This window comes from Lissotriton vulgaris, chromosome 3_1, assembly GCF_964263255.1.
Source record: "Lissotriton vulgaris chromosome 3_1, aLisVul1.2, whole genome shotgun sequence".
Taxonomy (NCBI): domain Eukaryota; kingdom Metazoa; phylum Chordata; class Amphibia; order Caudata; family Salamandridae; genus Lissotriton; species Lissotriton vulgaris.
In genome coordinates this window covers 1,045,827,245-1,045,899,333 of record NC_141689.1, presented here as the reverse complement: position 1 = coordinate 1,045,899,333, position 72,089 = coordinate 1,045,827,245, and the positions used below count along the sequence as shown (strand labels likewise).

Genomic DNA, 72,089 nt, shown 5'->3' with positions numbered 1-72,089 from the left:
CTGGTGGAAAACCGGTACTGTCTTTGCAAATCTGGGATGTCTGGTCACCCTTCTTTCATAGGAGCTTCCCAAACCGACTCGGTGGGGGGGGGGGATCACAACATGTAAATGAATAATACACGAGACTCCTATACAGAAAGCGTAAATACGTATACTTAGGAGAGATGGAGTCGCAATAAAAGCAGAGCTTCGGCTCGGAAAAGTTCAACTCGAGGAAAACAGATGCAAGAAACAGGCAAGTGAGGTGGGGAGTCAGTGACGCGGTGTCCCCTCTACATCCTCCATGCCCCTACTTCTTAAACTGTGCTTCAAACCCTTTTTTTCATACATTACCCCAAGACCCCAGCGAGCTTTATTTCGCACTTACACTCCCAGGTTCAGCGTCTTTCCGGCGGGTGGAGGCGCATCCTGAAAGCCCAAAGCTTGAAGCTGCAGCCACAGGTACCGGCTGTGCCATGGCTGGGCTCCGCTCCAACTCATCCTGAGTTCTGGGGTCAAAGCCCATGCGGAGCTGCGGGTCCAGTGCAGCGCAGGCCCATCACGGGGAAAGCAACAAGGGAGTCAGAGGGGAGGTTAGTGTTAGGAACTGGCACTACTTCCAGCTGGGAATCAAAGTCCCGCCTTGCGGGTCATGCAAGCTCAGTGATAGTAGGGCGACGCTGTCTTTGTTTCGCCGGATTCCTGCTGTCACTCCACGACAACGAATACAAGCTGCAGCCGCCCCTCCTATCACTTTTCCTGAACTTCCGAAAGGGCCGCCATTGGCATTCAAACCGCCCAAATATCGCGGCCAATAGCAGCGCTCCAAATCCAGTGACGTCAAAATAAAGCGCACGCAAAAAGGCTTCTCCCCACCAATCTGAAGGTGTCCTCAAAAGGTGGCAGGGCCAATCCTCGACGTCTAGACCTGTCGCCGTAGACGGTCAATAGTAGTGGCATAGAGAAGCTAGAATGCTAATTTGCAACAGTGAGAGGAGGATAAGTTAGTCGGCCATGAAGGCTGTATTAGTCCCCGATAGGACTGGGAGCTTTGGAATTTTATGAAAAAACCGTAGGTTTCTGTTATTCGTGTTTCAGGTTTAGTTTTTATAAAGGAGCAATAACAAAGTCAAATTACCTTTGGCAAAGCCAAATGCCACCGTTGTGCGAGCAAATCCCTTTGTCAGAGTTTTAGCCATGTTGCACAGTATGGCTGCTGTGCACAACAGCTGAATGTTTTTTCTCCTTTAATTAATATTATTATTATTTTGAATTTGTAAAGCGCGGCTATCACCCAACGGGCATCTTGGCGCAGGTAGATTATCAAAGAGAAGAGGAGTAAATCATCTATTAGGAATGCGTTGTCTTTTCTTGCATTTAACTCTTTCTTGGGGTAGGGGACACGTTTTAAAGTCCTTCTTGAAACTCAGCAGATTTGTGTTGGTTCTAAAGGAGAGAGAACGTTTATTCCAGAGACGTGCACTTTGTACCTGGAAGGTTCTACCTCCTGCTCTTGTTTTCTTAAAGGAGGGGGTACACAGGAGGGCAGCCTGAGAAGATCTTAGTTGTTAAAGAGCTATGTCACACCTAGAGCTATTTTATTTTATTACGGATGGGGGGGGGGGGGGGGGGATCTCGAAGGGAGGAATGGTGTGCAAAACAAGGGTGTAGCTACCTCTTGACCTTTCATCCATTAAAAAAACCAGTAGGCGCGGCCTGCGTCATACCAAATAAAAAATAAAACACATCTATGCTATAAATACAGCAGCCGGGCTGCTGTGCAACATGGCTAAAACATTGACGAAGCCAATGGGTCATGTAGGTGAGACCTTTCGGCTTTGTCATTGTGTTTTTTGTGGCGGGAGGGGAGGGTGGAAGCAATGATGGGGATTCTATATCAGGAACGGAGGAGTCAGATTATGCTTCTCTTTCTTTACTAAAGCATCACAGCAGCTAATGAAAACTTTAAACTACGTAACTCAGGAGGCTTTTCCACTCCTTATCTTCACCAATCACAGGTCAGCCCATAAGGTATATATCACAGTGACACCAAAGTCCATCCTCTTTCTTTGCTGCTGCAGCAGCGAGTAAAGTGTACTTATATTTTACGATTTATTTACTGTTCATGTGTTACTTATATGCGCTTAGGCTCTTCGCTTGTCAGCATTTTCCACACAGGAGCCATGCTTACACGTGTAAACTAGGCTTGTTGGCTCTCATACATATGTGTGGAGGGGGAGCGGGACAGACGCGCATCACACTTTCAGGGCACGCCCTATTCTCAGTTCTACCCAGTTCTCGCATGCATGGGCAGCCGATCGGAGCTAATTACAGTCCGGCTACACTGAACAGGCTATTTCCCAATCCGTGGAATGCCTGGTGGGACGAATAAATGGTCATGGGCACTGCTCTTGAAGAGTTTGAGTGGCTCCCTCCACACTCATACCTTTATTAGTCTGGGTACAGTTCTACATGTTATTTTACCTGGCTTGAAGCTTTAGGGTTGTGACAGTTAAGGCCCACATCATCCCTGGGCATACTCTCCCACTGAACTTCCTTTACCCTTCCATTACCACAATGGCATACTTTTCTGAGGAGGGAGATGCCTACAAGGAATATGTTGAATATGAAGAGGTGTCTTACATGCAACATTTGGAAGAGAATATTTTCAATCAATCAATCAGGGGTTTATAAAGCGCGCTACTCACCCGTGAGGGTCTCAAGGTGCTCGGAGGGGGGAGGCGGGGCAGCGGCTCCAAATCAGTCGAAAAGCCAGGTCTTGAGGTCTTTCCTGAACGTGTGCAGAGTCGGAGAGCATCTAATGTTCAAAGGGAGCTCGTTCCAGGTTTTGGCTGCGATGTAGGAGAAAGCTCTCCAGCCGGTTCTGTTTCTGCGGATGCAGGGGACTTCTGCCAGGGCGAGGTTGGCAGAGCGTAGGTTCCTCTTGGGTACGTGGAAGGATAATCTCTTGTTGAGGGATTTGTAGGCATGGGTGAGGAGTTTGAAGGTGACCCTCTTCTCAATGGCGAGGGATTGTAGGCCTCGTAGGTGTTGGGTCATGTGCTCGTGGCGTGGTGTCCCGAGGACGAGTCTGGCTGCGATGTTCTGGATGGTTTGGAGTTTGTGAAGAAGAGTTTTGTTGATTCCGGCGTAGAGCCATAGTCCAGTATGCTGGTTATGAGTGCGTGGGTGACGGTCCTTCTGCAGTCGGTGGGGGGTCCATTTGAAGGTGTTACGGAGGATGCAAAGCAGTTGAAACTAGTAAAAACGACATTGATCTGGCGGTTCATGGAGTGGGAGGAGTCAAGGATGATGCTGAGGTTCCGAGCATGGCCTGTAGGGGTGGGTGGACTCCAGAGGCCGGAGGGCCACCAGATGTTGTCCCAGGCGGAGGTGCAGGGTCCAAGGATGAGGACCTCGGTTTTCTCTGTGTTTAGCTTCAGGCAGGTGTCCTTCATCCAGGCTGCCACGTTCTTCATTCCTTCCTGGAAGCCCAGTCTAGTATCTTCGGGATTCTTTGTGAGTGAGAGGATGAGCTGGGTGTCGTCGGCATAGGATAAGATGCTGAGCCCATGCTGTCTGAAGATGGCTGACGATGGCGGCGAGGAGGTCAATTTAGACGTTGAAGAGAGTGAGGCTGAGTGATGATCCCTGGGGTACTCCGCAGCTGATTTCCGTGGGTTTGGAGAGGAAGGGAGGGAGTCGGATCCTCTGGGTTCTGCCGGAGAGGAAAGATTGGATCCAGTCGAGGGCGGCTCCTTGTATTTCTGTGTCGTGAAGTCTGGCTGCGAGCGTGCGATGTGAGACAGTGTCGAATGCTGCGGAGAGGTCTAGATGGATGAGGGCCACGGTGTGTCCCTGGTCAAGTAGCATGCGGATGTCATCAGTGGCAGCGAGGAGGGCGGTCTCTGTGGTGTGGTTGCTGCGGAATCCAGACTGGGAGGTGTCCAGGATGGAGTTCTCTTCTATGAAGGCGGTCAGCTAGGCATTTACGAGTCTCTCTGTGACTTTGGCCGCAAAGGGGAGGAGAGAGATGGGCCGGTAGTTTTTCAGGTCCATTGGGTCGGCCGTTGGTTTCTTGAGGAGGGGTTTTACCTTCACCCGTTTCCAGTTGTCTGGGCAGATGCCTGATCTGAGGGAAGCTTTGATGGTGCATATCATAGTTCGGGTGCGATGACGGCGGCGCACCTGTGGAATATGTGCAGTGGGCAAGGGTCAGTTGGGGCTCCTGAGTGGGTTTTCTTCATGGCTGCGGTGATGAGTTTGATGGTAGCGGGATCTCAGGATATGATGGTAGGCCTATCGGCGGCGGTGGGTAGGGGGGTGGTGTTCGTCGTTGGTTCACTGAAGTTGTCATAGGCGGCCTTGATCTTCAGAGGGAAGTAGGAGCTTAGCTTGTCGCAGAGTTCCTGGGAGGGTGTTACATCCGTGGCTTAGCAGGTAGGTTTAGCGAACTGCTGTATGACGTTGAGTAGTTCCTTGGGGTAGGTCACGTTAGTCTGGACTTTTTCTCTTATGTAGGTCCGTTTGGTGTCTCTTATGTGCTGGTGGAATTCCTTCAGGTCACTCTTGTGGTTGTTCCGTGATTCTGTGGTTTTCAGGTGTCGCCAGATTTTCTCTAGGCGTCTGCAGGAGTGTCTGGCTTCTTGGAGTTCTGTGGTGAACCAGATGCTTTCAGAGAGTGTTTTTTAGCGGAGGGGCAGAGGGGTGCGAGCTTGTTGGCGCAGTAGGAGACCCATCGGTGAAATTCCCTCACTGCGGAGTTGGTGTCGTTCATGGCGATGGGGGGGGGTTGACGGAGGGTGGTGTTGAGGTGCTCCTCTGTGACCTTGCTCCAGTTCCGTTGTTGCGGGCGAAGGGCGAGTTTGGGTGCGGTGGTGGTGTTGAAGGGGAAGTGGACAAAGTGGTGGTTAGTCCGGGGGGCTGGGTGGTGTGGCTGAAGTGGATGTCTGTTTCTCCCGCAAAGATGGGGTCGAGGGTGTGACTCGCTCTGTGGGTGAGCACGTTTCCAAAAAAAACCACTTATTGAGGCTCCTTGTCTCTGTTCACGTAATGCTTGATGCATACATGTCTAATTGCCTTTCATAATAATACCAGTTGAGATATTGTTTGTTTATTCTCATGTACCTACCCTAATCTCAACATGGTGTAAGGGTTATACTCCTGTAGTTTTTTACAAGATTGTGAGCAGCTGCTGAGCTGCGAGAGTTGGTGCCTTTTTGGCCCTTACTTTCGGACAAATTCTGTGGTCCATATTCTTTGTGTCATATTCCTGACATCAAGGATGTCTAAGGAGACTCTCTCCTATTCGGAAGAATATATCAAAAACTTAATGGGCGCCCCCTCTCTCCTTTCGGGCCATCCATCACCACCACTACCACCCCCAACATCCTGTGTGTTGTTAGAGAAACACGAGAAACTAAAGAAAAAGCAGATAAGAACTGAACTCCATGCCCGCATGCTCACAGCCTACTTGAAATCTGACGTCATCCCCCTGGGCCTCCAAATCAGAAACACACCGGCCAGCTTCACACAAGACCCCAAATTCCGCACCGGCTTCAGTCATCTAGCCACAACTTGCTCACGGCACTGGATGGTGCTTGGAATCAACACAGCCATTGAACACAGCCGTAAAGAAATCGAGGAAATAGCTGAGCTAAAAAAATTGATTTTGGTGGACTCTTCCATCACGGATGCCAAAAATCTCCTAGAGAAGAGCAACACGACTATCTCCACCTTCAATACCTTCAAATTAAATAAAAAGGTCACCAAAATCCAGAGGGAAATCAAATTCTACAAAGTAGAACAAACTTACCCATACCTTCGTAATGAATTTTATAACACACCCTACATCCCACCAAGGGCTCGCAACTGGGGAAGATATCGTAGCAACCAACAAATTACATTCTCGGACTCCTCTAACACCTCAATTGAGGACACTGACGTAGACAAAGGACCAAGCACATCTCGAGCCACAAACAGACCACAGCCATTACTACCACCAGGTTTTTTAGGACGAGGCCGCGGACGCGGCCAACCACAAACCCGACCACCCAGAAACCAACAATACCAACCTCAATTCGCAGGGGAAAGACAAACCTGCAACAGGTTCTACCAATGGGGTCCACAACAATAACCACCCAAAGTGACACTAATTCCAGCTCCATTACCCCTGCTACGCCTACTTTGGATCTCCAGTCCATACCCATATTCAACCTATCGAATCACATCCTTACCCATGATGAGACCCAACTCCTTTCTAGAGGCTTAAGCTTTGTGCCTACGGAACAAACTCATTTTCTGGAACTCCAATCAAGTCTACTGATGTTCTTCCGCCGAATTCGACTCAAACAATTCTTCGCTGATAAACCAGAGTCCATCCAACCTTCGGGACCATGGTTCCATCCAGCCTCAACCTTTAACCCCCTTTCATCCACCATGCCCCCGGAAATATTGGCCTTTGAACGCTTGGTCATGCAGGATGTTGCTGACCTCAAATCTCAATTTGAATATGTGCCCTGTAACCTACCACTTGCTGAAAAACAAGCCTTACTAACACTGAAGAACAAGCCCAAACTCATAATCAAACCTGCGGACAAGGGCGGCGGCATGGATGTCATGGGAATTGACAAATACGACCATGAAATTAAACGACAACTAGCCAATCTGAATCACTACCGCCCCCTCACCAAGGACCCCCTACCTGACATTAGGACCAAAATACAACAAACCACGGGACAAGCCAGATCCTTGAATATCATATCACAGAAGGAGTATAATTTCCTCAATAACCAACACCCACGGACCCCTGTACTATACATACTCCCCAAGATCCACAAAGACAGCACTGACCCCCTGGTCGCCCATCGTTTCTGGGTGCGGGTCCATTCTTGAACCGCTGGGCAAGTATATTGATGCCATCAATAAAGAGTTTGTCCCCACCACTGACACATTTATCCGGGATACCACAGATCTCATTGTCACCATTGAAGACAGACCTTTCAATACCAACATGGATCTGATGGTTGGACTGGACATAGAATCATTATACAAAACATCCCGTACAGCGAAGGCCTTGAAGTCATCAAATCACTCCTTGAAGTCAGACCCCAACCCGCCCGAGTCCTGACCGAATTCATCATGGACCTCTTACGTATCTCCCTTGAGAATAATTATTTCCTCTACCGTGACACCTTCTACCCCCAAGTCAAGGGAGTTTCTATGGGTGCGTACTTTGCCCTAAACTTTGCTATTCTGTTCGTCCACAACATGGAGAAGACACATATTCTTACCGACCACAACCCCTTCCTAAGCAACATCAATCTCTGGCGTCGCTATATCGATGACATCTTTCTCCTCTGGAATGGCACCACAGAAACCCTGAATCCCTTCATCGACTGGCTAAATCAATCACAGAACCACCTCAAATTTACCAGCGAGTCTAAAAACAAACACTTACCATTTCTGGATGTTCTCATACATGCCGAGGATGATAAAATCAGAACCTAACTACAACATTACATCGGAAATCCACCGATAGGAATACCATTCTTCACTATCAAAGCTTTCACCCCAAAAACCTCAAAAATAATCTACCGTACGGACAGGTCCTTCGAATAAGGCGCAACAGCGCCAGAAAAGAAGACTTTATGGCTAACGCATCGATTTTCAGCAACCAACTCAGGGATCGTGGTTATCCCCGTAAGCTGCTTAAACATGCTGTTAAAAGAGCCTGGTACACCCCACGCAACACATTACTAACGAAAAGAGTGAAACCTCAGATGGAAAAACTTGTATGTGTTTCCACGTTTGGTCCCCACACAAACAAATACAAAAAAATCATTTTAACAAATTGGCACCTCCTCACAGAGCTTGACTCGCCGACTGGAAAGCCTTTGTTTGCTATGCGTAAAAACAAGAACATTGGCCAAAGGATAATCAGAGCAGATTTGGGGCGTACCCCAATTCAACCGAGTGATATACGTACCCATTGGAATTTACCACCCATCAGAGGACACAGAAAGTGTGGGAATTGTTCCGTCTGCTGCATGACGATTGAAGGCCACGAGTTCACACACGGAGGCATCAAATGGATGCATAACGAATTTACAAACTGTAAAACAAAAAACACTATTTATGCCATCAAATGCCCTTGCCCCCCAATATATATTGGGAAAACGACTCAACAGGTGAACCAACGAATTGCGCAACATAGATCGCGCATTAAGAATCGTGTCCTGACCGCCCCGATGGTAGAGCATTTCATCACAAAGGATCATTCAGAAAGAGACTGCCTATGAACTGTATTGTCCGGTATCAAATCGCCTCCCCGTGGAGGAAATATGGAGAACATATTGGCGAAAAAGGAAGCATACTTGATTCTAAAATTTCATTGCAGTACCAGAGGTTTGAATGACCAGACTGAGCTCAATCAGGCATTTACCTGAACATTGGCCTATGACTCCCGGAATGGCCCCCTTAAAATATAACAGTTCGTGCAATCCATGTGGGAACTACATGTCCCATAATCCTACAGAACATCCAATAGGAAGGAAGCACTGAGAAAAGCAGCGTCAGCACAAGCACCGCGTGTTGGGTGCTTGTGGAGAGACGTCGCATCTGGTACATGCCGAAAGGAATCCCGGCAAGAAGTGAGTAAAGCGTAATGCGCCTCGCTACATGACAGTTTGACAAGAAAAGGAGCTGAAACGCAAGCGCACACCAAGATTGTTTTATGGAACAACAAAAAATGCCTAAAATTAGTCTAATGTAGAACAAAGAATTTTACCTAAACCTCAATTATGAATTCAAACAATGAATGTTGACTGAAGGATAAACAACTTTATTAGTTTATCCCGACATTGATTTATGTAATTTACTTTTTACTCAATCATCAAATTGTTTTTTATCTGTGCAGAAAAAAAGATTGTCATCAACTTCATGTATTGCCATATACTTTGACACAATAAAAAACAAATCATAAATATTAACAGTGAAAAACACAGTAGTGAACATGTAATTATACATACAACAACAATGTGCTCGTGATTGTACTAAAACATGGAATAATTAATCAAAAACTCAGAAAGAATCACAATAGTCAGTACAAAACATGAGGTGTGTGGAACTTATCAGAATAGCACCCCAATTCCTGAAGCAAAATAAATCTGATCAAATCAGGAAGAAATGCCAATTCCTGAATGAATATCACTGGCATTAAATGTCTTTAAGAGGAGAAATGCCGACACGTTTCGAATCCCTCTGACTGATTCACAGGATTCTCATCAGGGCGGTGTGAGTCGGGTCCATGGGAACTATTTACAAAAGAAGGGAAATGTGTTTTAACAAAGGGGGGTCCTCAATCCAATCAAGTATTTAAATTAATCGCATCAATAAGATGCAGCATACCTTGTATTGTTGGTGCCCAAGGGTACGCTTGCTGAGTGATATCGTCAATGTCGCGATTTGTCAACTGCAATAAAGCGGATCTCGGATCAGATAAAATCCCAAAAAGGGAAGCGGGGATTTAAAACTCGCAACAGTAAATGTGGAAAAGGAGGCTTTACCTTTAATTTTCGTGCTCCGGTGGCGTGTTTGCCGGTGTTTGTGTGAATTGTTTCATTTCCAATCAAATGGACATTTCTGCAAGATCATTATTTGTGTGATTAAGAATTTTGTATGCTCCCCAAACGGTTTAAGCTAGTCAACAGAAAAATCGGAGACTTACTCGTGTGGGGACCGGCGGAACGTGGAAAATGATGCCGCTGCAATTTCAAAGAATTTCAATTCTGTGTAGATCAAAACAGGGAAGGAGAGAATCACTCGGCTGAACTGGGTTTTTAGAGTGGGTGAAAGGAGCTCAATTCGGATTCTCGGGCTTACCGTAAAGATACGCGGTAGAAACCATTCGTCAGTTTCACTGCCATACGGAACCAGGAGGAATTAGGTGTCCGCAGAAGTGCCGGATAGTTGATAAGTGTGTCAGGTGATCTCTATGTGGCCAATCAAACCCTACGAGACCACATTTTCATTATGGTGTATTCTGGGATTTGTAGGCGTATGAGTGAACCTGTAGCTCTCACGCCCTGTTAATTTCACTTAAACAGTTAATGCCTTTGTTAACACTGTCAAACTTCAAAATAAGGTATGCCTCTTTTCTCAGTAACATACTTTCCACATTAGGCTGATGTTTGGAATCAATCCAGACCAATGTTGTCCATTTAAAATCATTTTCACTGTGATTGTTGTTGACAAAATGTTCAACCATTGGTGCGGACAGAACTTTTTTCTTTATTCGCGAACAATGTTGGGTGATCCTTACATTGATGGATTGACTTGTCTTACCAATGTACACTCTATTGCACGGACAAACCACGGCATAGACCACATTTTTGGTCTTGCAATTTGTGAATGCATCATGTTTCCAATTAATCCCATCATGGGTAAAGACATTGCCCTCCAGTGTTGTTGAACAGGACACGCAATTGCCACATTTGTGGTGCCCACAAATAGGTTTTAAATTCCACTGTGCTATGAGATCACTTTTTTGTTGGGGAATGTAGCTATCTGCTTTTATTAGCTGTTGCCCTATATTGGTATTTTTCCGCATGGCGAAAATTGGGTTTTGTAGGGGATGCTCTAACGTCTCCAATAAATGGCAGTTTTTTAAGATGATGCGTTTGAATTGATTAGTGTGTTGACTGAAAGTTGTTACGCAAACCAATTTGTCTAGTTCGCTTTTTTCTTTTACCTGGAGAAGAGTCTCTCTCGGAGTGAATCTGGCTCTGTTTTTGGAATGTTTTAGTAACTTTTTAGGGTAACCCCGTTTCGCCATTTCACTGCAAAATGTTGTGGCATGTGACTCAAAATCTGACACATTTGTGCAATTGCGTCTGATCCTTAACAGTTGCCCATGAGGCAAATTGTCTTTCAAGCATTGTGGATGTGAGCTTGTATAATGGAGGATGGTATTCCTATCCGTTTCTTTTTTGTGTAAGGTGGTTGTCAGCTTAGCTTCACTGGTGCCTACTGTGACGTCAAGGAAGGTAATTTTGTGTTTACTGGATTCCAGCGTAAATTTAATGTCTGGATGCCGAGAGTTCAGCCATATATGGAACTGGTCGAGTTCAGTCTGGCTCCCCTGCCACAGGAGCCAGACGTCGTCGATATATCTCAGCCATTGATTTATATGACCTGAGAATGGGTTGCCATCGTATATAAATCTTTCCTCATATTGTGCCATGTACAGCACTGCCAGCTCTGGCGCATAAGGGCAGCCCATGGCCGTCCCTTTGATTTGAATGAAGAAATCATTTTCAAACTTAAAGTAATTGCTCTTTAAAGTGATTTCCGCCAATGACACAATAAATGCAGTAGGTACCCTGTAGGGTCTGTCCCGTTGCTCAAGATATAATTCTATAACCTCCAATGCCTCATCTTGAGGGATTTGGGTATAGAGCGAGGCGACATCAAGTGTCACCATCAATTGGGTTTGTTCGTCAAATGCGAGCCCCTCAGTTTTGGAAATGAAATCCGTTGTATCTCTGAAATATGATTTCACCTGTAGTATGTAAGGTTTTAGGAAGAAATCAATATATTTAGAAACTGGCTCCAACACGGAGTCGCACCCCGACACAATCGGTCTGCCTGGCGGTACCTTTTCGTTTTTATGTATTTTTGGCAGGAAACAAAGAACTGGCGTTCTTGGTGATTTCTTGTTAAGATATTCAAACTCCTTTGGACCTAAATAGCCTTCATCCAGTCCTGTCTTAGAAATTCTTGCAATTTTGTCTTGAATTGCATGTATGGTGTCCTCTTTGGATGGCCTACACCAATCTCGATTGGTCACATGTGATTGACCTTCAGCGACGTACATGGAACGGGGCCATAACACTACAGCCCCGCCCTTGTCAGCCTGTTTTATTACAATTGATGTGTCTGATTTAAGATCACGAATCGCTGTGGTTTGGCCTTTACTGATGTTATTTTTCACAAAACTTTTAGTCTTTTCAAGTTTGGTAAGAGATGATAAGACCGCTTGCTCAAACGCAATGATCTGTTTAGGAATGTTTTGTGTGGGAGTGAACCTTGATTTAACTCTAAGTCCAGTGATTTCCTGACTTGACGTCACTTCGGCACCTGCAAAGAAAGTCTTCAACCTGATTTTACGACAAAAATCTAGTGCCTCCAATTTAAGTTTCGTAAAATCGGTTCTTTTATTGGGGACAAACTTGAGGCCCAGGCTCAAAAGCATTTCTTCATCTCTTGTTAGTTGTTTGTTAGAAAGGTTAACTATAGTGGACATCTCTAGTTCTTGTAAAATTTGTTGCGAGTTCGCATCTCCCATGGCTGCTTGAAACGGACTCTCGATTGCCCGCCTCTGGCTAAAAAAGAAGATGCCGCTGGAGCACCTTGTCTTTTGGAATTATTTTGCCTGGAATCTGTCGAAGAGTCAGACGAAGTAGTATCGGAGAATGTGACGAACCTGTTCCTTGATCTACCCTGATATGTAGTTAAAGCCCCCCTTGACTCCCCTGAAGTGTAAAAATCTTCTTTGAGAAAAGGATACACTTGTTCTAATCTGAATGATTTGGAGTCTCTGTCAAATTGAGCTGATTTCACATTAAGGGTGTTATGTTTGAAAAGCGCAATTTCTGTTTCTATTTTATCTAGGAGTACTTTTGCTTCAGTGGTAGTTTGATTATCATTAATAGTTTTGATCAGGTCCTCTATTTCTCTCTCTTCCTGGCTGCAGATGCGTTGTGCTGTCTCTATGGTATGCACCATTAAATCTCTGCTGCACTTCGTATTTATTTGACTAAAACCTTTTTTATAGTCTGTGTCCTCTACAAAGATGACCGGAATGTTTTTGACCTGAAGGCCCCATGGGATAGTCCCTGCTTTTAGATGTTTAAGTAAAAAATGGCCGTGCAGTTCAGTTCGAATATGTTTTTTCTGGAGCCGAATTAATTTGTCTGCCTCATTTTGCTGTTTAGCTGAGGTAGTAAGGGTAATGGAAGAAAATGGAGAGGACTCAATGAGATTTTGGATATGGCTTTCCGTGAAGGACAGCGTGTCTTTTTCTGCCATACTATGCAGTAGAAGAGTCTCCTGCAGAAAAATTAATCTTGTTGAAGGACAGCAAGGAGGACACGTTTATGTCAATCCCTACCCACTCGGGTTGGTACCCGCACGTAAATTGGGAAAAAGGGGGGGGTTGGGCCCTGTGGGAATGAGGATAGGTAGGGCCACAGTATATTGTAGAACAAATAATTTTACCTAAACCTCAATTATGAATTCAAACAACGAATGTTGACTGAAGGATAAACAACTTTATTAGTTTATCCTGACCTTGATTTATGTCATTTACTTTTTACTCAATCATCAAATTGTTTGTTGTTGAACAGGTCACGCACTTGCCACATTTGTGGTGCCCACATATAGGTTTTAAATTCCACTGTGCTATGAGATCACTTTTTTGTTGGGGAATCTGCTTTTATTAGCTGTTGCCCTATACTGGTATTTACTGGTATTTTTCCGCATGGCGAAAATTGATTTGATCAGATTTATTTTGCTTCAGGAATTGGGGTGTTATTCTGATAAGTTCCACACACCTCATGTTTTGTACTGACTATTGTGATTCTTTCTGAGTTTTTGATTAATTATTCCATGTTTTAGTACAATCACGAGCACATTGTTGTTGTATGTATAATTACATGTTCACTACTGTGTTTTTCACTGTTAATATTTATGATTTGTTTTTTATTGTGTCAAAGTATATGGCAATACATGAAGTTGATGACGATCTTTTTTTCTGCACAGATAAAAAATAATTTGATGATTGAGTAAAAAGTAAATGACATAAATCAATGTCGGGATAAACTAATAAAGTTGTTTATCCTTCAGTCAACATTCATTGTTTGAATTCATAATTGAGGTTTAGGTAAAATTCTTTGTTCTACAATATACTGTGGCCCTACCTATCCTCATTCCCACAGAGCCCAACCCCCCCCCTTTTTCCCAATTTACGTGCGGGTACCAACCCGAGTGGGTAGGGATTGACATAAACGTGTCCTCCTTGCTGTCCTTCAACAAGATTAATTCTTCTGCAGGAGACTCTTCTCCTGCATAGTATGGCAGAAAAAGACACGCTGTCCTTCACGGAAAGCCATATCCAAAATCTCATTGAGTCCTCTCCTTTTTCTTCCATTACCCTTAGTACCTCAGCTAAACAGCAAAATCAGGCAGACAAATTAATTCGGCTCCAGAAAAAACATATTCGAACTGAACTGCACGGCCACTTTTTACTTAAACATCTAAAAGCAGGGACTATCCCTTGGGGCCTTCAGGTCAAAAACATTCCGGTCATCTTTGTAGAGGGGACAGACTATAAAAAAGGTTTTAGTCAAATAAATACGAAGTGCAGCAGAGATTTAATGGTGCATACCATAGAGACAGCACAACGCATCTGCAGCCAGGAAGAGAGAGAAATAGAGGACCTGATCAAAACTATTAATGATAATCAAACTACCACTGAAGCAAAGTGCTCCTAGATAAAATAGAAAAAGAAATTGCGCTTTTCAAAGATACCACCCTTAATGTGAAATCAGCTCAATTTGACAGAGACTCCAAATCATTCAGATTAGAACAAGTGTATCCTTTTCTCAAAGAAGATTTTTACACTTCAGGGGAGTCAAGGGGGGCTTTAACTACATATCAGGGTAGATCAAGGAACAGGTTTGTCGCATTCTCCGATACTACTTCGTCTGACTCTTCGACAGATTCCAGGCAAAATAATTCCAAAAGACGAGGTGCTCCAGCGGCATCTTCTTTTTTAGCCAGAGGCGGGCAATCAAGAGTCCGTTTCAAGCAGCCATGGGAGATGCGAACTCCCAACAAATTTTACAAGAACTAGAGATGTCCACTATAGTTAACCTTTCTAACAAACAACTATCAAGAGATGAAGAAATGCTTTTGAGCCTGGGCCTCAAGTTTGTCCCCAATAAAAGAACCGATTTCACAAAACTTAAATTGGAGGCACTAGATTTTTGTCGTAAATTCAGGTTGAAGACTTTCTTTGCAGGTGCCGAAGTGACGTCAAGTCAGGAAATCACTGGACTTAGAGTTAAATCAAGGTTCACTCCCACACAAAACATTCCTAAACAGATCATTGCCTTTGAGCAAGCGGTCTTATCATCTCTTACCAAACTTGAAAAGACTAAAGGTTTTGTGAAAAATAACACCAGTAAAGGCCAAACCACAGCGATTCGTGATCTTAAATCAGACACATCAATTGTAATAAAACAGGCTGACAAGGGCGGGGCTGTAGTGTTATGGCCCCGTTCCATGTACGTCGCTGAAGGTCAATCACATGTGACCAATCGAGATTGGTATAGGCCATCCAAAGAGGACACCATACATGCAATTCAAGACAAAATTGCAAGAATTTCTAAGACAGGACTGGATGAAGGCTATTTAGGTCCAAAGGAGTTTGAATATCTTAACAAGAAATCACCAAGAACGCCAGTTCTTTGTTTCCTGCCAAAAATACATAAAAACGAAAAGGTACCGCCAGGCAGACCGATTGTGTCGGGGTGCGACTCCGTGTTGGAGCCAGTTTCTAAATATATTGATTTCTTCCTAAAACCTTACATACTACAGGTGAAATAATATCTCAGAGATACAACGGATTTCATTTCCAAAACTGAGGGGCTCGCATTTGACGAACAAACCCAATTGATGGTGACACTTGACGTCGCCTCGCTCTATACCCAAATCCCTCAAGATGAGGCATTGGAGGTTATAGAATTATATCTTGAGCAACGGGACAGACCCCACGGGGTACCTACTGCATTTATTGTGTCATTGGCGGAAATCACTTTAAAGAGCAATTACTTTAAGTTTGAAAATGATTTCTTCATTCAAATCAAAGGGACGGCCATGGGCTGCCCTTATGTGCCGGAGCTGGCAGTGCTGTACATGGCACAATATGAGGAAAGATTTATATACGATGGCAACCCATTCTCAGGTCATATAAATCAATGGCTGAGATATATCGACGACGTCTGGCTCCTGTGGCAGGGGAGCCAGACTGAACTCGACCAGTTCCATATATGGCTGAACTCTCGGCATCCAGACATTAAATTTACGCTGGAATCCAGTAAACACAAAATGACCTTCCTTGACGTCACAGTAGGCACCAGTGAAGCTAAGCTGACAACCACCTTACACAAAAAAGAAACGGATAGGAATACCATCCTCCATTATACAAGCTCACATCCACAATGCTTGAAAGACAATTTGCCTTATGGGCAACTGTTAAGGATCAGACGCAATTGCACAAATGTGTCAGATTTTGAGTCACATGCCACAACATTAGCAGTGAAATGGCGAAACGGGGTTACCCTAAAAAGTAACTAAAACATTCTAAAAACTGGGCCAGATTCACTCCGAGAGAGACTCTTCTCCAGGTAAAAGAAAAAAGCGAACTAGACAAATTGGTTTGCGTAACAACTTTCAGTCAACACACTAATCAATTCAAACGCATCATCTTAAAAAACTGCCATTTATTGGAGACGTTAGAGCATCTCCTACAAAAACCAATTTTCGCCATGCGGAAAAATACCAATATAGGGCAACAGCTAATAAAAGCAGATAGCTACATTCCCCAACAAAAAAGTGATCTCATAGCACAGTGGAATTTAAAACCTATATGTGGGCACCACAAATGTGGCAAGTGCGTGTCCTGTTCAACAACACTGGAGGGCAATGTCTTTACCCATGATGGGATTAATTGGAAACATGATGCATTCACAAATTGCAAGACCAAAAATGTGGTCTATGCCGTGGTTTGTCCGTGCAATAGAGTGTACATTGGTAAGACAAGTCAATCCATCAATGTAAGGATCACCCAACATCGTTCGCAAATAAAAAAAAAAGTTCTGTCCGCACCAATGGTTGAACATTTTGTCAACAACAATCACAGTGAAAATGATTTTAAATGGACAACATTGGTCTGGATTGATTCCAAACATCAGCCTAATGTGGAAACTATGTTACTGAGAAAAGAGGCATACCTTATTTTGAAGTTTGACAGTGTTAACAAAGGCCTTAACTGTTTAAGTGAAATTAACAGGGCGTGAGAGCTACAGGTTCACTCATACGCCTACAAATCCCAGAATACACCATAATGAAAATGTGGTCTCGTAGGGTTTGATTGGCCACATAGAGATCACCTGACACACTTATCAACTATCCGGCACTTCCGCGGACACATAATTCCTTCTGGTTCCGTATGGCAGTGAAACTGACGAATGGTTTCTACCGCGTATCTTTACGGTAAGCCTGAGAATCCGAATTGAGCTCCTTTCACCCACTCTAAAAACCCAGTTCAGCCGAGTGATTCTCTCCTTCCCTGTTTTGATCTACACAGAATTGAAATTCTTTGAGATTGCAGCGGCATCATTTTCCACGTTCCGCCGGTCCCCACACGAGTAAGTCTCCGATTTTTCTGTTGACTAGCTTAAACCGTTTGGGGAGCATACAAAATTCTTAATCACACAATTAATGAATTTGCAGAAATGTCCATTTGATTGGAAATGAAACAATTCACACAAACACCGGCAAACACGCCACCGGAGCACGAAGATTAAAGGTAAAGCCTCCTTTTCCACATTTACTGTTGCGAGTATTAAATCCCCGCTTCCCTTTTTGGGATTTTGTCTGATCCGAGATCCGCTTTACTGCAGTTGACAAATCGCGACATTGACGATATCACTCAGCAAGCGTACCCTTGGGCACGAACAATACAAGGTATGCTGCATCTTATTGATGCGATTAATTTAAATACTTGATTGGATTGAGGACCCCCCTTTGTTAAAACACATTTCCCTTCTTTTGTAAATAGTTCCCATGGACCCGGCTCACACTGCCCTGATGAGAATCCTGTGAATCAGTCAGCGGTATTCGAAACATGTCGGCATTTCTCCTCTTAAAGACATTTAATGCCAGTGATATTCATTCAGGAATTGGCATTTCTTCCTGATTTGATCAGATTTATTTTGCTTCAGGAATTGGGGTGTTATTCTGATAAGTTCCACACACCTCATGTTTTGTACTGACTATTGTGATTCTTTGTGAGTTTTTGATTAATTATTCCATGTTTTAGTACAATCACGAGCACATTGTTGTATGTATAATTACATGTTCACTACTGTGTTTTTCACTGTTAATATTTATGATTTGTTTTTTATTGTGTCAAAGTATATGGCAATACATGAAGTTGATGACGATCTTTTGTCTGCACAGATAAAAAACAATTTGATGATTGAGTAAAAAGTAAATGACATAAATCAATGTCGGGATAAACGAATAAAGTTGTTTATCCTTCAGTCAACATTCATTGTTTGAATTCATAATTGAGGTTTAGGTAAAATTCTTTGTTCTACAATATACTGTGGCCCTACCTATCCTCATTCCCACAGGGCCCAACCCCCCCTTTTTCCCTAAAATTAGTCTAAAGCAGACCGACTATCCCGCACCACGGAAATGCCTTTGATCTACTGTAATGGGTTTAAACAAGCGCGCATGTGATAAATGATTAAGCAGAAGAATAAACAATGCTTAATCCCCGCTTTAGAAGTGGTCACAGGTCTATGCAACATTGCGCATCGCTTGAATCACGCATAAATGAATATTCCGTGCCGGCAGCAGAATATCATAATTGAAACCCTCCTGTGCTTTATGTCATTAGGAAATCATGAAGCCTTAATCCATAAAGAAGACCACTCTCCTTGGATGAAGAGGAATCACTTAAAAGAGTAAGAGGAGTGTTCAAAAGAGCTCTTTCTTATATACAGTGAGCTAAGTATTATGGCTAAAATGTACGCAACAATTTTTATTGTAGGGTGAATCGATTGTGCCCAAACAATCCGCTAATTGTCTGCGTGTAAGAACCAGCAAATAAGTGATGAGTCACCTGTAGAAATCCATGAAGACTCCAGTAAGCCATTTCTCTCTTTTTTTTAAAAAACATGACCGAACATACAACTACTCAAAATGTCAGACTCACAATATTAATACACATTCAATTCATTTACTTATGTTTAGGCATAAAAGATAGCAAAACAAGAGAAATTCACCGCAACTTATGAAGGTACTTTTATATACTAAATTCGCTAGAACATAGGGACAGATGAAGACAAGCAGTGTGCAATTTTTCGACACATTATTGTTTTGTTAACCAATAGGATTGCACCATGGTCCAAAGCCCTGATGATAATCCCTTAAGAAACCGGGGAATTAGAAACGCGTCAGCACGCACAAAATCACCTGCGAGGGACTAACATCGATTGAGACTCTAATTGAGGGTGGTGATACACAAAATATACCCTGAGAGCAAATTGGACTTTAAAAGTATTTTGTCCCCACATGTTTGTCTGTTTTAGCTCCTTACTGAATGTTTATAAGAGAATAATCTTATCGCTTGCAAACACTATTGAACTTTTGACTGGTGTAGTCATATGATATGAATGTAATTTTTTTTCCATATATGTTTTTTCTAATTCATGAAAATACTCATTTATAATTTTCTCTGCACTGTTTTAAAATGTACATTATTACGAATGAAATGTGTATTCCTCTCATACACTTTAAAATATGAATTATACTTAAAAAATGAAGATAAACAAATATAATCATTGAAGTATAGTACAATGACTAATTGCGTTGTACGTGAAATCTGCATAATTCAGTAGCAGTATCAAAATTGGTGGCCAGGAGCTTTTTGAGTAAAAAAAAAAGAGGATGACAAACTTAGCACATGCCTCTATCGCAAGCCAACAGAGAGGAACACCCTCCTATAATATACAAGCTATCATCCATGCGGTCTCCGGATGGCCTCCCCTTCAGCCAGTTCTTGCGCATTCGAAGGAACTGCAAATGGCACAAAGACTTCTTTCATGAATCTGACATCCTCATCAACAAAGTCAGCAATAGAGGATACCCCCAACGCCTCATCACCAGAGCACGCAAAAGGGCCTGGTATTGTCACCCGGAACATCTCCTTACACCCCAACCTAAGAAAATGATGACCAGAAAACCTTTTGTTTCCAAATTCAGCCCACGCAGCAACCAAATCTCCAAGATCATCAAACACAATTGGACATTGCTGCACCCCTTCAAACCCTTAAAAGAGCCACCCCTCTTTTCCAACCAACGCAGAGACAATCTGCCCTCACACCTCGTGCATGCCATCACACGGCCAGAGAAACCGGCGGACAAACATACCATCACCGCCTCCTGGGGACTCGCCCCAATCATTGGACACTATAAATGCCAGAACTGCATCGTATGTGACCTCACACTGAATACCAAGGATTTTCAATTCAATGATAAAATATACAAGCTCAAGAACCACACCAATTGCAGGTCACAGAATGTTATCTACGCCATCCGCTGCCCATGTAACCTGATCTATGTGGGCCAAACCACCCAGATGGTCAAGCAAAGGATTATTCAACTCAAAAGCCCAATCCATTGTAAAGTCCTCACTGCACCTTTGGTCGCACACTACCTGGATAAAAACCACTGCGACACTGACATCAGCTGGCAGGTAATAGACAAGCCTACCCTACCCACCAAAGGAGGCGATATCAAAACCCTCCTGAACAGGTGTGAGTGCAAATGGATCAGTTTATACAACTCAGTGAATCATGGCCTTAACACCGTTGATGAATGGAAGAGTACTGTTGCTATCTGATATCATGTTACTCCTCAGACGCTACATTTTGACTGCCAATCCTAACTTATTTGGGCACCACTCTGGCTCCTCACTCTCATTACACTGAGTCATTACTAAATATGTCCAATTGATTCCTTCTGTACCCCTCCTTTCCTTGCTCCTGCTCTGGTAACGTCCATGTAAAATTCTAATTATGAGACTGTGTGTTAATCCATATACCTTATGCTACCCAAATGACTTCGCTGGCCCACTGCCTCACCCTCCTAACAAATATGACAGTACCTCTGTATTACTCTTCACCTTCTAGTCTTCTCTCCTGTCTTATTCTGAGTACTATGTATACATCGCCTGTTATACTCTGTTTGATTCAACTGTCTCGCAATATGTCCGTTGTTTTCCTACTGCGATTTCTTCCACAGTGACACACAACCTGACTTGCACAGTTGTGTTTTTACAAATATGTATTTGAATTGATTCTTGCATATATCAAAATTTACTGGTTGTGAAATGCTTTTTCCATATGTTGTCCCCTGATTTCGCTTTCACACACTTTTCCATCCCCTCCAACCTGCGTCACCCACGGCACTCCCCCACCCCGATACACCCACGTGACCTACGTGACGTGCCCACCCCGGAAGTGGCCGCGCTTTCTTAACTATTTGCTCCGCCTCCAACGGGACTCAACACATAGACGTGGCGAGTTCGTTGCCTTCTATGCTGCTTCAATCAGCCTCAGGTAAGCCACTCCGGTGCCCCGAATGCCCTGAAGTACCGTTTTCTTTCTAGTAGCGCAATCCCTAAGATCCCAGCTCCCTTTCTATTTCGGGCTTCCGAAAACCCGGGCACCGCCCACGGAATCCCTCGACGCCGGACCAATGATTTGTTCCCCACCGAAGTCCTGCCTGATTGGCACCCGCGAAGTGATTGATATCCTTAGCCAGGTAACACCGCATTTCCACACTGCTCTAGCGTAACAACACGCTTCCGTTCTTGGGCTCATCCCGTACCTTGTCTCCCCGTTCCCACAGGTTCCTTCTCCTCAGACGCAGGCCGCCCTTCATTTATCGGAGCCGACCCAGCCGCTCTCGAACCCACTAGGTACCCCTTGCCTCCTTAGTCACCACCCCACGCTCATACCGCATGCCCGCCCCCCCCCCTAAATGCTATCCCTTTGACTCCTTTACTCCGTGGTCAATAGTCCTCATACAGTGTCCTCGTGGTACACGCGATCACACTCTGCGTCCCTATGGCACACACTTTCGGAGAAGCGCTGGCTCCCCTCACCGGCCCACCTGCTTCCGCCCACAGTCCTCTGCATCCAGCCCACTGTAATCACTTGAAACTCCCCACCCACAGCCTTCCTCCCCAGCTCACACTATTGCCTTTTCCTCCCTGGGGATTCGGCTCACACCACTAACCTTCATTGCCCTCCGGCCCTCTTGCACCAAACTAACCCCGCAGCTTCACTAGCCCATTTGGAACTGCAGCATCTACCTTCTTTGATCTTCAAGCTGTATACACCTAGGATACTCCGGGCTTTCCGACTGCTCTCATTCTCACCACCACACTCTCTCTCCTCCTTACTTCACCACCTGCACTCACCACCCCCACTCCACACACGCACCCCGCCCCACACTTGCGGACAATTATCCTGACCGCAGCCCCTCTATTTCGGTTCCCCCCTTTCCCTCCTGCCCTTTGCGACTCCTCACACTGTCCTCCTTCCTCTCCCAACCCTTACCCTCTCCCTTTTCTCCCTGTACAGCACCGTATTTAATGGCAATCCGATCCTGAAGATGATCCTGACCAAAGAGGATCGAAACGTCGTCGACCGTTCAGCGCAATTGATTACGCATTTCCCAGTGTGGCTCTGTTAAACCATCTGTCAAATCCTCCGAGAAATCTGCATTACAAACTATTGTCTTGAGCCACATTGTTCACTTGATACACTGTATATATTCAAACACCTTGACACCATGCGCCGTTCCTGCTGGTCACAATTGTCACTTGCGTCGCCACTTCTTGTGTCACTTACAAATTTAGAGCATCAAGTCCAATTCGGGTTGTTTTATATTTGTTTACGTACAGTACTGCTACAACTGTATATTTTATTTTCTGTTCTTTAATTATACGATGCCATGAGCACATAAAAAAAAACACTTATTGAGTCTCCTTGTCTCTGTCCACGTAATGCTTGATGCATACATGTCTAATTGCCTTTCATAATAATACCTGTTGAGATATTTTTTGTTTATTCTCATGTACCTACCCTAATCTCAACGTGGTTTTAGGGTTATACTCCTGTAGTTTTTTTACTGTGGGTGGGCGTGTTGACGAGCTGCTCAAGTCCTAGGTTGGCGAGGAGGGTGGTGGAGTCAGGGTCGTTCCCGTTCCCTTCGGTGGTCGTGGGAGCTTTGTCGATGGTGAAGGATCTGCGTCAGGGTCTGCACGAAAACTGCCCATGGGTGGTGTTCGGCGAGGATCTTGCGCAGTTGGCATATCTTCCCGGGTTGAGAGCAGCAGAGTTGTATCGGTGGGTTCCGGAGGGTCAGGGTTCCTGGTGCTGGCCGTGGACAGGCGCAGACTGGCTTGTTTAAGGAGTGCCTTTGTCTTGACTTATTAAAACGATTCAGAAAAGGGGGTGGTGATGGACAGAGTATCTGAATTAAGCAGAGCACTCCTACCCAGTCAACAGATCCGGGCTTGATCCATCACCGTTTTTTAGCTCACTGCACCATCCCAGCTCAGAACCTGGCTACATGCAAATTAGTCTGTCCCTGGCCCAGTGCATCATGGGAACAGGGCAGACCAAACTACCAAGCCAATTCTTTTACTGGAAAGGAAACAAGCTTCTGGGGACCGGTTTCTGGCATTACAGCTGTCTTCGGCCCGGCTTGCTTGAATCCTGATGGTGCAGTGAGCAAGGGACTCACATCTGAGCATACCCTTCCACGCTTGTGGTGGACAAAACGATTCAGAAAAGGGGGTGGTGATGGACAGAGTAGTCTTCGGCCCGGCTTGTCTTGACTTAGGCGCACCCGCTGCACTCGTTCGCTGCGTGACCGCGCAGTGGTCACCGTAATGTAGGGGAGGGACGTGCAGCTGGGAGGCGGGGGCGGTAGGGGGAGAGTCAGTGGTCAGCAGTGGCGGGAAAACAGAGGGGACACAACAGCACACAGCAAAGGGGAAGACGCAATGAAAAAACTAAAAACTGCAGGGGGCACAATTACAACAGAGACACAAACTAAAAAAACAGCAGCAGGCACAATTAAGCAAACTCAGTCACAGTGTGCAAGGAAAAACCGGAATCGGGGTAGACTTGAACCGTGCAACGGAGGGCTGGCTTCAAGAGGCACCTCAGAGCACTGTGGAGCTGCCGGGGAGAGTGAGATCCTAGGACCGAGGTCTGAGGACTCACACGCGCTCCCCCGCAAAGGTCGCCATAATGTAGGGGAGTGGGGAGGGACGTGCAGCTGGGAGGCGGGAGCAGGGCGGAAGGGGGAGTGGTCAGTGGTCAGCGGCAGCGGGAAAATAGAGGGGACACAACCGCACACAGCAAAGGGGAAGACGCAATGAAACAACTAAAAACAGCAGCAGGCACAATTACAACAGAGACACAAACTAAAAAACAGCAGCAGGCATAATTAGGCAAACTCAATCACAGTGCACAAGGAAAAACCGGAATCAGGGTAGACTTGAACCCTGCAACAGAGGGCTAGCTTCAGAAGGCGTCACAGAGCACCGCTGAGCTGCCGGGGAGAGTGAGATCCTAGGACCGAGGTCTGAGGACAGTCAATGACCACATCACCCCTGGGCATACTCTAACACCGAACCTCTTCTACTCTTCCATTACCACAATGGCGTACTTCGCTGAGGAGGGAGATGACTACAATGAATATGTTGAATATGAAGAGGTGCCTCACAAGCAACATTTGGAAGAGAATCTTTTGGACGCTCTAGATTCACACATACAGGACTCTGTGAATAGGGTAATGATCAAGTCCTTGCAGCCTTTTACCCAACCCTTAAATAATTATGGCAGGCGTGTTTTGGGAGGTCCTTTAGGGGAATCCTCAGTCACAGAAGTAAAACTGGGCGATCAGGGCTTTGCCAGAGAAATGCCTTCCATACATTTCTCCGCAGAAGTAGTGTCGCAGATGGCATCTTCCATACTTAGAGACCATGGGCATGGAAGTTCTTTTGTACAGGGTACTTTGGCTACCTCCTCGATTTCCACATCAGGGGTTGCTGATGTGTCTTCAGGTGCAGGAGAAACTGCTTCCAGCAACTAAGAGCAAGCAAAATACACATTTTTGGGATTGCGGACGTTCCGACCAACAAGAACCTTCTATTTAACTGCAAAAATATTGTACACTTGAGATCTACAGAATGGGTGCCCTTTGTAGAGGTCACTCACTATGTGCAGGAGAATATGAGACAGGGTTTTGAGCAACAGGTGCGTAATACTTCAAAATCAGAATGCCATGGTCGTACCCTTCTGGGCAAACTAACAGAGACTTGATCCACAACAAAGAAGGGACGAGAGATTAGGCCTTCCCTTGTTCTCTGGACAACTTATACTACTTATACACCCTCAGCGAGAAGGACGTGTACTAAGGGGTATTGAATTTAGGAGTATCTTACCCACTAGGAAGTGGGCCTAAAGGTCCCACACTGGTTAAAAAGTAACAGGAAAGAGGAAACCACAAGCAATCACCAAACCCTAAGAAGGAGGCAAAAAAATGATTGTGTCAGAGTTACCTCTGGGGGTGAAGAACCAAATTGGGAATCTCAACTGGTGGATTCAGGCACCCTTATCCCTTTACTCACTGTGTGTGTGCTTTTCTGACTGCTTTAGTTGTTTGCCGGGGGCATTCCGGTGGGCGCCTCTGGGTTCTACTCTTCTCCTCTGTTCCCTCAGGGTCTCTCCGGTCTGCCACAGGTTGTCCCGATTGCGCAGAGAGAGCCCCCTGCACCGGAACTTTCCCCGGCTGGCCACCATTTTCGGAGGTTGGCGGTTCAGCCTCACATACGCTTCCAGGTCAGGGCATTAAATGACATCACACCCCGGACGTGCAGCGGACACGTGCAGCGGGCATGCCAAAGGCAAGCCTGTTTGTGCCCGTCCACGCCAGGCCTGCCAAAGGCAAGCATGTCTGCGCCCGTCCACGCCAGGACGGCGCCAGGGGCCAGGCACCCTGTGTGATGGAAGAATTAGGTAGACTTTCAAGATAATGAAGATCCAGTTTATTGAAGTAAGAAACTCCACCCGATCACGGAGCGTCTGACCAGCGGCAAGCCAACGGTGACAATGGCCAACCGCGGAACAGACATCCATGCGCGAGTGACAGACATTCAATTCATAACATGTTTATTCACGTGCAACAGCACGGTCATACACCGCGTGAAACATCACGCGGTGTATGACACAGTAATAATATTACATAACACCACCTTCCCCCTTACAACAGCGAACAATAAATAACTAAATAAACATTCAGAATCTAATACATTCATTATATCTCTCCGGTACCCTGATGGGTCTGCCAAATGAAGAAAAAGTTTGATTATTAGCAACATTTCGTGAATTTACAACATTCCTGATAGAAAGCTGATTACTAGATTGGCTAGAAGAAATATCAGAATCAGCGGATTCATTCGAAACATTAGGTACACTCAGCCAAAAACTCCAATCCAAATTATCTGAGCTATTTTCTCTAAGTTTACCTTTAATGATCTCGGCCTGCTGATCTGTCACTTTTACTAACTGGCGCTTATTCCACCAGCCTTTTTTACCAAGGAATGCAGCTCCCTTGCTAACTTTCAAAACCTGAACAGGTGCAAAAAACTTCGAACGGCCTTTGATTACTCTCCCAGGATTCTTAATCAACACCCAATCACCTGCCAGTATATCCACAACTTTACCATCCGATCCACCATCAAAATGCAATTTCATTCGGTTTTGCTTATCTCGCACTGACTTCCTAACCGAATCTAAATCAGTTGTTTTCACAACAGCACTTTGACACAACCAAGAAGGAAACAAAATAGAACGATTCTCTCTCCCTCTTAAAAGAGAAAAAGGAGATACTCCCGTAACACAATGAGGGGACGTATTATAATGCCAGACCTTTTGTCTGACAAACTCCCCCACCTTGTAGCCACATGACACTGCAGTCTGAATACCCTCTTTAATTACCTTATTCCCTCTCTCAACTAGACCGTTGGAGCCTGGAGAATATAATGCCACCTTCAACTGCTTGATATCCAACTCCTTCAAAAATTTACACATTTTATCTGATACAAAATGTGTCCCATTGTCCCTGACAATTGACTTAGGGGACCCTTCCAAATCAAAAGTCTTTTTGAGAAAAGCTATGGTAGAATCCGAATCTGGAGATTTTACAAAATCAAAATACATCCATTTTGAAAAATAATTGACTAATATAATCACATACTTATTTTCTTGTTGCAAGATGGAATACGGCCCTGAAAAGTCAACACCAATTTTTTCCCAAGGTAAGTCAGGAAACTCAGTAGGATGTAAAGGTACCTTTAAAGTACGCCAATGTTTGTCAGACAACAAACACTCAGGACAAGAGTCAATCAAATTCCTGACTTGAATATCCGTTGAAGGCCACCAATAATGTTGTTTAATACGCATAGCCGTTTTAGTCACCCCTAAATGACCTTGGTGTGCCTTATTAATGATGGATTCACGAAGTCTGAAAGGTGGAACAAATTTGAGAGTTCCTCCGCAACTTGAGCGAATCTACGTAGATCTCCGCTCAAACCCCTAACCTCAGGCCAACAATGGGTAGCAAAATCAATGACTTTCAACAAAACATTGTCAACTGCGGCAGCCTCCTTCCAGTCACTCTCAGAAATAACATCACTCATTTAATTCACAGCGTCCACTAGAGTAACACACTCTACATCTTCCACCAGAAAGTCTTCTTCATCATCCTTGGCCATCGCCATCCTGGATAAACAATCGGCACGAACATTCTTGCCCCCCAGGATATGTTTAACCGTAAAATTAAACTCTTGTAATTTCGAAACCAATCTCATAAGCCTCGCTGACATGGAAGCAGAGTTAGACTTATTGAAAATATAAATTAGATGTTTGTGGTCAGTAACTAACTAATTTCCTTCCCCAAATATACATCTTAAATTTGTGGACCGCCCAGGCGCATGCTAGAGCTTCTCTCTCTATTGTACTGTATCTTTGTTCAAAATCCTTAAGAGCTCTAGAAGCAAATGCGACGGTCTGCTCCTGACCGTTAACTTTCTGAGTGAGGACCGCACCCAGACCAGAAATACTTGCGTCTACTGTAATAACAGAAACAGCATCCTCCCTAAAAGCGTGTATGGCCTTAGCTGAAACAATCATCTTCTTAACTTCACAGAAAATTCTGTTTAACTCATCAGTCCATACAAAACTGGAGCCCTTCCTTAACAGATGTCTTAAAGGCTCGACCAATTGAGAATAAGATTGCACAAACCTAGCATAATACTCAGCTAAGCCGAGAAAAGATCGTAAAGCATCCTTATCTGAAGGGGGTTTTGCATTCTCAATAGCCCTGATAATTGAGAATTTAGGAGTAATGCCCTGGTCAGAGACAGTATGTCCCAAATAATCAATTTTGTTCACAGCAAATTTACACTTATCGCTGCGAACTGTCATGTTTCTGGACATTAAAATCGAAAGTACATGTCTTAAAATCCTATTATGCTCATTTAGAGTTTTAGCAAAAATTAAAATATCATCAAGATATGCTTGTACTCCTGCCACTCCCTGAAATAACAAATCCATGAGCTTCTGAAAAACACTACCGGCTGAAGCTAATCCAAAAGGGAGACGTAGAAATGTAAAAGCGCCAAAGGGGGTGATAAACGATGTAAGTTCTTGAGACTCCTTAGACCAGGGGTCTCCAACCGGTCGATCGCGAGCTACCGGTAGCTCGCAGAGGCCCTGTGAGTAGCTCGAGCCAGCATTTTTATTTGGTAGCCCTTTATTGTCCTTGTTGTTTTTTCGGCCTTTTTTCAGTAGCAGTTGCCCGCCCTCACCCAAACCTGCTGCTCTGATAAGCTCAATTAAGCTTAGCTGAGGCTGGCGGGACAGGCTGAAGAGGACGTCATTAGAGTCATATTTGCGCCACCTGCATTCCGCAGCCAGGCACCGCGCTTTCATCCCGCAGGTCATGTTCCAGTGCAGAGCAGCAGGGGCTGGAGAGCTTGGTAGTGAGCAAGACAAGTGGTGTGGCACAGGCAGTATTGAACTGCTACCCCACCAGTACCCGCGCCATTAGCATTTTCCAGGCAGGCATCGCTTCTTTGATCCGTTTGTGAAGCAGCAGATCGACCGGTAAGCCCTGGCCTGAATTAGTTGTTCTTGCTGTGTAGTTGTAAGTGCAAGCTGACTAAGCGAGAGGACGCTTCCTACAATTCTTTCCTAGATTTTGATCAGACCGCTTTTTGTATCAGCATGGCACTGTGCATGTCCAATGTTGTGCGTTTGCAGCCTGCAGAATCTCTTGCCTGAATTAGTCGTAGCATAATTGTGTGCCCGTACCTCAGCATTAGTATTTCTCAGCCCCCGGCGCCAAAAATATTCTTGCCCAGAACCACGGTCAGATCAAGAGTATGGATGGCGTGAAGAGAGTGAGGAGGGGGAGAAGTGATTTGTGATGCTAACCATTAAAATAAAAATGTCAAAACGTACTTCATATTATTGGCAGTGAAACACACCTAAACTGATCGTACCAAAATTCACTAATTTAAAATGCACTTATGAATTACAATATTTTGTGCAACATGTCGATTCCCAGAGATAGCATTCCCTAATGGAAAATAAAACTACAGTGGCTGTTTCCTGTTGTTTCAAGCCTTTAAGATGCTGAAAATTGATTTTTGGTGAAAGTTACACTTAAAGGTCAAGAATGTGCATCGCGTGCCACTCAATGGCAAACTTTTGGAGTGAGCAAACATGGCAAGGACTGAAATCTAAACAAGTTCTGCAAACAACATCCGTGGGATGCAACAAAAAGAATTAGCAGGATAGTAAAGGTTTCACAGCAAACTTCATTTTCATCACGATATAGATTGCTGGCTTATTATATGAAATATTCTAAAAAATAAAATGATTTGCAGGGGTATCTTGAAGTACAGATCCCCTGATTGAAGCTCTCAAAGTATAGTGGGTGTGAATGGATGCCAACTCAGAAGTTATAAATACCTCTGCTCAGAGATGTTTTTATACATGGGCAAAGTGGACTCTGGCCCCCTGAAAGGCCCCAGCCTTCCGGGGGGCCGTGATAGAGCAAGCTCTGTTGTTCACAGAGTCTTGCCTTCATTCATAACTGTGAATAGTTCTTCAACATATTGTTTTATTGTTTAACTTTAATTTATTGTTAATGTCTGTGAAAGTCTATTACAGACGTTTTTGCAGAGAAATGAATGTTGTATTTATGTTTCTTGCAACATCCATAAATAACGTTCCTATTAGATCAAAACAAGACTTCCTATATGGGAAATAGGAGGGTGTCACATGGATTATTTGCAGTAATATTAGTGAGCTGCTGCATTACAACATTGAAAACACACCCCACTATCCCTGAATATATCAAATGTAACAGCTTTAGAATTTGGACAGAGGTACCTGTGCACTGTCAGTGACCTGGCATAGAGGGCATGAAAGAGTTGAGAATGGATCATAAATTCAAAGCTGTCCCAAACAGGGGCCCCCAAGATACCTTTGGCACAGGCCCCCAAAGTCCAAAAGATGTCCATAGCTCTGCTTTTGGCCTGGCGTATAACACTTCCACTAGGGGACATATTTGCAGTCAGGGCAGGAGAGGAGGGCGGCTCGCCTTGATGGGTAGTGGTCCTATGGGAAGCAGTAAGGGAGTCATGTGTGGCCTACAGGTGAAGGCCAGAGATCATCACCATGAAGATTAAGGGTTCATTTCCTCCCCTCCACCCAAGGTTACCGTCTGTTTAAATTTGATTACATTGCGACTAATAAAGGGTTCACCAACATGGATAATGGGAAGGATTTCATGTTGAGAAGCACGGCAAGGCCAACCAATGCGCTTATTAGCTCAGATGTGGTCAGCGTTTCTAGGGAACTCAAGAATTTTGTTCATACCACAGTATGGGCTCTGAATAAATTAGGCGTGCCTTAAAAAGTCAATGAAGCTGCGCGTGAGAGAGTCTCTTGGAAAAATTCGCGAGTTGCTTGGCCCTTAGTAGCTCACGATGATTTTCACTGATCATAAGTAGCTCTCACTGCAGAAAAGGTTGGAGACCCCTGCCTTAGACAATGAAACTTGATGGTACGCTGATCTAAGATCGATCAGCGAAAACCATCTGGCCTCCCCAATGTTCGCCAGAAGCTCATGAATCGTAGGAAGTGGATGACAGTCCACGACAATATTCTTATTCAAGGAGCGTAAATCCGCACATAGCCTAATTTCTCCTGTCTTTTTGCGGGCAACCACAATCGGAGCCACCCATTGCGATGAATTAATAGGTGTTATAATGCCCTGATCGCATAAATCATTCAACATTTTCTTCAATTCTGATCTCACACTTAATGGAACCGCTCTAACCTTATGTGCAACAGGCTGAGCCCCAGGTATCAATCTGATCTTGTGTTCGAACCCTTTCACGCTCCCAACCACTTCCTTAAAAACAGGTTTGAATTCAGAAATAATATCTTGAACATTTGTATCTGTACAATCCACAATGGAAACAGGAAAATCGCTGGAAACAGGTTTAGGTAATTCCCCCACCTTGATAGGGTTATCATCTCCAGGGACCAGATATAGTCCCATCCTAGCAAGATCTTTCCACCCTACAATATTCTTTCCTTTTTCCGCAACATAAATCTTATTTACTGTTTCCCTCCCAAGACATTGGACCAACCCTTCAAAATAACCAATCATGTTGATATCCTTCTCACCAAATGCCTTGGGATTAACATCAGATTTAGTTAGCTCAACTCTTCTATCCAATTTTTCATAAAAAGTTGAGTCTCTGAGGATTGTGAATGGCGAGCCCGAATCCGCCATAACCTGTAAAGGAACGTTATCTATGACTGCGGAACATAAAGGACCTTTGATAGAGTCCACATCGCCATTATAATCCAAAGTCACAACAATATTATTTAAGGAATTAGAACAAGAATCAATATCATACTCAATGAAATTTACATTTGGAGGTTTCTTAGCAAACCTGCATACTCCATGAAAATGGCCAATTTTCTTGCAAATAGAACAACGTTTCTTAAGTGCAGGACAGGTCGGAGCATTGCCTATGTGATCTTTTGAACCACATCTATAACAGAAAACAGTCTTTTTCTTTTGAAAAGGTTTAGAGCCAAATTGAGTTTTGCTTTTAGAACTGATTGCACAAACAGCTCCTTCTTGATCAGAATAGTCCACTGCATTAATTCCTTGTTTGACTGGCTCCATAACCACCTTACTAGTCAAAGTAGACCGTTCAATACTTAAAGCAAGATCAATAACCTCGCTTAATGATGGGTTTTTACATCCAAGGATCCTTTGTTTAATTTTCCTAGAAGCGCAATTGAACACAAATTGATCTCTTATAAAATTACCTGGTGAAGGTTCAAAGTTACATGTGATAGCCAGAACTCTAAGAGCAGAAATGTACTCCTCCACTTTCTCTTCCTCTTTTTGTTTCCTAGAATAAAAATTGTGGCGCTCAAGCATAATATTAGGTTAATCACAGAACTGATTTTTAAGTCTAGCAATGGCTTCAATATAAATATTCCAAGGGTTATCTCCACTTTCATCTTGAGAAACAGGAGGAGCTATAGGAGTAATACTTTTGGAAATCCGCTGACCAGCTTGACCTAGGCATCCAAAAAGAATTGCGAATTTACGTTGAGAGGAATACTCAGAAGCATCAATAGCAATCAAATGATTTTCGAATAAACCAAACCATTCAGTCCATATAATGTCAGGAGTTCCTGGTTTACTTAAAAATGGTGGTGGTTGCGTAATTTGATGCCATTGATTGTTTGACATACTTCAAAATAAGATATTACAACAAAATAAATAAATAATGTTTTAGAAATAACACCAAATGAATGTTATTAATAAAAGATCATTTGAATATGCATATACATGAACATAATGTTATACATTATAGTGTGAATTGCAGGAAAAATGCTTTTAAAATGTTATAATAAACATGCGTATGAATGTTGTAATAATAAGACTTTGGAATCACTTTCTGAGCAAGCGTGCGCATCGCTGTATCAATACGCTTTAAAAATTATTTTAAATAATGTAGATACACTGTGTTCTGAACAAGCGTGCGTATAGCTGCGGCAATACGCTTTAGTAATTGCTTTAAATAATGCAGTCAGACTGTGTTTTGGACAAGCGTGCGTATCGCTGAAGTAATACGCTTTTGAAATCACACTGTGCTCTGAACAAGCGTGCGTATCGCTGTAGCAATACACCTTTGAAATTGATTCAAATAATGAAATTACGCTTGGAATTACGATGACATAAAATGGTGAAGATTTAATATAGTCACCTTTAACTTCACTGGCGAAACGTCTACAACACCAAGCTTTTCGAAATCTTCACAGCGAGCACATCGCTGAAAAGACGTGCAGTGAAATAGACACAACCAATGATATTCAGCGTTTAATCCAGCTGATTGACACCAACCAATTGGCGAGGGTGTTTAACGAGGAACGAACTGTCATCCAGTCACAAAAGAGTAATGTAACAACCAGACACGCCTCTAAAATCCCAGATAGCCAATGGAAATTTGTGTCTTACCAATCAGGTCTTGCTTCGTGATAATCAGGAAATATTTCCATAGACGACAATACCGGAATAACATCCAGAGTCAAATGGAGAATTCACGAAGTAAGTTGCTTAAATGAATTTAAATTCCTGTGTGGGTATGGGTGGAGTTCTGTTCCCCAATCGTCGCCAAAATGTGATGGAAGAATTAGGTAGACTTTCAAGATAAAGAAGATCCAGTTTATTGAAGTAAGAAACTCCACCCGATCACGGAGCGTCTGACCAGCGGCAAGCCAACGGTGACAATGGCCAACCGCGGAACAGACATCCATGCGCGAGTGACAGACATTCAATTCATAACATGTTTATTCACGTGCAACACCGCGTGAAACATCACGCGGTGTATGACACAGTAATAACATTACATTACACCCTGCCCATTTCTCCCCAGGCAACAGGGCCAACCAGGTTAGAGCCTACTCCAGGGCATAGCTCCTGGAGCTACACCCCAAATATCATCCCAGGAAATGTGCAGCCAAACTGGGCCTTTCTTTGGGAGGACTAGTGAATTATCAACATTGCAACCTCTAACTTACCAACGGTCTGGTGTCTGGGCCCAGGCCCTATATAGCGCTTCGAGTAATGGGGGGTGACAAGTCTAGTATTAGGACTGACACCCCCCCCTGGTCCAAAACCTAGGTCTATCAGGCGGGCACTGTTGAACGCCCTCTCCATGATTAAACATAAGACAGAAATTGCACTGAGTATCCAGACTCATAATCTGGACTGTCTCTTTGTCACGGACCCCTGGATATACTATCCTCAGATGTGACATGGACTTTGCTTCACCAGTGGAAGCTGCTTCTTTTAGGATTATGTTGTCCGGCCTGTTAGTGTACCGTCCACCGGGCCCTAGACCCGAGTTTGTGGAATCATTGTGCAAAATTTTGGAGTCATTAGTAACTACTTCTCATACCACCATTCTTGGGGATTTTAACCACCACCTTGAGAAGGAACAGGACAATGACTCACGGCACCTCCTTGAACTTATGTCATCCCTGGGTTTTGAGGAACTTGTTCAATCCCCTACCCACATCGCAGGCCATACCTTAGACAGTATTTTCACCAATCAATACAATTTAATGAATGAAGATGTACAGCCTCTTAGCTGGGTAGATCATTTGTTGATTATGTTCAAGGTCTGTCAGAATCTCTCCACTATTGCAGAGGAAAGTAACACCTCAAGGCATATCCGCTACAGGGGACTGAACAAGCTTTCAGCCCCCAAATGGAAGGCTGCTCTGGCCTCAGCTGTGGTTGGGAGACATAGTCCTTTCCCCCTACGGCAGGCGGCTTTCACAACTTGATTACTCAAGCCTTAGATGTTGCTGCTTGTATTGACCGGGTTTTTGGCTCTATTTCTGAGTGATGGTGACTTTAGCTTGCTACCATCCTAGATCCCTATTCTTAGCTTGTTTTGGTCCTTTTCAGGCCTCTTTTCAGACCTAGAAGCATAAACTAGAGGATAGCCGTTTTATATGATGATAGATCCCTTATTTCTGACTCTAATCCATCTATTGCCTATAGGCTTTGACATAATTATGTGTCCTTTCATCATTCTCAGGCCTGAAGACCTATAGTAGAGGGTGGATCCTGTAGTTCTGACTTTATATTACCTATTGGTAGGGTTTGTGTATGTATCTTGATAGAGCTATGTGTCTATTTCATCCTTTTCGGGCATACAAGGCCCAGAACCAGAGAGACTCCATTTTGCTTTCTGCCTCTGCAGACTGAGGTGTTTGTAGTTCAAGTGTGATGTTTTAGTTATGAGGTGTTGTTCGCTCTTTGCAAACTAGAGAGAACCGGCCGGAGCTGAATCTTATCAAGAAATGTCCCTGGGGTTCAAGTCTCTAGACGAAACAAGCAGCTGATCACTGTGAGAGCGTCTGGAGCAGGGAGCCTGGCACATGGATTTGGTGGGAGGAGGCTACTGGCTGGAACTTTCCACTAGGGGAGCGCATTCCATATTAGCGAAGTGCAGTGAGGTGGAGTTGTCAGAAGCAGTTGTGTTCAGATGGATCGTGGAGCATTCAGATGGATCTTGGAGCAGTCAGATGAATCTTGGAATGGTAGAAGTCAGTTGGTCTTTGGAGCTGAAGAGAGCAGTCAGAGATGATCCTTGGAGTTGGAACTGTCAGCTGGAGCTGCCAGTTTGTCAGAATGTATTGAAGCAGTTGCCAGTCAGATGGAAGAGTTGGAGCTGCCAGTTGGAGCTTTTGGAGCAGTTGAGCCAGTGGAGTGAAGCCATGGGGACAGAGGGAGAGAGCCCTGATTCCACCAGAGAGAGAGAAACATTCCTTTCTTATAGGGTGAGGTTCTGTTCTTAAACTTTATTCGATTGTTCATAAAAACATCATAAAAGTATACAGAATAAAACATGACACATGTGGATTAATACAAAATTGGGGAATACAGTACGTGACAAGACTCAATGAGTAAAAACATGGATTAGCAGCAAAGGTTAAGGCTGACTCAATGTTAAAAAACCATACTTTTTCTGGCCGAGATTGATTTTAGGATGAAGGTTGCGATAAAAAAACAGATATCCGGAGTAGCAAGTGCAAGTAGAAATTTCATAGCATTAACAGTTGTGGACACAGAGTATTTCTTAAACAGTGGTTTGAGGTAGAGAATACGCAAAGGTTTATAGCGAGGGCATAATAGCATAAAGTGCAGTGTGCTTTGTTTAGTGATTCCATCACAGGGACAGGGGGTGGCAGAGTAAATTTTCATCCTTGGGAATGCCACCAGGTTATGCACAATACCTAATCTCAGCCTTGTAAGAACGTACTGATGAGGCTGTCTGGTGGTAACTTTTAGGTACATAGGAATACCAATCCCTTCTTCCTTATTTAAAAAATAGAAAGCGTGGGTTGAAGAATCACTAAATTGTTCTTTACGTTTATTATAATTGTGCCTCAAAAAGACTCCTTTAACCTCCCGCTTCGGTAAGACAATGGCACACATGGGGTCTTCATGAACGTCCAGGTCAAAAAGTTCCTTGATGGATGAAACAACATATTTTAGCCACTGAATCTGATAAGCGTTATCCAAGCTTAGACAGTCTTGGATTATTCCTCTGGTGAAGCCGGTTTCATCTTTTGACCAAATAGACCTCCAAGCCATTAGAGGTCTCAATCCGATTAAATCGGATATGTAGTCCAGCCCTAGTTCTTTATGGGTCAGTTCAGTGGATGCCGAAGATGGGAGGCAGAGGAGTCTCTTAAGAAACAAATTCTCCAGTATTTGCAAATCCCTCTGAGTCCTGTATCCCCAGACCCCTGAGCCATAAAGAGCAATTGATGCACACCTGTGTCGATACACATTCAGCATATCCGGTATGCGGCGGCCTCCCAGTTTAGCAGCAAAACGGTATACACTTAAGGAAGCCTTACCCATCCTGGCTTTAACATTATGTTGCTCTGGGGCCCAGGACCCACCGTTGTTAAAAGTAATGCCCAGATAGCAGAAGTTATTCACACCTCAATTCGGTTTTCCTTAAAATAAAATGGTTTAAGTTGGTTCACCCTTTTACCACATGCCATGATTAAGGTCTTGGAGTTGTTAATTTTTAATTTCTTCCCCTGTATAAAATCATAAAAACAGTTCATAAGTTTCTGGAGGCCTATGGGGGTTCTTGAGAGTAAGACGGTATTGTCTGCATAAAGCAGCACCGGGATTGGTTGTCCCTCGACTTGCAGGGCGTCAGCTTGCACATTTTTCAGTTCTTGCTCCATGGAATTTATAAAGAGCGAAAAAAGCAACGGGGCCAGGACACAACCCTGTCTGATGCCGGATTTAACCCTGATCTTTCTCGTGCATTCCCCCTCAGGACCGTAGCGAATCTGGGCCGATAAATTATTGTAAAGTCTTGCCAGAAAGTGTATTATCGCTGCAGGTGCACCCATATCGAGTAAGGTTGACAACAGAGTATGATCAACCAGATCGAAAGCACTAGAGAGGTCCGTAAAACAGAGAAACAATGATCCCTGTTTGGCTTTGGTATATTTACCTATCAAAAGATCTAAATTGATACACTGCTCTATAGTGCTTAGGCCCTTCCTGAAACCGTATTGGGAGACTGCAAGGATATTATTAGTTTCAGCCCATTCCTCCAAACGTAGCAGTAAGACCCTGCTCATAATTTTAACGAGGAGTCCAGGAGGGAGATAGGGCGGTAGTTCTTAGCCTCTCCTCTATCTCCCTTCTTGTAGATTGGTAGGATTACGGATTCACTCCAGGTAGAGGGGGTAGTATCGTTAACAGCAGCGTTGAACACTTGGGTCAATTCAATTCAATTCAATTCAATTCAATTCAATATCAACTTTATTCGGTAGTTTTGAAAAAACACCATAAAAGTTCAGATAGAATAAAAACACAGTTACAATTGTATGAGAAAAGGGTTAAAAAGATTATTAAATGTACATTTTGTTTAAAAAAAAATACATGGAAGTAAGAAGTGCATCACAATTTCATTAGGGCAAATTTTTCCCACATGTGCAAAGACGTACAGTTTTTCTGTTATCTCAGTCCCTTCGTTAATATGTATAATCGATGTTGTTCCAAGTTATAAATTTGTGTGGTGGCGTATACAGAATTTAAGGTAAGATACAATCGCTTTCGCATAGTTTTCATTTTCCAGGAATTGTAGTGCCAAATACGCTGGGCGACATTGACGGAGACCCCAGAACTTCAAGATAGGGAGTATCCAGCGCTTCCGGGGCTCGCTATAGAATTTGCAGAATAGCATTGTGTGTATCGTTGATTGTGGCGATACCAAATCACAAGGGCACATAGAGGTAGTAGAAGTCCTGACATTTTGCTCAGGAAATGCAACTAGTAGATGGAACAAATCAAGTCTGAAGCGGGTAAGCAGCATTCTTTCAAACTGTGTTATTTTGAAATTTAGGTAAGGTTCAGCAGAGAACGCAGTCTGGACTAGCAGGGAATGTTGGACTGATGGCTTGTGGACCTCGGATAATAAGCGTAGCTGACGTAGATGAGTTAAACACTCCCTTTTTAAGGTCTTTTTAGGGATTTCCTCTATCAGCGATGGGTGGTCAAAGTATTTCCTATATCCAAGATCTGTCAATAACGCTTTGACGTACGACAGCCATTTGATTTTCTTAGCGTGGTCTAGCGTTAAAATATCTTGTATAATCGTCCTGGTCAAGTGGCATTGCTCGGTAACCCATATTCTGCGCCACAGCATTATTGGTTGTAGTTTTATGATGTCAGTGATGTAGTCAATGCCCAGCTCAGAGTGGCAGGCATAAGTGGAGCAGGTTTTGGGCACCGCCAGCAAATATCTAAGGAAGGAGTTCTCTATTGTTTGTATTGAGTCCACGTTTTTAAAACCCCAAATCCCCGCCCCGTATGTTGCAGTGCTTACACATTTTGCATTATATATTTGCACTAGTTCTTTAATTGGTCTCTGCCCCAATCTCTGCGAGAAGGTTTTTAGTGATGATGTCTCTCGGAGGAAAATCAATTTTCTTGTATTAATGGCTGGGGTCCATTTGAATTTTTCGTCAATGACAATCCCTAAGTAGGGGTAGGTTTTAGTCCTGTCCAGGTGTTCGCCCTGCGCCATTAGCTTCCTGTGTCTTACATTTCTTTTCTCCCCTGCGTGCATTGTGTACGTTTTTTTTGCGTTTAGTTTCAGGTTTAAACTTGCCATAAAATCACAGTATCTGTTCAGGGCCATTTGTAATTCGTTTGTTGTTCTTGCTAGGATAACAGCATCGTCGGTATATAGAAGTGCTGGTATCTGCCGACGAGCTGTTGCCGGGAGGTCCTTGCTGCCTTGTAGCATGGCAGCCTCTAGGCCATTCGTGTAGAGGGTGAATAGGAAGGGGGCCAATACGCACCCCTGCCTGACCCCCTTTTCCACTCTGAAGAAGTTAGTGAGCTCGCCCTTTGTCCCAAATCTTACCCTGCCAGTGGTGCCTGTATATAGTTCGCGTAGGAAATCCACAATTGGCGTAGGAACGCCCATTTTCAAGATTGTATTCCACAGCATTGAGTGTGCCACGCAATCAAATGCTGCGGAAAGATCGACATAGGCCATGTGGAATGAGGACCCTTTGGCGTCCAGGTATTTGCTCGCCAGTAGGGACAGGTTTAGGGCCTGGTCAATTGTTCCTAGTCCCTCCCGGAAGCCATATTGTAGATCGGAAATAATTTTGTGATCTATGGCCCACTCCTGGAGGCGGTCAAGTAATATTCGTCCTGCCATTTTGCCTAGGGAGTCCAGGAGGGAGATCGGCCTGTAGCATGTTGGACTATTTCGATCTCCTTTCTTGAAGATAGGTACCAAGGTTGATGTTTTCCAGGATTCCAGGATACCTACTTCAGTGGTGGCGTTCAGGACGTTAGTTAATAGCGGGGTCCAAAGATCTGGGAGGTGTTTAAAAACGTCAACCGGAACGCCGTCCGGGCCTGGTGCTTTGGCTGTTTTTGAAGATTTTAAAGCTTTTTGGACCTCTTCATGGGAGAAGTGAAGATTTAACGGATAGACAATATGTGGCAGAGGTTCAGGCTGATCTGTGTCTTCGGTCGGGTCTTTGGCAAAGACTTTAGTAAAATGGTTCACCCATTCGTGTTGGCTTATAGCTACGTCAATTGATGGAAGGTTGGATTTCTCTGTTAGGAGTGGGGAGCGAACTATCTGCCAGAACAAAGCACTATCGTTAAGTTCCGAGCTTTGGATCAGTTTTGACCATAGTTCAGCTTTTACTTCCTTTTTCCTGTTTTTTAGGGCGGCTGTATACTCTTTTCTGAGTCTGATGATTTCGACTCTGTCCTTATGTTTACTGTTCAGAGCTTCCTTTAGGCGTGTAGATGCTTTAGTACATGCTGTATCAAACCATCCTTTCTTCGGTTGGGGCCTTTGTTTGTGCTTTTTAGTCAATTCTTTTTGTATGGTTGTTGTAATTGATAGAAAGCTTACTATAGTTTCACTAGGGTGGGTGGTGGAGTCCAAGCAGTTAATAATATCCGTTTGGTTATTTGTGACAATTTTTTTTTGTTGTGGCTTCTTTATCAATATTACCCCACTTCAGTGTAAAGCCATTCAAAGAGCCTAGTTCTAGATCGCTTTGATTTAGAGCGGTCAGAATGTCATATGGCTTATTCTTTGTTCTTTCAGCAAGGACCATGGTAATGGGGAAATGGTCACTTAAAGGGTTGTTAAAAACCTTAAAATCTTCTACGATGGATCCTATGAGTGATGAGATCAGTATGAAGTCAATTATGCTTGTTAAACCTCTTCCGTTGAATGTAGGCTGAAATTGAACAGGTGGGTTCTTTATTTCGTTAGCAAAGTTTAGTTCTAGTTCAGCCATGAGTTCATTCATTATTTCCCCCCCATTAGAGTGTGTAAAATGCGTGAGGTTTGTATCGGACTCATCACTAATACCACATTTATTGTTGTCACTATTACTGCATAGATGTAAGTTGAAATCTCCGCCCCAAATTGTTATGCATGCCTTTTTGATGTGAATAGTTCGTTGCTTTTGTATTATTGCGGAGATCTCTGGGAGTAGCGTGTTCATAGCAGAGTTGGAAAGGTTATTATAAAAGTTTATAATAAGGTAAAGTCTTTGTTTGGTGACCTTAACTGCTATGATCTGAAAATTTGTATCTAAACTTATGGGGATTATCTTGTCCACGGAAAGGGTGTTTTTGATATAAATAACTAAGCCTCCGCTATTTCTGCCAGAGGTTGATTTCGTCGCAGGTGACCAAAAAGTTTTAAAGCCTAGTATATGTATAGGCCTTATGGCCCACGTCTCCTGAAGACAGATACAACCGCTCAAATTGATCTGGCTTAGGAAGTCGGGGTCGATCTTCTTTGCGGAAAGACCTGCGATATTCCAGAAGGTAAAATGAAACTGCAAAATATCTAAGATAGAGTCAACTGGATTGCCTGTATTAACCCTCCATTCGATGATTTCCTGATTAGTTTGGGTCGGTGTTACAATTGTAATGACTTCATGATTGATTTTTGAGCACTCAGGTTTAATGAGAGGAAGAGGCAAATGCGTTGGAGTTATTGCAAGGGTGGGATATGAGTTAGATGCTGAAGTTGGGTTCGTTTTGGGTGATTGTGAGAATTCCCCGATATTGTAAGGGTTGGAAAGTCAATCGTTAAAATCTAAACCAGAAAAGGCATTAAATCTGTTATATATTGGGATGTTAAAGGAAGTAGCTAGCGGGGGAACTGGTTGTCTCCATCGATTATCTCCATTCTCTTGATGGGGAGTATCAGAGAGATAAGGATGGGTAGGTGGGAGTATGGGCGTTTGGCTCTGATGCCACTGGACCGAGCCTGTTGGGTATAGAAACTTAGGGTTCTGGTGAGGGATGGAAGGGTAAGAGGTAGTAGGATAAGGTCTTTCTAAAAAAGGATTAATAGGGGCAGGCGGGATGTTGGTGGTTGTATTTAGTAAATGCCTGTAGAAATAACCTAATGGGAGAAGGGTTGTGTTGAATTCCCATGTAGAGGGTGGTGGTGCTTTGGCTAGTGTCTTTTCGGCCCACTGGGGGTTTCTGAAAGTAATAGCTACACAATCCCCCTCGAATTTTTTTCGTAAGGGGCCTATCCAACCTACTCTTTGCGTGTGGGAAATTTCCCCTACACATTCTATTGGGAAGTTACAATTCAGGCTTAACCAATGAAGTATCTTATTTTTCAGGGATGTTGTTGTTTCACTCTGTTCTTGCTTAAGTGTTGGAACGTTTACCAATACAAGGACGTAGGCTCCGCATTCAGGTGGAAGGGTAATGCGTGCCGGTATCTGTCTAGATTTATATGGTTGTTCGTATGGTATCTTTGGTTGCTGGGATTTTGCGTTAAGCTGATTTAGTTGTGTAGGTTTCTGCGCTGGTTTCTGTGAACCTTTCTGGGATGGTATAGAGGTGCTTACCGGTTGTAAGTTGGCTGTTTGAGTGTTTAAATTAGTGGTAAGTGGTGTTATATTGGGCGTGGGAGGTTTGCTTGCGGCAATTATACTGTTGCTGTGGGAATTTTGTTTCGGGAGGGTTATTGGCGTCGGTATGGGTTTCTTGACTGTGACTGTCTTAGAATGGGTGGAAGTCGTGGGAGCCAGAGGAGCTAAGGTGGTAATGGGTGGCATAAGGTGACTAGTGTTGCTGATTAATCTTGCCATCTGTTTTTCGATATTATTTAAGGTTCGCTCTATTGGTGTTAGTTGAGTTTTTATAAGGTCCTTAATTACATCTAGTACTTGTGAGTTAAGCTCAAGATAGTTCGAGTTGGTAGCGCCATGCCCCCTGTGATCGTCAGGCGGTACAGTTGCAACAGAGGGGTCGTCCGCGTTTCCCGATGATGAATAGCTTGTGTTATTCCGGTTATTATTGCGGGTCGTCTTTTTGGACCTCCGGCGCCTTGGTGTATTTTTTTGCTTAATCTTGTTCTTGACTACTGGTCTTGTACTATCTTCATTAGGAAAAGGACCCTCCCTTATCTCCTTATCAGTTGTTATTGGAGGAGCTACTATTAGAAGTGAGGACTGGGTTAAGGATTGTGGCCCGATCGCAGTTGGTAGTTGACTTTGGGTGATTTGGGTGGGGCTAATCATCAAAGTTGGTGTTTTTTCGAGATCATCCAAGGTATCTTCTTCAAGTGATAAGTGGGTGACAGATAGATCAACGCTTGTTGGTATGGTATGAAGTTCAGCACGGGTTTCGCGCAGTAATGGGACATTTATTTCCTGCTGGGTGGGTGTTTTAGCTAGGGCCAAAAGGCCCATTGAGGATCTACGTGCTGCTGCGAGGTCCTGGGAGACGCGTCTCTCTAGGAGGACTATCCCCTGATTGATCGCGTCATTAGCTTTACTGATGAATTGATCGATCGGCCCGATTATGGGACCCGCTCCTTGTGCTGTTTTATTCCTCATTGCCCTAGTTGTCATAGTGGCAGATGTAGTTATGGTTATTATAATCTTACCGGGGCCAAGCTGCAGGATGGATAGAGATGGATTAGTAGGGATGTCAATGGATTGGCCCAGACCAGACTTGCCCAGGCTTAAACGGGCCCGCCCTTGGCCCGGGCTTCGCCCGGGCGTCGACCCGCGCGCGTCCCGCAATGCGCGTTGGCAGCCTTGCTTAAGACAGTAAGTGGTGAAAGGGGGCAGGGCACTGGGAGGGGGCGCGACCCACGCAGGAAGAGGAAACAGCTGATGGTGCTTACGCTGTACCTCGCAGTCCCGGGGCCGCGCCTCGCGCCTCCTCTGCGGCCGCGCTGGTTGAACTCCTTCCTCCTTGGGCAGGTAAACAGATTTGTTGGTAGGCTACTCCTGTAGCGAGTTGTGGGCAAAGTCCTGAACAAATACACAGACCTCTATGCGAGCGGCACCCGCGAAGCGGGGGCCGCGAGAGGTTATGAAGACCTTAGATGAGGGCGGGGCACTGGGAGGGGGCGCGGCCCACGCGGGAAGAGGAAACAGCTGATGGTGCTTACGCTGTACCTCGCAGTCCCGGGGCCGCGCCTCGCGCCTCCTCTGCGGCCGCGCTGGTTGAACTCCTTCCTCCTTGGGCAGGTAAACAGATTTGTTGGTAGGCTACTCCTGTAGCGAGTTGTGGGCAAAGTCCTGAACAAATACGCAGACCTCTATGCGAGCGGCACCCGCGAAGCGGGGGCCGCGAGAGGTTATCTAGACCTTAGATGAGGGCGGGGCACTGGGAGGGGGCGCGGCCCACGCGGGAAGAGGAAACAGCTGATGGTGCTTACGCTGTACCTCGCAGTCCCGGGGCCGCGCCTCGCGCCTCCTCTGCGGCCGCGCTGGTTGAACTCCTTCCTCCTTGGGCAGGTAAACAGATTTGTTGGTAGGCTACTCCTGTAGCGAGTTGTGGGCAAAGTCCTGAACAAATACACAGACCTCTATGCGAGCGGCACCCGCGAAGCGGGGGCCGCGAGAGGTTATGAAGACCTTAGATGAGGGCGGGGCACTGGGAGGGGGCGCGGCCCACACGGGAAGAGGAAACAGCTGATGGTGCTTACGCTGTACCTCGCAGTCCCGGGGCCGCGCCTCGCGCCTCCTCTGCGGCCGCGCTGGTTGAGCTCCTTCCTCCTTGGGCAGGTAAACAGATTTGTTGGTAGGCTACTCCTGTAGCGAGTTGTGGGCAAAGTCCTGAACAAATACACAGACCTCTATGCGAGCGGCACTCAAGCTCCTGAGCTCCTACAACTCCTCAGATCGGGCAGGCCGCAGACACCGTTCGTTTGCAGTTCTGCCCTCTTTCGTTTGCCTCCTCAAAGGGCCTCTCAGCAAGAGCGTGAGCGGACGCAGCTAAGACAGAGAACGGCCCGGCTCGATGAATCTCGGCTGCTCTAGGCTCTGGGCTGCCTCCGTGGCTCCATCTCTGCTCCACGGGGACGCTGCGCTGCCCACTTGCTCACCTGCACTTGAACCCGCTTGAACCCGCTGTCCTCCCTCCGTGATCCTCCGCTCCGCCGCCACAAACCCTCCGCGAGCTCCGCAGCTCAGCTCGTCTCCGGCACTGCACAGATGGAAAATGGCCAGGCAAGCAGGCAAAGAGGTCCAGCGGGGAGGGAGAGCTTCAGCGGCTCTCTGCGGGCTTCAGCGGGGCTTCCACGGCAAGGGTGGACACTACTAGGTCGGGCAGCGAGCCGGTAGTTCCGCAGCGGTTCACTCAGCCGTTCGGCCGTTCGAAATGGCGTTCTGGCGTTCTTCGCAGCTCTCTGGCACACTCTAGTGGTCGGATCGACTCAACGCACATGAAACTTGGGTCAATAGAGGGCTCCACAAGGCCAGATCACTTTTATAAAGATCGACCGGCACCCCGTCTGGGCCTGGGGCTTTCCCCCCTTTGCTGTTTCTAATTGCCATGTCAAGGTGAGGTATTCTAAACTAGTTTGCTTTACACTTAATCATTCACTTTCCTTTATTTCCTAGGCTATATTCCCTACTGTATTGTTGCACTGATTAATCCCTTTTCTTTCCCTTTTTAGCTATCTACAGTTCCTGTCAGCTATATGTGGATATGTTAGTAATAAAGCTTTATGTATTCCTTAGATGTGTCTATTTCCCTTTACTTTTCAGGCGATGCCTAGATTGCTAGTTATTGTGATGTTATAATTTGCTATTGTGTAATAGAGGGACCCCAGTTCTTAGTGAACAGCTGTGCAAGTGTTATTATTCAGGATGAGACTAACCTTTCTTCTAGTCAGATGCTGTTAAGTGGACGGATGTGTTCCCCGTCCGGGTAAGTGGTAACTGAGCAAGGGAGCAGGGAGCGCCTAAATCAGAGAATAACCTTTGCATGTTGTGATTTGGCCATTCTTGTGTGAGAGGATTGAACTGTCTATCTACCACATAAAATATAGTATTACATTCCCAGTAGATATTAGACATATAGAAAACTTCCCAGAGAGAGAGAGAGTTGAAGGTATCAATAGGACAGTAATCGCCGTTGTGTAGCGGCATTATTGAGAGCACCGGGGGGATACGGTGTGTATCGTCACCTGATTGTGACGGCGGCGTGAGCACCGGGAGGATACGGTGTGTATACCTACAGGATTGTGGCTTGAGAGAGAGAGAGCACCGGGAGAATACAGTGTGTATACCCACAGGATTGTGGCTTGTGTGTGAACACTGATTGTGGTCAGTGTGTAATAGTAAGTGATCGGAACTGCCCCCTTCACTATGAGGAGGAAGGTAGCATAGTCTCGGCCAGATTGCCGTGAGACTATAAGGTGAGATCATAGGATGTGACATGGAATTCCTTAGTAATTAGTGAGTATTCCTAGTAATCCTATAGATTTAGTGGTGTTTTTGATGATATGAGCTTGTATATTGCTAATTCCCCATCCCCAGGAAGGTACCTAGGTACTGTGGTAAGTAGGCTCTGGGGAGGGAGATGGTTACGTTTCGGCTGGATTGGTGGTAGGCTCTGGGGAGGGAGATGGTTACGTTTCGGCTGGATTGGTGGTGTCTTGGTGAGCTGGTGATATCTGGTCTGAAAATCCAGTTGTTACACTGCTGTGAGAAGTTAGCCTGGCATATGATGTCCACTAGTTCTAGTGGGCACCTTGCACCAGTCTAATCAACCCTTATTGATGATGGTTGTAAAGTCAACCTTATAGAAAGCTATCCTAGTGGTAGCATGAACCAGCAGTCTTCAGGCTAAGACTTCAGGAGGCGAGTTAAGCAAGTTGTTTACCATATATAATCCCTTGAATACCAAATGAAAGGACACCACACAAGGTATATATCAAATATATATGTATTTAATCTAAACACAACCCCTCTGCACTCTTTATGAGGTCAGAGGTCAAAATACAATACAAGCACACAGTTAATATACGATAAGTTGCACAGTATACGTTATGCCCTAGGGGCCTCACAAACCATATACTAAGAAAGTGCTATAAGTACCACGTGAGAGTTAGAAAGCAGGCCTAGGGCCTGTAGAATTGCTGGGGCTACACTAAACAACCAAAGGTTAGGAAGTAGGAGACCCACGGGAGCCGCGTGCAGTGTCTAAATACAGGCGCGGGTTCCCATTGACTTTCTATGGAGTTCGTAAAAGATACAAAGTTACAATTTAAGGACATTTCGGGATGGACTAGGATGGAACCCTTTTAAACTAGGACACTTCGAGAGTCAATACCCACGGGAGCACCGGAGTGCTCGTGTTACCTCACCCAGGGAAGCCGGGTGCATAGGTGTCTTTTTGTGTCGGATTTCGGCGTCGTTTTCTATGGAGAGCTGCAAAGAAGTGCTACAGGCGACCAGAGGAAAAGTTTCCGGGTGGATCGGTGATGTGAAGAACCTGAAAGCAGAGGGGACAGAGTCTGGGTCACTAGCCAGTGACCAGGAAGGAACCAGGCACTGTCACGTGCTTGAAGATGAAGAAGGGGAGTTTGTCTCTTCAGCCCCGAGGTCCAGGAGGCGTCGACGATGACCAGGCGCTGGATTCGAGCTGTCCCACAATGGATCTAGATGACTGCGGTGTCGGTATCCGGATTGGACCCAACAAGCCTTGGCAACCGCAACCCATGCAGGATGTCGAGATTGGCTCTGTTGCAGACCAGCAAGGTCTATGGCGCTTCTCCTTTTCAGGGAAGCTGGAACAAGCCGGGAGCAATCAGGAAAGCAAAGTAAATTCAAGATGGCGTCTTCAGGGGGCTCACTAGCCAACGGGCAAGGAACCAGGAAGACGCGTCAAGCTCAAATGTAAAGGCGGGGTCCACGGGACACTCGCGGAGTGTGGGGGCCTGAGATTCAGTGCAAATGGTGCTCGGGCTTGGGGCTTCTCGTACCCCAATGCACAACTTATTGAGGCTTCAGGAAAGGAGTGAAGGTAGCAAAATACAGGATGTCCAAGATGTCCAGTCCCATGTCTCTCGTGTCCGCCACGGGTCTCAGCGTTGCTGTGGATGTGGGTCGGGTCAGAGAAGTCTGGAAGTCCAATTCTTGTGTCGCAGAGTCTTTGTCTTTGCGTTCCGACGGGAGCCTTGAAACTGCTGACTGGCAAGGATGCTGTTGGTGCCTGTTTGCACAGGGTGGTCACTCCTTGACCACAAGGGAGATGTCTTCCGTCTTCCAGTCAGAATGGAATGTCGAAGGTCCAAGATATGTCTTTCAAAGATTCGTCCAGGATAATCCAAAGTTCTGGGGATACAGCTCCTATACTTAAACTGAGGATGGGGACTGGATTACCTGACTAGGTCCCTCCTATGAGTGGACCTGAGAAGGGGGTGGTTACACTCCTTTCCCTTTGTCCAGTTTCACACCAGAGCTGGGGCTGGAGTGCCCCAGCAACTGGTTTGAACCAGGCTATGCATGGAGCACCTTGTGTGCCCGAGGCAGTATCTAGATGCATTCACTGAATGCAGCCCTCCCTGCCCCAATACACAAAACACCCGTCTGGGGAGGTGCTGGCACCTCCCTGAACAGGAAACCTTTTGTCCAGGCCGCCCTTGCTGGAGTTTCCCCCAGCAACAGTAGGTCAGACTCGTGTCTGTGGCAGCAGAATCCATTTTGTGATGCTGAGACTCTGTTTAACTTTAACCGGGTAAAGCAGTAACTTACATGTCTTTTTCCTCTAGAAGGGTGGAATGCTACCCCAGCTGCCAGAAATGGCAGGGGGGGGCAGTATTCCAAAGTGTTTGACACCTTACACAACATGTTTTGATAAAGCCAAACCAAAGTTAGCATTAACCCGGAGGATTATAATGCACTTAAGAGTATATGGTATGGCTATATCATAGAACAGCTATAAGGAGATGGTTCCGAAAGCTGCAGAGGGGCTCAGCTCATGCTAGGGCACCCTCTCACATAAAACCAAGCACTCTGCCTCCAGGATTGTCAAGGCCTTCCATAGGAGTGGCTTATAGGTGTATATGTGTCTACATATAAAGGTAGATATAGGTATGCTATATCTAAGTAAGGGGTGATTACCAGTAGCGGTGCGTCCATTGGGGCGTAGGGGCGTAGCCCCACTAAGCCACATGGACGCACCGTCACATTTTTGGCAATAATTACCTCTCTGCTATTATTAGCGCTACCGGCCGGGAATCCGAGTGGGACACACCCGACTCAATCGGGAGTGCGCAGGGGGTGGGGCTGGCTGGGCTGCTGCAGCTTGAGTGACAGTCCACACTCAGCTGCAGCAGTACTGCGCATGACAAGATGAGGGGCCAACTTGGCTGAGCATGCGCGCTAGACTTTCCCCGTAGAGAGGGACCAAGGGGTGCTGCTTCTTACAGCAGCGCCGCCGCTGAAAACGGGTTGAAAACGGGCGAGTAGTATATGTGCCCCCCCTAGCGCCAGGATTGGCTGGCACAACGCACAGAAGGGCCGGCAATCCATTATTGGATGCCGCCCGTGTGTGGTGGCACACTCCCTCGGCACCACTTTAAATGGCCAATCACTGTATGACTTCATGTGAAGCCATGCAGTGATTGGCCATTTCAGGACAAATCTCTTCTCTCTCTCTAGGCTCGGCTCGTGTGCGCAGCAGACCGACTCCCTGCCTGCCTGCCGCCTCATCACCTCAGCCACACGCTGTCTGTATCCTGCTCCTGAGAAGTTATTATATGAAGTAAGATTACAAATAAATAAAAGATTAAGGGAAATCTGTGTTAATCTGTACAGTATGTATGCCTGTTCCTTGCGCTGATTTGCAGCGTCTCAGGCGGTAATAATCACAGACGGACGGACGGTCCGAGTAGTATGTCCAAGTGCCACTTGCCTCAGGCAAGCAAGTTGCCTGAGGGTGAGTTTTGTTCAGGGCGCACTCCTGTGCAGGAATCTCTCCCTGTGAGGTGAAAGCCTGGGGCAGACGTGGGCTCCTGCTCGGAGTCTGCAGTCAGTCGCACACTGAGGTACAAGGTGGAGCTCTCTCCCAGAGCGTCCCAGGTTGCCAGGGAATACGGGTGAGTGACACGAGGCGCCTACTTCAAAGGAGGAAGTGCGGAGACATACTGCTCACTGCTCCCTTGGAACCCTGGATAAATCGGCGCTGCACGCTAGGTTACCAAACACAGGTGATGTAGGGCTCTGGGGGGCAGGCGCGTGCGATGGAACCATGCAGAGGGCGAGAAGGGAGGGGGCTTCTTTCAGTGTGGGACTGGGACAGAAAATTGTCCGGGCACCAAAATTAAAGAGGCCTCCATTAGCAAACCAGATTGCCAAAAAAGTAAATTGGAACCGTTTTGAACCTCTAACTATCTACATACGTGTTTTGCAAGGTATGGGAGACTGGTGCGTTTGTTTTTGCTGCAGGACATTTGTGGCAAAACAGGGGGATAGCAGAGAGGGAGGCAAATTGGAACCAGGCAGGGTCACGATTTTAGTAAGCACATGTGGGATGACACTGAAAAACACATTTTTTTAGTAAATGAGGAGTTGAATAAGAAGGTGAAACTCGCTTTATAAAAGTAACTCGTGTGCAATTGTTTAGTCCTATGCATCGTAATTTGATTCAGTTCGTTGCTTACAGGGCACCCGCATCATGTCCCCTAGGGAATGTGGGCATGTACTTTTATAATGCACATTGCATTCCTGATGTAATTATCTATGAGGCAGTGAGACACTTATCTCTTGTGAAACCTTTTCTTTAACCTACTTCCATTAAGGCTCGAAGTCTAAGTGGGTTGCAGCGTGAATGTCTGTCATTCTTTGCATAAAGGACTGTGCTTTTGTTGACTCCTTGATTGTAAAAAAATCTGTGAAGACAATGATTTCCTCCCAGGCACACTTTCCCATCTGGTAGAAATCTTTTCAGAAACACCTCTGCAACAGAACCTAGCTACATTTGGATTGAAGGCCTACTTTTATACTGGCGAGTCCTGACTCTTGTATCTTAGAATTGAATGTATATCTGTCGGTTTTGCGCTTTACATGATTTTTTCCATCCTGATGTCAGTCTGGCATGGCACATATTGAGAAGGCTAGTGTGTTTTGTACTGATGAACATCAAATGTATTCATGGTGCAGGACCGAAACGCTGACATATATATCCTTATTTCCATTACTGTCATTCTATTACTTGTGTTTTTTCATTTGTGTGAAGCCAATAGTTGTAATGCTGCTGGGTGTGTGTTCCTTCATTAATTATATATGTATATGTATATGTATATGTATATATATAGCGTCACTCCCCATTTGTCCCCGAACTGATGTTGACCACAGTCCACAACTATGATTGATTGAGGCAATCAAAGGCGTCGGCTCACCATCCTGTGATTCTGGACAAATCTTTGAATCTAGAAAAAAAATGAATGTGTCTTTGTGTAATGTAATCTGGTGTTCATGCAAAGTGCTCTGATGCCCTGGGACCTAGTTAGCGCTCCATAAAACTGCAAAAAGGTGAGGGTTCAGCCCTACTTGAAGTTTTCACCAGCAATTAAATACCTCTTAAAGTATTACCTTCGGAAAAAAAGCGTGCTTCTATGCTTTTTTACTTCTACAAATGTTCCCAAAAATGTTCGCCATTGTGCTGCTGTGTTTTCTTTTTTCCTTGCACAAACATTGTTAATTGACGTCATGGTGGCCTCGGGTGGGTGCAGGAATTTTTTGAGCTCAGAGCAGGCTTTTAAACTTGTCATCAGATGAGGACACTTGGTATAAAACAACATATCTATGAACTGGTCCAGACACTGAGAGGAACTCACATCCTACCCTACAGCACAGAGCATGCTGGAACTTGTGGTTTGTCACATTAAAATTTCTGATTATGGGATAAGACAGAAGCCATGGCATTGGCAATCCGGAAGTACAGGGAAACGCTGGCAGAGATATGTTCACAAAAGTCTGCCTTTCAGCATGCGTATATGTACTCAAAGCAGAACGGTATGGCGCGATGCCTTCTTCGTATCGGAACGGATGTACAGTACACTTGGTGGTGGGTCTGCTGTTTATGTAATTTGTGGATTGCCATGGGCTCTTTGATTAGTTGAGGCGGAGAGTCAGTGGGTTTAGTGTGCAGTCTGGACTGGTTCATCATGCTGACACCAGTTGCTGCAAGTCCTATCTCATCAAGTTGGTGACCCTTTTAAACTAGATGAATGAAACCGTAAAGGGGACAGATGGGTCTTCAATCTGTGTGTGTCTCCTGACCATTTGATGACTGAGAATGTGCTAACGGAGGGGTCTCGTCATCGCTCCCTGCTTTGTTTCTTTTTCAAGCTCATCCACCTTTCATTCTCTCGACTGATTATGCTGTATTTGTTTCAGAAACACAATGGAATAGCTCTGTTACAGCACTGCTGCTGTATACTGTGGCATCATGCACTTCCCATTAAATGTATTTCAGGATATACCTCTAATTTTGCAGCTGTTCTACTGAGTAAAGGTTTGGTATCCAACGAATCTGAGGCCTGTCTCAGGATGTGTTTGAGAGAGCTCCTTAGTAACTCTCAAAACATGAGTTACTCAGAAAGATACCTGTACAAAGACTTCCATCTGATTACTTGTCTACAAACTGCGGCTCCTGGCCTTCATCCATTTCTGCTCCTTGTCTGATACCTTTCAGTGCCAGTCTCCTTTTCCAAAATTACTCACACTAGTTTCTCTTCACATCAGCACCAGATCGCAAAATTCCCCCGATGACCTGGCAATCTTTTCATCAATGGCTGATGCTGGAATATTGTGCACTACAGCCATCCGCCATGCAGGCATATAAACAGGAAAATAACCCTGCCAACTGCAACTCCCTTTTAGTAAACAAACCAATTCTTATGGTGAAGGTTGCCCAGACTAAATATCACCAAGACACCATTACATTACCTCTCTAGCAAATCACAGGTTGTCCACTATTTCTGGAAAGAGCGCGGGAGGTGGGTGAGGCCCCTGAAGACTACTGAGGCCCAGAGGGAATTGGAAATTGAGAAGTAGACAGAAGGAGTGTTCAATGAATAGGAGGAGGGCAGTGCAATATACCCAATTTGCATCTGCTATTCGTTTCCCTCCTGAAAGGGTGGTCTCTCCTGGTCTCTCGAAGCCAGTTCCATATTGTTTTAGTGTTAGCCCTAAATCACGGAATGTTCTTCCTCCATGATGCTTAATAAATTCCTCTGGGTTTCTTCCTTTGGACACCTTTTGCGGTTCAGGTACACTTGGCTGGAATGTAAGTTTTTGGGGAGACACTAGTGTGAAGGTTTTTTTCATAGGTAATGTTATGTTGGTCCTTTTTCAGAATGATTTTGAAGGGAGCAGAGCAGCTTGAATTTAGGGAGACAGTGGAGAACCTTCAAGTTTAGGGAGAAATGGCAGACCTTTTTCCGCATTAAGTTTTCTTGAGCTGCCTAATATTTAGAAACAAATGAATAGGCAAGCTTAGAGTAGGGTAGCATTCTCCGTCCTTCCTCCCCTTATTTATTTTCTTCTTTTACCATTACTTTTCCAATCTTGCCCTTTTTCTTCTTCCTTCATATTATTATCTCAAGCCCAATCTCTACAGCTGCTACATCCCAAATTACCTCTACACCTGCCTATCTCCCACCTTTCACTCTCAATATTTCGCCTTCTCTCAAATCTTATCTTAGCTGGATTTTTATGTTTTTGTACAGTGGTCCATTGAATTTGCCATGCTCTAATTATTGCAGTAGTCTTTCAAGAAGTGTGCCATGACTGAGAAATTAACAAACCAAGGCACTAGACTGGTATGTGTATTTTCCAGTTTAGATAGTACTAAATGTACCTAATCCGAAAGGATAAAGCGCCCAAATCGGACACACTTGAATGGACACGTGCATATGGTCCTGTAACAAGAGGCAAGAGTCATTTGATGAGTTGGCAGGATGCAACCAAATTGCCACCCGCTGGGGCGGGTCACAGGTAGTGGCTGTCTTTGGCCGCCATGTCCACCGTATCCACTATATCCACTATGTGGAATTGGAGCAAGGCCAAGGCAACAATTGCTTCTACCTGCATAGAATAAAGACATACAGATTTCACAAAAGACATATAGACTGCATGCCTAGTAAGCCACTGAAAGGCCCAGAAGGGGAATATGAGGTGACCAAAGCTGTACATCACTGTAAGTAACACTATGGAAGTGGCTGCCTGGCTGGGTGTGCTTGTGTCCCTGGATTGTGTCCCTGGATTGTGGTGGTTCCTTGGTAGTTCACCCCTAGATATTCTGTGTTTGTCATACAAGTACACACAGAAACAAATACACTCACACACAAATACACATACACACACAACAGCATCACAAAGAGAACACACACAAACATCACCCCCTAACAAACACCCACCATATTCAGTCTTGCGCATGCAGCATTACTCCACACCATTAAACATGCCATGACAATTACTACCACAAGCACCACCACCAGTCACACACCCATCACAAACTCCATCACACACAGACACACCAATCCTCATAACTCCACCATCTCTAACACTATATCAAGCTCATTCTCTCTTTTGCACACACACCAGTACAAATTCCATATTACACGTGCATACATCAAAAAAGCACTCAAACATACACTCACACACTTCTCAACAATGCACACTATCACACATCATGAAGACACAAAGATCGATCTTTCCTTGTTTGTGTTGCTTCTCAAATCAAACCATGAAACCAATCCTTGATTGCTAACATTTGTCTGACCACATGTTCTGTACGAACTCTAACTCACAGTGCTTTGGCTTTGCCTTTTAGTAGATCGGCGTGTTCACGAGATGGCTCTGGCCAGGGCCGGACTGGGGCATAAATATGGCTGGGTGCCAACATCGAAGCTAAAAAAGGTGCGCCCTGTTTGGAAATCAAAGCACTTTTGAACTTATTAAGACAGGCTGTATGAGTATTTTCCAAGGTAAAGACTGCAAGGAGGATGTGACATAACTGAAGGCAATCTATGTTTTAATATCAGGTTACTCGCAGTGCATACATACCCAATACTAGTCCCAGCTGGCAGAAGTTCGCTGAGAATGTGTGGTTTGCATGTGGGAATCGTGAAGCAAGAGACTAGCCTTGAAATCGTTTTTCTCTCACCTGTTGGGAGGGTTGGTATGCATGTTGTGTGTTTATACATACAATCTAAAGCATACTAATTTTTCAGGGCACACTCACACTGCAAAGCAGACTCACACAGGAACGCTTCCACTAATACTGAAAGGTATGCTCACATTGAAAGAGGCACCCATATTGTAATGCATGCTCAATGCAGTTCGGGCAATCTCTTCATCTGCTAACTAACAGAGGGAATAGAGCAGCTCTCATGGTTGAAATCCGTGCCAAGTTATTGCCGCTGTTGTAAAAGTCATGGTGGCATATACGATCACTGCCTTAATTAGAGCTTTGAGCTTTTGCTGTCTAGTTGTTCTTACCATGGTGGCAGTTGTGGTTATTGTTGTCAGGAGCATGGAGAAAGCTCCGTGGCAGGAAGAAGAGAGAGTGTAACAAACATGTTTTGCACTGACCTGCAAGAGAAGGTTCCCAACTGCTGTGCAACTTCTTCTACTCTTAGAGCTGAGATGTTCATGAAAGTCTTATAGTCTGAATTCAGCAGCGTAATAGGACGGAATGTATGAAGCTCTGTGGTTATACTGAATAAGCAGCTACCTATGTTATGACATCTATTAATGTAATAACTGCACTTTCACAATTGCTTTATTAACCTTCCTGCTTTCTCAAATTTGCTTGAAAATGCACCATTTGTCCACACTTTTTTCAAAATTTTCTCGGGGGGAAATCCCCCCGAACCCTCCTTAGGGGGTTCGGGCTCGCTCGCTGCGCTCGCTCGCTACGGTGCAGTATGATTATTATTTTACGCCCCACCACTTTCAAATGTCACCACCCGCCCCTGGTGATTACACCACCCTACCCAGGCTGTGTGAACAGACCTGTGGTGTCAGTTTGGAAGGCAAACCAGGGGTGGCACAATACATGCTGCAGACCCTGGTAGGCCTAAGGTGCACCTATGCCCTGGGTACCTATGGTACACTATAGAGGGGCTCACAAGGGTGACCCAGTAACCAATCTGGTATGTACCTAAAGTACATGGAGTACATTTTATAGAGAAAGCAGATAGTCTGGGGCCCTGAATAGCAGGGTCACAGGCCAACTAAGTCGAAAACCAGCAAAACACCAGGAAAAAAGTTGAGTTAACCATATAGTCAGATTTCACCTTCTTACAGCTGCCCCTTTCAAAGACCGCATTTTTAAGAGAGCCAAACCGGCATCACCTTGGTTTTCTGAAGAACTTGCATCACTTAGAAGGGAGTGTCGCAGACAGGAATATAGATGGCGGCTGGACTCTTACACTTGGGAGAAAACCAAGAAGAAAGTTCTGCTCCAGAAGCATAAACTCGCCATCTTTCAAGCGAAATCTTACTTCCTTACTAATAAGATCCTCGCTGCAGACAATTCTTCTAGCATGCTCTTCAAGGGGGTCAAAGAGATTTCTGAACCTTCCGGGACACAATTGTTGCCCCCTTCTCAAGATCTCTCGGACAGAATAGCTACCTATTTCGAGGACAAGGTCCTTAAAATCTTTCGGGAGCTTGACCATATGGAAATGGAAAAACCAGAGGTTGAGGAGGTCGCTCAGAACCAAGTGATGGGGAGTCCCCCTGCTACTCTTGCATCTTTTCCCCAGATCACTGTTCAACAAACTCTGGCTCTTCTCAGGGGCCTTACGTCTGGCTCTCTCTCTGACCCCTGCATGCCCCTCATTCTCAAGCTGGTCCCCAATCCGATTGCAGACTTTCTATGCAAGGTGTTTAACAACATCCTCCGATCCAGCTGCTATCCATACACTTGGAAAGAGGCTATTGTTACGCCTCTACTTAAGAAACCCAATGCTGACCCCCCTGAAATAAAAAATCTTCGCCTCATCTCACTTCTCCCTGCTCCCTCAAAAATCCTAGAGAAGATCATCAACACTGAATTGATGAACTATTTGGATTACCATGAGATTTTATATCAGTCTCAAAATAGTTTCAGCGCTGACCACAGCACTGTGTCCGCCCTTATTGCTGCCACTGATCAAATCCGCATGCAGGTCGACCAGGGTGGCTCAAACGGTGCTGATTATGCTCGATCTGTCAGCTGCTTTTGACACCGTCTCCTCCACTCGGATGGTCCAACATCTGCAAGAGGGGGTAATTTCAGGTAAGGCCGTGCCGATCCTCCTGCCTTCCTGACAGAGAGAACTAATATTGTTAGCTGTGTTTTTTTTAGATCTAAGGCATTCAGCCTACCCTGTGGTGATCCCCAGGGCTCATCTCTGAGCACTACCCTCTTTAACGTGTATGTGACCCCGCTGCCCAAGCGGGTTAGATCCTTTGGGTTCCAGGTGATTTCCTACGCTGACGACAGCAGATCATTGTTTCTATTTCCCATGATCTGCAGTTGGTAGCAGGAAAATGTAACCAGTGCATGGCAAGCATTATCAGATGAATGCAGAATAACTCCCTTAAGATCAATGCAGAGAAAACTGAGGTCCTAGTTTTTGGTCCACAGACCTCAGTCTGGTCGAATGCCTGGTGATCGGTAGATTGCGGTCCCCTTTTCTGCTCCCGCTAAGACAGTCCAAAACCTGAGGGTCATTTTTGACGTGGGCCTGACCTTCAAGGCTCAGGTCAGCCGCACTGTCAGCACTTGCTCCTATGTTCTGAAAACTCTCAGAAAGGTGCTCCCGTATATTCCAGCAGCATTGCATCGACCCACGATCATTGCACTAGTCACCTACCAGCTTGACTACTGCAATACCTTGTATCTGAATATCAGCACTGCCTCCCTGAACAGGCTTCAGGTGACTGCCAGGCTGATCCTTAAAATCCCTAAATAGCACTCAGCAAAGGAGGGGCTTCGTAATCTGCATTGGCTCCCTATTAGGAAGCGAATCTCTTTCAAAGTCCTCTGTACGGTTCACTGGGCCTTGCATAACAAAGGCTCGCAGCAGCTGAAAACCATGTTTAAATGTTATATGCCTGGGAGGACCTTGAGATCTTCCTCCCAGAGAAAACTGATCACCCCTAGAGCCCGCAAAGCCAGATGGGCGGTCGCTCTTTCTATGTGGTGGCCGCAAAACTCTGGAATACCCTACCTTTTTCAATCTCCCATGCAGAATCGTTTCCGGTGTTCAAAAAGCTGCTGAAGACTTGGCTTTTTTCAGTTTAGTCAGCAACTCTGCACTCTTCTTTCTCATCTCTACAACCAGCGCCTTTGCACCTACGGGAATTAGTACACTTTATAAATCTTCATCCTATCCTATCCATAGGGTTGAAAATACTGCCCTCGCATACTCAAAGTAACAGAGACCCCAGAACTGGACCCCAACATGGCCACATTTAAAAAAAGTTTGCTAAGGACCAGAAGAAAGGGCTCGACAGAGCTTAGAGGGGATGCCAATACAAGCTTCTGGATGTGTCGGGACCCCTCACTAAGATTTTAGACCTGGCCTTCCGGGCTAAAGATTCCAACTCCCCTCTTGGCCTGACTGAAGTCCTCAATGGGCACAAAGAGCCTTGTGCTTTTTAGGGAATGCGAACTGTGCCTTGTCTACAGAGCCACGTAAATCTTTTCTTAAGAGGATCGATCCTCAATTTGCAGATTTGGCCTCCACAGAGACAGGCTCCCTAGCCAACAATCTTTAGTTTGCCGACAAATTTGTTAAGGATCTGAGAAAATATGTATCCACATTGTCTACCCTGGACAATGCCCAAACTTCTCAAAAAGGTTTTTCATAGTAGTCTTTTTGCCAGGCCAGGACACTTTAGGGGTCGCACACCTGGCCATGGATTCTATCAGGCCTCAAGAGGGTATTTGTCCAGAGGACGTGGTAGAGCTCCCGTTCCAAATTCTATCCCACCTGCAATCGAGGTGGTAGAGGTAGATAAAACCGTGGAGGATACAAGGGAGGAAACAACTCCAGTGACGCCTCATATTCAGGTAAAGATGGTCCAGTCTTCTGAAGTTTTGGTGGAGGGAAGGATATGTTTGTTTCACCACAATTGGGAGATGCTCACTCTAAATCCATGGGTACTTCAGACAGTTCAGGGTTTTGACCTGGAATTCTACTCCTTCCTGTCCCAAGGACAGAGGCCAAGTCCTCTCCATTTTTCCCTTATAGAGAGCATTTTCAGCATTTTCATAGACAAGTTTTCGTCACTTTTGCAGAAAGAGGTGATAATCAAATCAAGTCCATATCCTCACGGGTTAATCAGCACAATTTTTCTGGTTCCAAAAAAGGACGAGGAGTTCAGTCTTGTTCTAAATCTCAAGCAATTCAACTTGCAGATTGTGTATCGCCACTTCAAGATGAAGGGCATATATTTGTTGAGAGATCTGTGTTTGGTCGAAGACTGGATGGGTCCTGTGGGTCTATTGGGGATTCAGGCGATATTCCCGGGTCCTCTGCATTATCGGGCCCTGCAACAGCTGAAGATATTACTTTTTTGCAGAGATTTAGCCTATTCGGAACAGATTGTTTTAGCCAGGACAGAAATGTCCTGGTGGCTAGATCACATGGATGCATGGAACGGCAAAGCCATTTTTGTATCAGTCCCGGAGGTACTGATAGAATCAGATGCCAGTCGACGGGTCTGAGGAGCCTGTTGCTGCTCGGTAGAGAGAGGAGGCAGATGATCCCCAGAGGAACTACATCTTCATTTCAATTGTCTGGAACTCCTGGCAAGTTCTTTTGCTATTCAGACTGTATCCCTGAGGAACACGAGTTGTTGCATTCTATTACTGATGGACAAAGTATTGGCTGTAAGGGGCATCAATCGTTTGAGAGCACAAGGTCTCGTCTCCTGGCAGGAACAGCCAAGGAATTTTAGCATTATTGTGTTCAAAATCACATATCGGTGACGGCGAAATACATTCCGGGCAGATCTAATTTGGTAACAGATTGGAACTCTTGTTTTCTTCTGGATTCCATCAATTGGAGACTTCACCCCAGGGTGTTTCAACAGCTGGACTTGAAGTGGGGTCCATGCACAATAGACTTCTTTGCACTCCGATTGAGCACGCAGCTACCCCTATTTTACAGCTGGAGGCCGGATCCCTGAGCTCTCAGCTCTGATGCGTTTTCTCAGTCTTGGTCGACTGGCAGGCTTTATGCTTTTCCCCCGTTCACCATGATTCAGCAAGTGCTGGCGCAAGTTCCCCATCAAGGAGTGGAGATGGTCTTGATCACTCCATATTGGAAAGCGCAATCATGGTTTCAAGTGATGTTAACCCTGTTATGTGCACCTCCGATACGACTTCTCTCGTTCCCGGATCTTCTTCAGGATCCAATGGGATTACCACACCTGCTAGTGACACAAGCAGTTGCCCCTCATGGCTTGCAGACTTTCCGGCAACGCTGGCAAGTGCCGGAAGTTTTGTAAGTCACAATCTTGTATGCATAAACTCTATGAATCAGCTTGGCGTAGGTGGGTTTGTTGGTGTGGTGATCGAGAGGTGGATCCCCTGGGATCAGGTGTCCATCTGATTGGTAATTTTCTATCGGATGTTGCAAGCCAGGGTCTGGCATATAAAACGGTTAACAATTTCTGTTCTGCCATACCTGCTGGCCATCCTCATCTGTATGGTAATCCTATGGGAGAGCATCCACTTGTTTGTAAACTCTTGAGAAGGATTCAGTTGGTTCAGCCAACAAAACCTATGTATTCCACAGTGTGTGCTGTGGATATTGTATTCCATTTTCTCAGGGATTGGCCCACGAATGAAGGTCTTTCACAAAACTCACATTGTTGTTGTGCCTTATTTCCTGCAGATGAGTCTCTGATGTACGAGCCTTGGCAGGTAGAGTATTTTCCTCTTCGGGGTCTCTTTCACAATATCTCAGCGTACTAAGACTAATCCCAAATATGTGATTTATCCGACCTTTCCACATCATCAGAAATTATATGTTGTCAAATGTTTCAATATTACAAGGATTTTTCTTGTGAATTGTGAAATGATGTGGCAGTTCAACTGTTGATTTCCTTGCAGAAACCTTTCATTCCGGTCTCTTCAGCGACCTTGGCCCGGTAGATTAAATAGTTGTTGTCTGAAGCTGGTTTTGATGTCTCCATTTTTGGAACTCATTCAGTGAGAAGGCGATGGCCCAACAGCTTTCATTACTGGTTCTTGCTTGGAGGACATTATGGCTGCAGTGGATTGGTCTTCTGATTCAATATTTAAATTATTTTATCATAAGCCAATTTTTGATGCTTCATCTAATGTGGTGGCTCAACTTTAAACTAGCATTATCCAAAACCTCTGTTCCTGACATAGAATAAAAAAATTCTAGTTGTGTCAAGAATGTTTGGTCCTATTAAGGACATGAGGCAAGGATTATTCCACCCAGCATATGGTTAGTAGTATTTGTCAAAAAAAGGGGGAGGTAGAGGTTAGAAAAACAGAGGACTCAGCCTCCTATGCGTTCTGTAGTAACCAAAGAAAGTCCGTCCGTTTAATTGGACTATCTTTCCACTCGTTATGTTCAATAGAAACAGAACATTGGTGGAATGCTTCATCATAGGGTTCTTCCCGTCCTGCTGCAGAATGGGGTGTGCTACGACTGACGAATACGTGGGAGCACTTTGATCATATACTATGAAGTATGGAGGGATGTAAGAGTGGGAGTGTCTTATCTAGTGAGAAAAAAGGGTTAAAAATACCTGCCTTGGTAGGGATAATTATTTATTCTTACCTCTTGCTGGTATGATCAAAAATGAGGAAAAGATGAAAAACATGTGGTTATTCGCATGTATTTCATAGGTCGACATGTTTCAAGCACTACTGTAGGAAATTAGGTTCTGCATCTTATGGTCATCCCCACTTTTTAGGTCTCACCTAGCATTGCTGTGCACATGCACAGCTCCCTCGGCGAGATTTAATGCAGATGAGTACTTTTAGAAAAGGGCTTTAAGCCCCGCCCCTTATTTCCATTGGCTGGCGTCACCGTTTATGCTAAACGGTGGCCAGCCATTGGAATTAAGCTATCTGTGTTGCCTCCTTTTGGCTTTTTTGTCCGGCCCATCCGGACTGGATCGCCTGCATTACGGCTGTCGTGACAGAGTTTCTTAACAGAAGCCTCGTCACGCTGCCTTGCACGCGCCAGTCCGGCTCTCTGATTGGGCTGGACAAAAGAAGGCAGGGCGCCGCGTGTTTATTTTTGCATCGCGCTTTCACTTTAAAGTGAAAGCGCGATGCAAAAATAAACAGCGGGAATGGCGAGCACTTGTCTTCTTTGTGCGGATTCCCAGTCTCTGCTCCTGTTGTTTCGTGCCGTTCCTCCTCTCTGCTCAAGAGCCGAGTAATTATGCGCGGTGGGTGACCAAGGTGTTACAGACACAGTGAAACTATACCCATACCTCCTACAGCCCAGTGACTGTGACTGGCTGCCCAGGGAGTGTGGGGCCCATTGGAGAGGGCCGACCTCCATCTGTGTGAGGCGCTGTGGAACCTGATAGCACCAATCTGAGTCTGCGAGGAGCTAGGGATGCAGAGATCCGTGCGGCGGCCTGAGGACGGGTCGCCTCCCGCCCAGGGTTGCCAGACAGGATTTAGTGTATTGAGGCTGGGTGGGTGCTCTTGCCAGCGCCTGAAAGTCTGCATGAGGGCACATTTGGTGTCCCTTTGCATAGTTCAGTTCAAACCAGTCCTGGGAGCCATTGGCTCCCACTCTAGCACAAAACTGGACAAAAGACATGGGAGTAAACTCCCCCCTTTCCAGACCCTTCCCTGGGAGGGTCCCCTGAATCATCCCAACCCTTTCCCTAGGGTCCTTAAGGGCTTACTTGGATGTAAGTCCCTAGATTCATTGTGCACAAGATTCAGAACTGATACCACTCCACTTCTACCGTCTGGGCACTCTGGACTTCGCTGGACTTTGCATTGGCCTGACTATGTCTCCCTTTCAGTATGCTGCATCGTCTGTGCCTGTGCATCATACAGGAACCTTCCAAGGCCCGTGAAGAATCAAAGACTACAGAAGTAATCTCCCTTGGAATGAAGGAGTCACTCCCCTGCATTCGCAGGCACAGCAACACAGCTGACCAGCCTGCTGATTCCAAGCTCATACGGACTCTGAAGGGTTCGACAACAGGAGGTGGGTTTCTACATCCTTCGAGGCCAGAGCTGTCCTCTCACCAAGTTTGAGGTCAGAATACCTTGTGGGGGCTGCAATACCCGGACCCCTGTGCATCGCTTACTTTTGCTAGTGCAAATGCTTGTTGCCAATTCTGCAGCAAGTGTATTGGGCTCCAAGTAGCCCCAACCTCTGGCAACTTCTCAAAGATCTTCAATCACCTCGCCCCATTTGCTCCTTGGCCTGTTGTTTTGTAAAGCTGCCCGAGGTCCTCCTGCAACTCCAGTGTATTCGACCTGTGGGTTCTGTGGAGGGTCAAATACATCTTCTTTGGGCTCCCATGATTGCTCTGGGCTTGCCCTAACTCCTCTGGTTGTGGTGAGTTCTCTGGACCTTGCTGGTCCTCTTTCTGCAACTTCTTGGCCTCCTGTGTGGGTGGCTTTTGCCAAGGCGTGTTGGTGCTCCCGCCAGGCACCGACCCCCCCAGCACTCGACATCCTTCGTGGGACAGCATGTATCCAACTCCTGGCCATCCTCTGTGTCGTCTAGTCCCCACAGCTGCAGAGTCAATATCACCGACACCTATCCTGAAGCACCCGACATCGGTGGGCATTCATCTACTGAGCCCTTGGTCACTCCCAAGTGACCTAGACTCTGTCCACTCTGCTTTTAGGTACTCTTTACCAAGAATCCACGTTTGAATTCCCACAGACACTTTCTCCCCTTCCAGCAGCGGCACTTTCCTGAAGTCCTCCATTGGGTTCGACAGCGGTTTCCAGCACCATTTCACCCCTATGCACCGGCTTCCCTGATGTAGGTAACATGGGTACTAGGGTATCCACGGGTGGGGTGGCTCTCCAACCTTTTGGTTTCCACAGGGCCTCTTTAGGGTCCACTGGGAAGGGTCCTTAATCTTTAAAAATTTTGATTTTTCACAGCCTGCTGGGCAGAAAATCTGGATTTTATTAAGGACACGGAGGCTAAGATTATGCAAATCTCCATTATTGCGTAGCTCACAGCAGCAACAATGAAAGATCTAGAACTTGAATAAACATTCCAATATAGAGGATATAGTCCATGAACACACAGTAGACTTCCTTCTTTGTAAGCGAACAAGATAACTTCAGGAATAACTTAGAAGACTCTGAATCCAACGTAAAACCATAGAGAATTCATCTGAGACTTCTTTTGAAGAAATTAATCTGAAAAAGAAGAAGAGCAAAAAGGTAATAAACATTCCCAGGGTGGGAACAAAAGAGGTGGGATAATCTTAGCCTCCGTGTCCTTAATAAAATCCAGATTTTCTGCCCAGCAGGCTGTGAAAAGTCTAAATTTTATGGCATGACACGGAGGCCAATATTATGCAAGTTCAAAGTGTGTTCAAAACATTATCAATAACATTTGAAACAGGTTTAAAATAACATCTTTTGAAGATACATTCATTCGACCAATATGCAGCCCTAAGGATATCCTAAAGGCCGCCACCCAAAATAAAAGCTTTTGAAGCTGAAGCACCTCTAAGGGAGTGAGCTCCGAAAATTGAAATATCAATTCCAGCTTCCTTCATGACATCTTTAACCCATCTAGCCAAGGTGGGAGAGGAAACAGCTCTATGAGGGAACCTGTGGGAAATAATTAATTGATCTACAGAACCCCTTAGACCTAAGGTCCTTCTCTCGTATTCCAAAAGGCATCGTACCACACACAAGATCTCATTTTGAGGGAAAAAGGGATAGAAAACAGAGGTTGACATAGTTTTAGTCCGTCTTTTAATGAAAAAGCAAACACCCTCGGGTTGAAAAGCTCTATTGGAGACATCTAAGGCCTTAACATCTGAGGTACGTCTGAAGGAGACAAGGCACAGTAAAACAGTTAATTTAAAAGACAATTTCTTTAAAGAGAGAGAGAGGAGTTCTCGCCCCAAGAGGAAAGTAGTCTGAGGACATCTCTCACCTCCCAGAGAGCGGAGTATTTTGGTAGAGGAGGGTTCAAAACGTGCATACTCCTCATAAGTTTTTTGGTCAGAAGATTATGGCCTACCGAAGAACCATCTAGCAGGCAGTGACCTGCAGCAATAGCTGATCTATAAACGTTAACGGTCCGATAAGCCAGACCCGAAGCAAAGATTTCAGTTAAGAAATTAAGTACTTGAACTATATCAGCTGAAACAGGACCGTAACCCCGTCGAAGGCACCAGCAAACCCATTTACGCCAAGCCAATCTATATGCTTTTCTGGTTCCAGGGGCCCATGATTCTGACATGAGCCTGAAAGCGCCTTCCGAAAGTCCAGGGATCTGCCACTGTCTCTTGAAATCTTCCAGGCCATCAGACACAGGATGCCCTGAAGAAGAAGTGGATGGCATTCTCCGTGAGGTCCTATCAGTAGCTCTTCGAAAGCGGGGATGAGGATTGGAAAATCCACACTCATTTCCAGCAGGATGGGGAACCACGCTTGGGAACTCCAGAGAAGAGTTATTACTACTATGGATTCTTTGTTCCTCCGGACTTGAACGAGGAGGCGAGGAAGCATGGCAAAAGGGGGGAATGCATAGGGTCTCAGACCAAGCCAGTTCTGAAACAAGCATTTGCAATGCAATAGGTCTCGCATTATTTAAGTTTGAGCTATTATTATTGTAAATGGCAATGTTTTTTGCTTTATGCTATAGTTTTCTTATGTACATAAAAAGCTACATATAAAGTATTTGTTGTTAAAATTATTTATGCAGTATTTAAATTTGTTTGCATAAAAGATTACAAGAATATCTTAGCAAAAAAGTTAAACTTTTTAATGGTAATTGACTAAATGTCCATTTGTACATTTTAATTTCAAATAGGTAAGTGTAAACATCACAAATATATTGTGCAAACAGTGCAAAATATTTTAGCCATAAATATTTTTGTTTTATGAGGTAGTTTGTAAGAAAATGATTGTAAAAGGCAAACACTGTAATTAAAATGTAACATATAACAGTACAGTTATGGCTAGTAAACATACATTAGTAGTATAGTATAATTGTAAACAAGATGTAAATAAGACTACAGAAATTAGCATGAATTATCACTTTAATATCAACTTTACAAACATTTTGAAAACACGATCACAGCTGGTAATCATGCATTGGCTTGTTATTACAAGCATTTCATTTTAATAAATATTTCTGATTCCCAAAAACAAATATGACAGTCTCTCAAAATAATGGCTTTTCAGTTTTAGTTGTATCTTTGATCTCCATGTCATCAAGTACTCATGAATATTACTGCCCCATGGACAGAGTCTGGCTTTACATGTCTACATATCAACATCCAATTCCATGAACACCCATCGCATGCCAGGGATGACCATCACCGCTGGTGAAGAGAAGCACAATTGTGTCAAGAATGCCCACAATACGTTGTGGTCCCATTATACCAGGGATGGGCTCAATAATGCCAAAGATGCCAACATCATGCCAAGCATTGCTAGACTAAAAGTGGGAATAATTCTAACAGGGACACCACCAATAAATTAAGAAGGAACACCATTACGCTAAGGCAAGCATTACCGCCTTCGGGTAAAGTCCGCGCTATATAAAAATGCATAAATACATGAATAAAGAAATACCGCCTTCGGGTAAAGTCCGCGCTATATAAAAATGCATAAATACATAAATAAATACCGCCTTCGGGTAAAGTCTGCGCTATATAAAAATGCATAATTAAATAAATAAATACATACCGCAAAACATCCTCGTTACTCTGCCGGCCTGCGACCAGGAAGTCAGGCAGGCCGGCGCGACACCCGGAAACAGGAAGTAGGAGGGCGGGAGCCTACCCCGCCTCCCACGGAAGAGCCGCGATTGGAGCCGTGTTGGGAGCAGGGAGCACCGGAGCAGGCAGGAGCCTACCCTGCGCCCCGGTGCCGAAGGAGGGAAGAAGAGTTCTGCTGCCGGGCCTTGCAGCTGAGGAGAGGAAGCCGGTGAGTGCGTTGCTGAGCGGCGGGCGGGCGGAGGGAGAGGAGCATGTAGGCGCGGGGGGGGGGGCGGCCTGTGTATGTGTGTGTATGTGTGTGCGTGCGTGTGTGTATGTGTCTTGGAGTGCGTGTGTGTGACTGTGGGGGAGGGGGTGTGTGTGTGTGAGCGAGTGTCTGTCTGCGACGTGTGTGTGTGTGTCTGTGTCTGTGTGCATGCATGCATGCGCGGTAGGCTGGGAGGGCGGCGCATGCGCAGTAGGCTGGGAGGGCGGCGCAGGACGGAACGTGCGCGTTCGCGCAGCCAAATCCGAATGCTAAAAATCGTGCCAGTTTCTTGTCCCTCATTCCCCGGCATCAGACAGCTATAGAGTCTCTGTCCCTGTTCCAGGGCGAGACCTAAAAAGGCGTCTATTCCCAAGGCCAGAGGGTCCGGCCTCCAGCTGAAAAAGTTGGGCAACTGAGTATTGAGACGGTCCGCAAAAACGTCTATTCCGAAGGGACCCCAGTGAGATTGGATCGCAAGAAAAATGTTCCTGTCTAGTCTCCAGTTGCTCGAATCTACATAGTTCCTGGAGAACCAGTCTGCTACCCCATTGTTCAATCCCAGAATATGTTCGGCAACGACCGAAATGCCCTTGCTGAGGCAGAAGGCCCAAAAGTTCTTGGCTAGGTCCGAGAGGCCCTTGGAATGAGGGCCGCCCATTTTGTTCACGTATCTCACAGCGGATAAGTTGTCCATGCGAAGCATGACCGAGCATTTCATCAGATCCTTGGTAAAACTCTGGATAGCAAAGGATCCCGCCAGAAGTTCCAGGCAGTTGATATGTAGATCCTTCTCCCGTGGGGTCCAGAGACCCCCGGTCAAGGAATCACCGCAGGTCGCGCCCCAACCCTCCAGGCTCGCATCCGAGTGAATGACTAGGTCTGGATCTTCTCCAAAGATTGCTCTGCCGTTCCAGGCTTCTGCATTCTTCAACCACCATATGATCTCTTTCTTGGAGTCTGTGTCCAGGGAGACCATTTGAGAATAAGATGGATTTAATCTGAGGGCTTTGGCTTTGAGCTTCTGAAGCGCCCGATAATGTAGGGGACCTGGATAAATTGCCTGGATAGTTGAGGACAGTAGACCCAGTATCCTTGCTAGGGTCCTTAGAGGAAAGGAGCGGATCTTTAGCACTTTCCTCAACTCTTTCCTGAGTTTCCTGACTTTGTTGCCAGGAAGTTTCAGCTCCGCTTGGAGAGTATTTACTGAAAAGCCCAAGAACTGAGTGACTTGGGTTGGAGACGTAGAGGATTTCTTCGTGTTTATCACAAACCCCAAATGTTCTAGAAGATTTATGGCGAGGGCAGTGTGTTGAGAAGCGACCTTTTTGGATTCGGCCATTATCAAGATGTCGTCGAGATAAAGAATCAGTCTGACCCCTTTGTTCCTTAGCCAAGCTGCTATGGGACGAAGAACCTTGGTGAAACACCAAGGGGCCGAAGAAAGACCGAAGGGAAGGCTGCAAAACTGCCAAAGTTTGCCCTCCCAGAAGAATTGAAGACATTTTTGGTGAGGGGGCAAGATCAGGATAGTCAAATATGCGTCTTTGAGATCCAGGCAAGTAAGCCAGTCGCCCTTTCTCAAAACATCTCTGAGAAGATGGATTCCCTCCATTTTGAAATGTCGGTAGACCACCCACTGGTTTAGGTCTTTGAGGTTTATAACAGGTCTCATTTTTTTGTCTTTCTTCTCTACCAGGAAGACGTTGCTGATAAAGCCAATCTCTTCTCCCTCCCGGATTGCACCCTTGGAAAAAAGGTCTTTTACTTCTTGGAATACTAAGGCAGAGTCTTTTTGCGAGAAACGTATTTCTTGGGGGAGTCTCTGCTGGACGGGAAAGTCCACAAACTCTATTTTGTATCCCCTGATGGTGTCTAGCACCCAAGGGTCCTGACTCACTAAGGTCCAATTCCCAGAGAAAAGGGCTCGTCTCCCGCCCTCCTTTATAGGGGTATCTGAAGGGTCTTTGGGAGATCTTACAGGTAGAGAAGGGTCTCGTCTTCCTTTCACCTCTGAATCCTCTTCCTCTGGATCGTTGTCTCTGGGGAAAGAAGGATGACTGGAAGCTGTAACCGGACTGAAAGGACCTTCCTCCTCGTCCTCCAAAGGGTCTTGTTGAGCTATTTCCACGGCCGGGGAATCGACCCCGCATCCTCCCGGCCCGGGAAAAAACTCCTCTGTTGTTGAAAAACCCTCTTTATATCCTTCTGAGATTTTTGGATGGAGTTAAAAACTCCCACATATTTGGCCATATCTCTAATGAATACTTCTCCGAAGAGGAGACCTTGGGAGGAAGCACCGCCTTCTTTGTTAGATAGCTCAGCTAGTTTGGGGTCAATCTTGAGAAGCACACTCTTACGCCTTTCGTTAGAAAGAGCAGTGTTTGCGTTGCCCAGGAAGCATATAGCTCTTTGCGCCCACTGTCGCAGTTCCTTCGGGTCGATGGGAGAATCAGAAACATAAGCTCCTTCGGCCATTTTAAACATCTTGGTCAACGGGCTTGTAATATCCAGCAGTCTGTCTTGGCAGGACTTGAGTCCTTTGTCAAGCCCCCTCCTCGGGTCTTTCCCCGTCTTGGCAATAAATGCCACTACCTTACTGTCTAGTTCAGGGGTCATGGCTATTTTGTCGGGGAGGGAGGGGCGGGGGCATTCAGACCTGAGGCGGGCCCTGACCTCCTTTGGCATTTCTTTGCGGAGCAAAAGGACAGATATTCGCCAATATGTTGGGACGGGGTCCACTCTGGGGAGAGCGGATGTTTAATGAGGAGCGGGTCAAACATATGTTCGCCAAAGGGGTCAAGTATTCCCATCTTTGACCCCGAGGCCCCTGATGCCTCACCAGATAAGTTTCTAATTTCGCCTTCTTCTTCATCGGAGTTAAACTCTGAGGAGCAAGACAGGTCAATTTCGTCTTTGACTCCATCGTCGCTATCAATGGGGACAGGAAGGCTAGGGCCTCTGAACTGCCCATCCAGTGTGCCCGAGGCACCAGCATTGTCACAGCAAATTAGTTGGTCGAAATGAACTGAGCTTAAAACATTGGTTTTTTGTAAAAAGGGGAGGTACAATTTTTTTCACAAAAAATTCTTTAAAAACACATTGGAAAAAATATACATTCACAAATTATATTTAACACATATAACTCAATAAATCAGAAATATATAACAACATTATTAAAAAAGGTAAATAATCCAACAAATGAGGTTTACATAAAATAATCACAAATATCATGAGAAAAATGTGGCTAAATTAATCTCTACGCCGCGCGTTTCGGCGAACCAGCGCCTTCTTCTGGAGCAGCCACGATAATATCTAAAAAGAGGGGAAAATACCATAAAAACAGAATATTATGTACATTCTTGCATTGCACTTCTTTTAAAAACAAAAACAATCCAATGTTGTTCTAATAGTCTCAGACTTTCTATTTTCTTTTGACCAACCTTATTTTATTACAAAGACATTTTTAAAGATTTCATTTCCTTGCCCTAATGATCAACCTAACAAGTCAGCAAAACGTCAAAAAGAGACAATGTCTCATGGTATAGAATTGCCCATTCTGAAATATCTGAGGCTTGGACGGTACTTATTTTTTTTTTTTTTTTTTTTTTTTTTGAAGACGTTTATTAATGTTCAAAGGTACAGTACACATAGCAAAGCCTACAACCCTGCGGGCCGGCTGCAAATGAACGGTAAATCGTGGGTATGTGGGCCATCACAAAAAGGGCATGTCATTGCGTCCCTTGTGTCCCCGGTGTGCTAGGACATGGAGAAGATAATCACAATTTCTTAGGTCAAGAAAGGGAAAGTCCATAAATGACGCCTCATTTTTCATTTTTCCTAGAACTGAGCCATAAAATTGGCAAACTAAACAAAACAGTTCGTATCGGTGCGTCCCAATGTTCCTATCGCGGCTTCCCCACTCGAAGTCTGTCCCACAGGCACGGTGTTAGTAGGTGCCACCTCTGTACGGTGTGTTGTTTGCCGATGCTGTTACAGTGCAACTGGAGGTCAGAGGTGTGCGCGCGCAAGTGTGCCTGAACTTGGAGTGGGATAGCCCCTGCGGGCCATGATGTGCCATCGGTCGCCGGCCTTGTTAGTGGAGCATGTGGCATTCAGGTGGAGGAGCCTCGCTGCCGGTGTGGCTATCAGCGTCCACGCCTGCAGTCGCCATCCGTAGTGCCGTCAGCGGCTCCTGCCCACTTCAACACGAGGGGGCAGAGAGGCCACCGTCCGTGAGCAGGGGTCCGATACTACAAACATGTAAACATATATGTGATAGTGGGTGGGGGGGGGGTGGAGTGTGCTTGCGGGGGCTTGGACGGTACTTATATTGGATGTATAATGGAAGATTTCTGATATTGATATCTCTGTCTGATCATGTAGAAGACATTAGTGCTAAAAAGTAGAATACATTCTAATTGATAACGGTTGTCTAAAGGTTATCTTACCGAGACCTAAATATTAGTATGCAAAATATTCATATCATAAATAAGGTCACTTACTTTAAGAGCACGAATTATTTTAATGCAATTCGACGCTGCAGTCTGGTTTGTCAGTATAACTAGAATCCCTTCTTTAAATGGGTGATGAGGATATTCTAAATCATAGAAAACAGTGCATAGACAATAGTTATTATTCTCGCCTAATTTATAGTTTCCTTATGACTGATATTTGATATAAGAATTGGTATGTTACCTATTTTAATTATTGATTCAGATGGAATGTCTGTGGTTACTGATGCGTTTAGTTGATCCCAAGTGTTGAATTTAAAATATTTTTTATTTCCTAAAAAGATGTTTGAGAGATCTTTTAATTTAGAGGATCTATAAATCTATAAGGTTTTGCTTAAACAATAGACAAGGATACAGTATTTAACAAAAAATGAGAGAGCGAGCACTTATTTCGAAAGATTGAAGGTACCTTGATTTATAAGTGGAAGTTCGTTTAGGCCCGCCGACCGGAAGTAAAATATTGGCCTCAATGAT

The 72,089-nt window shown here is 45.1% G+C and overlaps 1 protein-coding gene across 3 annotated transcripts in view; it reads right to left on the bottom strand.

The window, feature by feature from the left end:
* HAUS6 (HAUS augmin like complex subunit 6) overlaps positions 1-808 on the bottom strand; it is a 407,393-nt gene extending 406,585 nt beyond the window's left edge. The window contains exon 1 of one of the 3 annotated variants that reach the window (XM_086961463.1): positions 368-808. In XM_086961463.1, the coding sequence (XP_086817589.1) occupies positions 368-480 (113 nt within the window). In that variant the 5' untranslated portion in view covers positions 481-808. The remainder of the gene's footprint in view (positions 1-367) is intronic. The other 2 variants (XM_086961465.1, XM_086961464.1) reach the window with 2 other exon arrangements.
* Between the last annotated feature and the right edge of the window lie 71,281 nt (positions 809-72,089).